This window comes from Lacerta agilis, chromosome 7, assembly GCF_009819535.1.
Source record: "Lacerta agilis isolate rLacAgi1 chromosome 7, rLacAgi1.pri, whole genome shotgun sequence".
NCBI classification, from domain to species: Eukaryota; Metazoa; Chordata; class Lepidosauria; order Squamata; family Lacertidae; genus Lacerta; species Lacerta agilis.
The window spans coordinates 1,474,105-1,546,193 of record NC_046318.1 but is presented as its reverse complement, the minus strand read 5'-3'; the positions used below and the strand labels follow the sequence as shown (position 1 = coordinate 1,546,193).

The 72,089-nt window shown below is 42.5% G+C and overlaps 1 long non-coding RNA gene across 1 annotated transcript; it reads left to right on the top strand.

Moving 5' to 3' along the window:
• The first annotated feature begins 20,724 nt into the window (after positions 1-20,724).
• On the top strand, positions 20,725-21,010 carry LOC117049354. Its single transcript, XR_004426968.1, has 2 exons — positions 20,725-20,858; positions 20,952-21,010. It is a non-coding gene; the product is annotated as an uncharacterized LOC117049354 (long non-coding RNA).
• Positions 21,011-72,089: the final 51,079 nt, after the last annotated feature.

The window sequence follows — 72,089 nt, the reverse complement described above, 5'->3', positions numbered from 1 at the left end:
TCTCCCTAGTGATCCTTTGTGTTACCGGTAATTCTCTGACTCAGGTGGTTTACACAGTATCACCACCAGCATAATTATTGATTTATTTTGACTCCAACATTCTGCAGAAGTATTCACTGCATTTTATAATAATAAAAAGTAAAACAATAAACAGCCAAGATAAAAAGAAAATACACATCTTTTTTTAAAAAAATGTTCTGATAGATTTTTAAAAACCAGGCTGAAACAATAGCAGTGAGAATTTAATTTGATTAATAACGATGTTTTTTAAAAGGGCCACTGTAATAAAATTGTCTTCACTGTGCACGCATCTGAAAGAGGCAGCGAGGGGCGAGGCAATGCTGCCTGAGTGCTTTGTCCTTTATGCCCTGCCATGGTCACAGGTGTGCCCTGCCTCCACCACCACCCTGCCCACAAAAGCATGGAGTGTTTGTGGTGGCAGTGGGGCACCACAGCAGCAATGGGGCATGTCTGTGGCAGAGGTGGCAATGAGCGGGCCCCTGTACTAGCGCCAGGGCTTGCCTGCAGCAGGGGGTGTGGTGGGGTTAAGCGGCGACTGGCATGCTCCTTGGGCCCAGATCCGCTGCCTGAGGCAACCGCCTCACCTTGGCCCATAGGCAGTGGTGGAGCTTCATGCTCCCGGACCAGGGGGTGGGGTGGGGTGGAGAGCAGGCGGGGGTGGGGCTGGCGCGTGTCCTGGGGATGGGGCACGCCGCCTGCAGGGCACGGTGCCCAGTGCAGGCAGGGGAACAGCCGCAATGGCACCCTACCGGGATCATGCTTCCAGGGGCAGTAGGCTTCCCCCCACACTTCTCTTCCTCCACCAGTGCCCATAGGTGCAGCTTGTCAGAAGGAACATTCCCCTCCTCGTCCAGCTGCATTCAGTTCTGGGGTCTCTCCTGACCCCCCATAGTGCAAATGGAAGTCTATGCACAGGGTCTCATTAGGTGGATCATGCCCCATTTTCTAAATAGACATATTTGTTGAGCTTTGGAGAGCCACAATAACATAGGATGGTCAGCGACGAAAGTAGACAGGGCTCCTGCTATGTGGGGAGCGCAGTCCCTTCCAGAACAGGACGTGGATGTCCTCACCAGAGTACCTCCCTACAGTACCTCTATCTGACCTGGATTATAGCTTTCGCTTCCTTGCCCTCATCCAATCCAGAAGTGCTCTCAGACATCAGTTCAGGACTTCCAGAGCCTCCCCAGAATCCCCCTCACATCTGGGGCAGTCTTTGGTTATCTTTTGTACTATGTTGCCCTGTGCAAGACCAAAATTTGGCACCCCCAAATGGATCTTGTCAGTTATGGTCCTTCTCAGTTTTGTGCCCCCTTGGGAACCACCTGCACTGTCCTAAATCTGGCACTGCTCACATGTTCACAGTTCAGTGCAGTTCAGGTAAGCAATGGCCTCTGTGCGCAGGCATAGATTTACAACCACAATATCTCCAATACTTGGGAACATTCCATTCATCTATACCAGGTGTGGCCAACTCCCAAGAGACTGCGATCTACCCACAGAGTTAAAAACTGGCAGTGATCTACCCCCTTTTTGGGGGGTTCAGGTCCATTTTGGGGGGATTTGGGTCAAAGTTGTTGAGTTTTTTTCAGGGAGGAGGTAAAATACTGAGCTTTTTTTAGGGGAGCCACAGTTGTTCAGCTTCTTTGGGGGCAGCCAATGATCTACCAGTGATCTACCACAGACATCCAGTGATCTACTGGTATATCACAATCTACCTGTTGGACATGCCTGATCTATACTGGTTATATAGGAATTCCTGATATTGAAAAGAATGTGGCAGTATATCAGAGCCCTGTAAAGTTTAGGCTTAAGACTGATATATTGCATATCTCAAGGAGTGCCTGGGCAGCACATGATGGCAGACTACAGGATTAATTTTGCTCAGGCCCACACAACTCATGAACCACCAAGCCAAGCATAGCCCGTCATGCGTCTGCAGGTGTTTGACAGTCCCATGTCTTACAGGCAACAGCCAAAGCAGGATGTGTACTTGGTCTCTGATGGACTCTGATACATGGTTGTTCGGTTGTGTTTAGCTCAAGCTGTGGAAGCCTGGTTTAGTTTATCTGGCTGACTAGAATGATTTGAAATTTCATCAGGCTTCCTCGTAGGATGAAGCAGCTTCCATAATCATGCCTGCCACATATTGAAACAAGGCATGGGGCAACTGTGTTGCCATTCCCCCCACTAAGCTTGAAAAATGAGCACATAGACACAGATGAAAGAGTAAAATAAAAAACATCAACAGCTCCAAGCATACTTAATAAATGTCGTAAGGAAATCATAAAATGCATAAGGTGATTGTGCTTAAACAGAGAAAGGTTTTTGGCACAATCTGGCAAGTGTTAGTTGGGAATAGTTCTCATTGAAAGCAATAGCATGGAACGTAGCTGTAGAGACCGGGGTTTGCAGCGTTGCACTTTACTGTCTTTAATAGTCAGCTTCAAAGGGAAAGGGGACCACTGTTAGCGGCTCTCTGTGGACCAGAAGCATGACTCATGTCAACAACAATTCATGGCTTTAGTGTTGTGGGCTCAACTCTGTGGAACTCCCTCCCACTAGAAGTCAGGCAGGCACTGTCCCTGTTGAGTTTCAGACACTTGGTTAATGCCATTTTATTTCAGGGGTTTTTTACTTCATGAATGTTCCTGGGTTTAACTTTTTTTCTGATCTTCTTTGTTTAAATTTCTGGGGTTTTACATTTTTGAGGTTTAATCTATGCTGCAAATTTTGTACATTGTATATTTTTATTGTTGTAAACTGCTTTGAGACCTAGATGGTGAAAAGCAGGATATAATTTTTAAAGGTGTATCACCTTGTGTAATGCCATGGGATACCCCTCCATGGCAGATCTCACCCCATAAATTGGAGTCACCACTGAGCTGATTTCAAATCCCAATGGGTTCTCTACTCATCCAGTGTCTCACGCCAGATTAAATATCAATCTGGGCTGAAATGTGCATGAGGAGTCGGTGTAACCAGCATTAATCTAATCTACCACTGGATTTTTCTTCTGCCTATAAGGGCAGGCCAGAAAGGATGGAAGAATCAGAGACATGATGGACAGGGTGGTACTTGAGGCCCTTTTACTATCTTGAATCCCCACAGCAATAAGTCTGAGGTCATAGCAGGGGGACACCACAGCTTTGTGGAAACTGGTGCCTCTCTGTTTAGCTGAGATGCTTTTGAAAATCATTCCACAGTATTTTGTTCCACATTCCCTTGCCTTGCCTCGCTTACCTTAGCCTCGTTGAAACATTTTCTAACTGACTTGAAGTCTGGTGGGATTAAGAGTTGAGGAACTTTCCATGTGGCATTTTTTTTTCTCATGAAGTTTTTGAATTTGGAGCAGGAACTGCTGTGGTTCTCCAGTGAGAAAAAGCCAGACTGACTTTAGGCTGAATTTTGGAGCAATTGGGACAGAGGTCTGGTACCATTTACATTAGCAGGAGGTTGGACTAGATGATCCTCAGGGTCCCTTCCAACTCAACAATTCTATGAGTCTCAGACTTAAACGTGCTTAACTTTAACTAGAAATTGATCATGCCATCCACACTTTATATTACTTCTCTGTTGTGCAGTGTCATGCATACTCAAGAAACAAACCTGTGACTTATGAATCTAAAGGCCCACAACATAACCATTTTCTTGTTTAAGTTTAATGGTTATGCAATGCTACACCCACCCACCCACCCACCCACACACACACCCTGATGTTGCATGCCCCCTCGCCAGTGCACGATCTGTTTGTCTGAAGAGAGCTGCCTTCCTTGTGTCTAGGATTTCCAACATGAAGGCAGAATTTGTTGATGTTGGTGTTTAAAGCCCTAAACGGCCTCGGTCCAGTATACCTGAAGGAGCGTCTCCACCCCCATCGTTCTGCCCAGACACTGAGGTCCAGCTCCGAGGGCCTTCTGGCGGTTCCCTCACTGCGAGAAGCAAAGCTACAGGGAACCAGGCAGAGGGCCTTCTCGCGAACCCAGTTCCCCAGATTAAGAGTCTACCACTTTTAACCACTACACCACACTGGTATTATTATTATTATTATTATTATTATTATTATTATTATTAGTCATTCAGGGTTTCTAATATGACTAACAGGACAGACATGGGTAATGGGATTTTATTAATGTATCTTTATGTTACTTGCTCTTGGAAGCCTCCTTGGAATGATTTATAGCTTTAAAGGTGAATATAAGAATGAATAAATATGTGGGTTGGATACACCTGATTCGCCCCACCACCAGAAGCTCTGCACAAGGACTTCTGTTTATGCAATGGGGCTTTCCCTCCTCTCCTCACACTGTACCCTGCACCCAAAATTGGCTGGGTCTGTGTGTTGGGAACCCCCCCCCCAAAAAAAAGTGTGTGTGGAGGAAAGGGGGGATTGTTCCTCCACCAAGCTGAAAGAATTGCACACAGATGGAACAACTGGAAGAACACAATGTTGGATTCCACTTTATGGATCTAGAGGTCTTCTTCCAGAAAATCTGTTGTGATCTGAAGTGACAATATATTTTTGGTAGCTGAGGTGAACCACCAAATGGTGTCCACCCCACCCTGCCAGGGAAGAAGGGGTGGGTGAAGATCTACATCAGGGACAAGGAAGGAATAAAGCTGCTCCTGCAGATTGTGCCACCTGTGGCAATTGCCTCACCTTGCCTCATGGGTAGGCCGGCCCATGAAATTTAGGAATTGACTACCACAAAATGCGATGGCCACTAGCTTTAAAAAAAAAAGATTAGACAAATCAATGGAGGATAGGCTTATTCATTATAATTAACCATGATGGCTCAGTGGAACCTTCAGAAGATGTCCTCCTATTGAGTACTGGGCACAGGCCACACGGATTCGGGTCTGGTTCACAACCTGCTTGTGGATTTCCCAGAAGCATCTGATTGGTTACTGCTGAATGCCAGTCTAGATGGACCAGCAAAGCAGTGCTTATATTCTGATCAGCACATAATTTAAATTAACATTAAGTTGTTTCAAAAGTAAAATGCTATTAATCTATTCCACAAGTGTTTTTTGTTTGCTCTGTTTTGTGATATTTTAGGAAATATTTACTTTGAAATAAACAACAACAAAAAGGAAATACTCAGGTACAGAAATGTTTGCTTTAGATTCTTTATTGCAAAATAAAAGCAATTTCATGGGTTGCAAAGCTGCCAAAAGGGAAAGTGAGCCCCCTGCTGTTACAATTACTCTGCTGCTGTCTGCTCAAGAGGGACCCTACCGTTTCTTGATGCATTTCTTGGTGGCGTTTTCTTCCAGCCAATCTACTCTGAACATGCTTCAGAGCAACCTGCGGTGCTAATTGGATTTGATCAAAATAGCATATTTCACAAGCATGACATCATTTCCCCTGCCTCTTTCAGCAGGCTGATTCAACAACTGGTTTTGATTCTGCTTCAAGACTGGAATCAAGCACAGCTATGAGATGTGCCTCAACCTTGGCAGCAATTTAGCTACAACTTAAATTTATGACACATTCAAACATTTATATTCATTTAAAATGAAAGGCAGGGGGAACAGTGCAAACATTTCTCATTCCCTTTTGCTATCTACTAGTTTTACTTTCTATAGAAATTGTGTATTGTTGTGGACAATAAAGAAAGGAAAATACCAACCAGACTATTACAACATTAGAGTTTAAGTTCAGATGATTTGCGTGCAATTAATAATTTGTATAATGGGGCACAGTTTGTAATTTATGTATGGAAGATTGTGCAAATTTTGGGATAGCACATAAAGGTGTGTACGTACACACACACACACACACACGCACACGCACACACACACACAAACACCATATTGCTGATTACAATTAACCAATGTTATGAAATATATGGATGAAACAAAATATAATATGGAATGTATGCGATGACCAAGTACTGCAGGGAATATATTAGAAGTTTGTTATACCTAAATTTAGTTAGGTAAATTTAAAAATTAAGTCCATGTGATTTTATATTCTTAGCTGCTTTGAGCATAGGTTTCCTGTGGAAAGGAGACCTGCAGTGCAATCTTAACCCGCAGTCTGTGCCAAGGCAGGCAGTTAGAGCAGAGGGGATGCTCTGCTAGGCGGCACTGAGAGGCCTTCACAGGACTCTTTTCGGCGCCTGCTAAAAACATTCTTGTTTAGAGCAGCCTCCCCAGATGCATAGAAAGTGGAGGTAATTTTAATCTGTTTTAGTATTTTAACTTTTGTATGCTTTAAAGTGTGGCTGTATATTTTTCTCGATTTTATTGTTTAATCTTTTTGTAAACGGCTATGAGGTGTTTTATATTTTTATTTTGACAATCAAGCGGCGTATAAGTTTTATGAAATAAATGAATGAATGAATGGGGAGTTCTCTGCCACTGCACCCAGCAGGGCAGGAAGCTACTGCTGGCATTTCTTGTGCCCATGGCGGCCTGCAGAAAAGCCCTGAAACTGAGTGCTTTGAGATGGGGAAGCAGTACAAATTCCCCTAGGAACAGTTGTAGTTAAAAGAAGAAGAAAAACCTACCCCAGACATTTGTACCCTGGATGGCACAAGAGGCCACCCCACTACTATCCTGTTGGGGTTTAGGATTACTTTGTAACACGTTTTAATAATGACAAAGCCCTGTTTCTAGTAATCATAACAAAAGCAATGATCAAAACAAAACAAAAAATTCTTTCCAGTAGCACCTTAGAGACCAACTAAGTTTGTTCTTGGTATGAGCTTTCGTGTGCATGCACACTTCTTCAGATACACTGAAACAGAAGTCACCAGATCCTTAAATATAGTGAGGGAGTGGGGAGGGGTATTACTCAGAGGGTGGTGGGAATGGGTGATCAGCTGATAGGTGTGGAAAACCTGTTGACGACTCTTAATGGCTGCAATTAGTCTTGCAGGGAAAAGCAACGATATATTTCTTATATGGAATTGATGTGGTTAAATGTTTAATCTGGGAAATTTCTGGTTCAGATCTCACCTCATCTTTGAACTCAGCTATTCCCCAGCCTCAGGCCTTCAGAGCTGTTGTAAGATTGCTGATATCACAGCCAAACTGTTGACATGTCCGTCCAGTAGCTGCAGAAGTGCATTATCAGCTGCTTGGAGGGATGGAGGAGCAGGCAGGGATTAAATTAGCCCCATGGTTGGGTTTCTCTTTTTGTTTTGCCTGAAGCTGATTCACACTACCTCCAATTTTGTGACATGACTATATATTTGTAATACTTATTGGCTCCTCTTCAGCGTAGGCTCTCAAGCAGTTCACAAAATCAGACAGTAAAACAATACGATGGCAATAAATCCAGATACAACAGAGCAATGTAAAAATAAAACCTACTATATATTTTGGAAATTAGTTTTTCAATTTGTCCATCCATCCGTCTTCTAGGTTTGGCTGCCTCTTGAGATATCATTGCCAAACTCATCAGAAGGCTTCCAAAGGTGAGGGTGGTGGATTTCATCACTTTGGGGGCACTGGACACCATTTTGAATCAAGATGGTGGACTAAAATGTCACCTTGGTGTGACTTGGACTTTGGCATACGTTTGGCTGCTTTTGAGATTTTGTTGGTAATCGTGGCATGGGAATTCCCAAGGTGGGAGCCACACCAATGCTTGGGTGCCAGGTGGTGTGCTGAATCAAAATGCCAGACTGAAACATGATTTTGGTGTGATTTTGCCCATTCTTTAGCAGAGGTTCAGCCACCTCTTGAGACATCATTCCAAACTCAGCACGAGGGTTCCTGAGGTAGGACCAACACCCTTCATTAATGTTTCAATGCTGGGCACCATTTTTATTCAAGATGGTGGACCAAAATGTGACTTTGACATGACTTTGCCCATTTTTGGCATGATGGGTCCAAACTTACAAATTACATGATCCAATTAGAAAGCACAATTTGTTGTGTTTCTAAGAATTCCTTGGCAGTGCTGGACAGTCTCCACTAGTGCCAGAATAAAGCCATGGTTCTATGTAAAATACCTAAATGACACGGGCATGGTTTGCAATAATGTATGTGAAGTACTTTGACACTTGAAACAGACTATATAAATGCTTCAAATTATTATTGGCACAATCCAGCCAATCATTTATGTCAATTAAGCATTGAATTTAGCATGTGCTCAAACTGGTCTTAATATCACCAGCACCTGCCAAATAGCTCATTTTGCAATAATCACACTCTGACACTCCCTCCATAAGTGAAAATATGTACCTTTATGTTGTTGTTGTTGTTGTTGTTGTTGTTGTTGTTGTTGTTGTTGTTGTTGTTGTTGTTGTTGTTTTATATGCCATTGTTTTAGGAAGCAAATGAGATTTATATATGATAGGATCACTGGTGTATAGTACCACTTAAAAATTATCTTAATAGTGGATTTCTGAATCTTTGCTGAAATTGATTTCTTATGCAACATTCTTTCCTGTTTTTCTATACAATAATGTCAACATTAGGCACAATTGCACATAAAAATGTGTATAACAGGCAGGGCTGTCTTAAGGAGATCGGCCGCCGTGGCGCAGTGATCCCTCCGGCGCCCCCGGCGTATCGCCTCTTTCGCTTTCCCTGAGCCTCTTTGGAATGCATCCTGAGCTCGGACTCTCGCGGCCACCTACTTGCTCGCCAGCGCAAGACGCGCGTCCGCGGAGCCTCATTAACTCTTGGCGCTCCCACAAAGGCGGGGGGAGGGGGGAGAGACGTGGGAGGGGGGAGCCGACGGCGGGGTGGACTCGGCGGATGGTCCAGAGAGCCACGTCGAGTGCAGACGAGGTGTCGGGTTTCGCTTCGGACGCTTCTGCTCCTGCTCAGCCATGGTGAAAATCAGCTTCCAGCAGCCAGCGGCGGGCTTGCGGGGGCGCCCCTGGGGGCCCGGCGCCCTGGCGCGCCACGCCACCCAGCCCCTATGATGAGACGGCCCTGATAACAGGATAAACTTACACATAAATGCTGACAAATTTTCATGAGAACTTGGTTGATTTGTAAAAAAAAAAAAAAAGCAAACTGATGTGGAAATATGGAGAACTGAACTGAAGACTGGAAAAACAAGAGATGGACAGAAATCAAAATTGACATATTTGCCCATTCCTTGGGGAGACCCCAAACAACTAACCAAGGACAGAGTATGCCAGTGGACATGGAAAACCCTGAAGGAAAACTAAAATAGCGCATTCTAGGAAAAGGCATAGCTGTCTGGCTGAAACCCTAGAAACCCCACATGCTGCCACATTTTGTTGCAAGACCCACTTCCATTATGTAATGTAGAAGCTCTGCTATTTTTAGAATATACTTTTGTTGTCCTACATCTAGGGCAATTACTATGGTTAATTTTTCTTATTTATATTTTATAGAAATGCTGGTGGTTCTCAACTTAAAAGAAATCAACTGCTCCACAATCTGTTGAGTGTTCTGCTTATTTTATGGCTATGATGACACATTTACCTCCATATAAAATCCATGGCTTAATTACTAAGTTGTTCACACATTTTATTCTTCTTAAAAGGAATGGAAAACAGTTGTGTTGCTCACTGGGCTCCATACTGAAGTCATGTTCCGCATCGTTCCAGATTTGGGAGACAAGAGTTTCTCTTTTCAGATTTTTTTCCAATTTTGTTTCTAAACATTGCCATCAAGGATCTGCACAAAACTAACATGATAACCTCTAGTGTACTGTAAGGCTAAGAAAGGAAGGAAGGAAGGAAGGAAGGAAGGAAGGAAGGAAGGAAGGAAGATTTGAGAGCCAGGAAGTCCATGATAACAAATCTCATCTCCACCATGAACTCACTATATATACGTAAACAATTGTCCCTCACCCTCAGGTCCCCTGAAAGCTGAAACACGGTGACAAGGACACAGGATCCTTTAGACCTTCAGCAGCCCAAGTTCAGCTGGTTCCTACTGCTCTGTCTAAACCACTCCAAGCTGCAAGCAAGCTTCTTTTAGGCTTTTACCAGTCTCGTCTCCTCTTTCCAGAAGCTGCTTGCTGCACTAAAAAGCAGTTGCCTAGACTTACTTACTTACTTTATTCATTCATTCATTTATTTATTTAGCAGGGAGCTGGTTGACATGTCTTGCCAACTCTTGGGGGCTGAAGGCATGAGGTGTGCACTGCAGGTCCAGTGACCAGCTCCTCCAGAGCGCTCAGCCTCCTGCATTGCACAACACACGTGATGTCACAAGTGCCCCCGCCCCCCATCTTGGGGGCAACCCCGTGCCTGTGGACACACCAAACCATAGCTGAGTGTGGAATGAAGCCACGTGGGCCTTGGGATCACACACCACATGGCAAAGAAGAGGGGCTCAAAAGCCTTTGCTTCTATTTGTAGTTAACCACAGTTGGTCATGTCATCAGCAGTGACTGCTCTGAATCACACTCTCAGCCCCAAGGCATGGACACTTGGCTCAGTTATCCCCAAAGGTTTTGTTCTAAAAATCACTACACAGCTCAAACATAGATCAAATTACAGGTTATGCAGTTTGAAAGTTCAAGGGAGAGCTCTAAATTGCAATATTGGGCATAAATTACTGACAACCTCTTACCTACCCTATGCTGTCCTTTTGGAGACTGGAGTGGGCACAGTCATTTGCATGGTTCATGTCTTGAGTACTGGGACTGAACAAACAAGGAGACACCTCTGTGAACCAAACAGCGACACATCAGTGGAGATGGGGGCTGGGTCTGCTTGGGAGACGTGCCATCAGACACAGGGGCACCCCCTGCTCTGATTTCTGGGGCAACCTCACCATCAGTAGGCATGATGGGGACCAGTTTGGACAATGCCTCTCCCTTTGCCGCTGAGACACCCGGCTCCAGTGGGATGGGAACATCCATTGATGAACTGCTCGGATCCTCCCTGCCCATAATCTCAATGGGCTCACCCCAGTCCTCCTCCTGCTCTGACCAGTTCTACCGAGACATCTCCACTGGGCTCATGACACTGACAAACTTTGGTTATCCTTATGGGTGGGGGAGAAATTTGGTCCAGGTGTCTAGTTTGCCCTTCCCAAAGCAATACATGAAGCAAAATGCAGCTATCTTTTGAAATTCACACTTCTCTGAATTTTGTCATGCCATTCCTCAACTCAAAACGTATATATTTAAGGAAAGTATGCATAAAAATGTATAGGAAAATGCATTATATTTGAGGAAATTGCTAACAAAAACGTGTGCATAATGTGCACTAAAATACTGATGAATATTCATGAGATTTTTTTTAAAAAAAATATCCCACCATGCACACACATGCAGAAATGTGGTGAACTGAAGAAAGACTAAAAAAATGAAAAACCTGGAAGAAACTGAAATGGAGATTCATTCTTCCCTAATTGATACTAACTATGCTTCGGTAATGCCACGTTACGTTAACGTGTAACGCCACGAGGGTGGTGCTGTGGGTTAAACCACAGAGCCTAGGGCTTGCTGATCAGAAGGTCGACGGTTCGAATCCCTGTGATGGGGTGAGCTCCCATTGTTCAGTCCCAGCTCCTGCCAACCTAGCAGTTCGAAAGCACGTCAAAAGTGCAAGTAGATAAATAGGGACCGCTCCGGCAGGAAGGTAAACGGCGTTTCTGTGCGCTGCTCTGGTTCGCCGGAAGCGGCTTAGTCATGCTGGCCACATGACCCGGGAGCTGTATGCCGGCTCCCTCGGCCAGTAAAGCGAGGTGAGCGCCGCAACCCCAGAGTCAGACACAACTGGACCTAATGGTCAGGGGTCCCTTTACCTTTTTATGCTTCGTTTAAACAAACCCAAGACTACCTCCTTCCATGGTTTCACATGATGCTCAAATGCAGCCAGCTTTCCTTATGCACAATGAATTCATTTGATACACCACAATTGGATTTGAAGTATTGCTGCTTAAAGGATGTTAAAGTTGTTGTCCTCATCAGCTGTTCAGAAGCCAAGTTCCTTTCCTCATGCTTCTTGTGCATCCTGAAGAACTCTGGATTTGGAACAGGCAATGTTGAGATTTCTCAGTGTTGAGACAGAATTCTAGCACTCTCCCGCCCCGGCCCTGCTCCCACAGTGGCATCTACCCCTTTCCAAATCTGAGCGACTTTATCTGCAAAAAACTGCAAAATCATTGCAGGAGATCTTGTGGTCCTTACTGGGCCCCGATGGCAAAGGTGGTTCCATTAAATTGCGAACCGGCTGAAAGGGTCTCCTGCTGCTGTTTTCTGCAGGTGCAATAGAGGCGGTGGAGAAGATCCTCTGCACCGTTGCTATCACCACTTAGTAGGCTCAACATTGAGCTCTAACCAGTGTCCAATCTGATTCAGAAAGAGTTTTCTGCCACCGGCACTCTACCTGTCTCAGCGATTGTTTCATTGCCCTCAGCTCTGGGGAAAACCACAGGGCTGTCCGGGCTCCATGCAATCAGAGAGGGCACTTTGGAGCCAGACAGTCGATAGCCCTAGTTAACTCCGTTTTCCTGCAGGCCACCAGAGAATCAGCTGAAAGGCCATCAACATGGGATAAAACATCCCCTACCATTTGGATCCATTAAGTGGCAGGGGCAGACCATCCGAATCGGTCCCACTTACAGAGGTGAAGGGTTGCAGAGAAGTCCAGTTGCACCAGGAAGTGATCTGACCATGGCACTTCTTTTGTTTCACTTTTACTTAGTGTCAGATTGGTGGGAACGTTTATATAATTTAGCAGAGTTTAAATGATCCCGTTTGAATTTATGCAGCGACAAGCGGGTTGCTAACTCGTTTTGAGTCCTATCAATAATTATACCTTCCTGGTTGATAATCCCTTTCTGTCTCTCTTAAAGAAAACACACATGAATCTGAATCATATTAATATAAACTACTTTACTATCAGATTCATTCAGGTTTACAGAGTTGTTCCTGAAGGCAGGCTTAGATTACATAACAGATAAACTTTCATTGCCTACAGACCTTTCATCGCCTACAGATAGCCACCCAATCTTAAACAACTCCTTACCCACAATAATACTACAACCAGACTTAACACGGTCACTGGTACCAGAGCCTGCAATAAACCTAGTTGCCAACTTTGCTGCCACATACACCCGGACAACACCATTACTGGCCCCAACAACATCAAACATACCATCTCAGGACTATTTAATTGCTCATCTTCTAACATTGTGTATGCCATCAAATGCCAACAGTGCCCTTCAGCTCTCTATATTGGACAAACAGGCCAAACCCTACGCCAAAGGATAAATGGACATAAATCTGATATCAGGAATCACAAGACAGAGAAACCAGTAGGAGAACACTTCAGTCTCCCAGGACATTCTATACAAGATCTCAAAGTAGCTGTCTTACTACAAAGGAATTTCAGAAATAGACTGGAAAGAGAAGTGGCTGAATTGCAAAGACATTGGATTCTTATCTCATTATACATGACAAAGCTGTCTTTAGCCATCTCACCCCTTGCCTTTTCCTGTAAGACCAATTGCAGTCGTTAACAGTCATCAACAGGTTTTCCACACCTATCAGCCAATCCCCCATTCCCACCACCCTTCTGAGTAATACCCCTCCTCACTCTCTCACTATATATAAGGGTCTGGTGACTTCCGTTTCAGTGTATCCGAAGAAGTGTGTATGCACACGAAAGCTCATACCAAGAACAAACCTGGTTGGTCTCTAAGGTGCTACTGGAAGGAATTTTTTTATTTTTTTATTTTGTTTTGACTATGGCAGACCAACACGGCTACCTACCTGTAACTATATACTAGATAGTAGTGAATCATGAGAAGACTGCATCTGAGCAGTTACCAGTTAACACTCCTTGCAGCAACCGACCAACCAACCAACTGACAAAACTGCCTGCCACATAGAGGCAGTTAGTTCTCTCGGAATGTTGGACTTGAATGACAGCTTTATATCCCACAAGATCACCCACATCCATAGAGGTGAACACCAGGTCACACATGTCTGCAACTTACGATTTTGTGTCCCAGTCCATCCCTCTCTGTGGAACCCAGCCCCAGCCATTCTGTTGGCTAGGCCAGGGCCCACTCCCAGGCATCCTTGAACCTCTCTCCTTAAGAACAAAATGCAAACTATACAATAAACCACTAAAACAATAGAAACTAGTGTTTTTTTTCTATAAAAAAATGTTTAGGGGTACTCTCATTTTCCTACTCATATTGAAATACTGCCCTTCAATGAGGCCAAACTTTGATTCACAAAATGTTTAGGGGTATGTATAGCTCTGCGTCCCCCCAGAAAAAAAAGCACTGGTAGAAACTAATTTTTTTGAAAGTTACATTTATACTAAAATTAAACTAATCCCCAGCCCCAACTAAACATTTATCCCATCCCCAACAGAGCAAAACAAAAACAACAAAACAACAAGCATTTAAAACACCACAGATTAAAAACTATTTGAAAACATTTAAAAGCATTTTTGGCATCAGCAATGTCCCAGTAGCCTATCAGGAGCCTTCCAGCTGTTCCAGGTAAGTGTGGGCCCCGCCCCCAAGGCCAGGTGGAGATGGGCCTTGCAGCAGGGAGCAGGTCTTCCCTCATTATTATTCAATGTTTTTATTTGATTCCCAAAGTTTAAGTGCATAGTGTGCGCAACCAAACTTCTAGGACTGCTTGGTTGGGTCTTCTGGATTACTTACCCAAACTGAGATGAAGTATGAATTACAATTTTTTGTTGCTTAGACTAATTAGTGCAATTTATATTGTGCCAGAATATATATTGATAAAAGGCAATGTTTCTTTTTCCCATTTCTGGTATTCCACTCCCCAGTCTGTACACAAATGGGTTGTGATCCAGAGGAGATCCTGCGCATATTGCCCGCATGTTACGAATTTCTTTCTATGGTCCTGCAGGACCCAGCGAGGGCATCAGAGAGTAACCAAGTGAGAATGAGATTTGTTCATGCTTCATTGCCGCATTCCATGCTTGATGGCTGCTTCATTGCTATAGGCTACCAAACTTAAAATGAAATGATGTTAAAACACAGCTGAAAATATATTAGCCATTTAAATCACCAGTAGACCTTCTAGAGCAGCAAAAAGAAAAAAAGAAAAAGGGCAAGAGTCAGCAGGTGTATTATTATTATTATTAAACAAAACAAGGACAAATATTTGCATAAAATGTGAAAATCCAAATCTATATGTGCAGATGCAAATTCAGAAATGATTACTATAATCTAAACAGAAATACAATACATCTCACTGTAGCAGGAAAGACTGTGATAAGGTGACCTTTGTGGCTGCTCAGGCTGCTGTTGAGGTGCTAGCTCTTCATGCACAATTCCAAGACCCCTGCTCACCTGTCCTACTATTCCTGATCTTTAAATGAGAAGTCTTTTCAGGCTGAGAAGAAGAAGAAGAGTTTGGATTTGATACCCCGTTTTATCACTCCCCTTCAGGAGTCTCCAAGCGGCTCACATTCTCCTTTCCCTTCCTCCCCCACAACAAGCACTCTGTGAGGTGAGTGGGGCTGAGAGACTTCAGAGAAGTGCGACTAGCCCAAGGTCACCCAGCAGCTGCATATGGAGGAGCGGAGACGCGAACCCGGTTCCCCAGATTACGAGACTACCGCTCTTAACCACTACACCACACTGTCTCTGGAGGACATGACCACCCTGAGGACATACTTTCCAGCTGGAGTGGCAGTCGGCTCTGTCCCTTTCCTCAGAAAGCAGATTACAGCAACAGTAGTTGAAGATGGACGCTCCCAGATGTAAGAGGTTGCTGATCCTTTCTCTCCTTCGTTCTGCAAGCAGTTGAGTCTAACAATAAAATTCATAAGGCACAGTCAAGAACAGCGTAACTGTGACCACCCTGCTTGTGTGGAGAAGAAAGGCAGCTATTAATAATACAGGAAGTATGAAACAAATTAATACAGTGATGGCAATGTGCATTTCATTAAATTAATGTGATTCAGCTTTTTTAAAAAAAAATCTAGCTGTAGTATTTGTTCTGTGGAAATAAAGGATCCATCATTCATTCTCAGAGTCTTTCCAGATTATCTTTGTATGTGCACAATAAATCCACACAGGATGCCAACATATTCTTAACTTAAAAATGGCTTTTCTTGGAGGCATATTGCATTGTCTCTGACTCACACTACTATTTTAATGTCAGGAAAATGTGATTCTTTCCCTAACTGCCTTCCTAGCTGCTACAGCAAACACTGTGTAAATTTCACAGGTTCATTAGTGAAACTGGATAATACCTGTTACAGGTAGGTAGCCATGTTGGTCTGTCAAAAACACATAGGTATTATCCAAAACAAAATAAAAAAATAAAAAAATTCCTTCCAGTAGCACCTTAGAGACCAACTAAGTCACTAACTAACTAAGAACAAACTTAGTTGGTCTCTAAGGTGCTACTGGAAGGAATTTTTATTATTATTATTATTTTGTTTTGGATAATACCTGTGTGTTTTTGACACTAAGCAGGAGTAACAGAACTCCCAACTCATCTCTACCCAATTCTTTTAGCATTTTTATCCCATTTCCTTTATATTCTTTTATTCCTTTTCTAACATTCTCTTTTCACAGAATCATAGAATTGTAGAGTTTGAACATATAAAAATACTGAACTAGAAGGCTCCCCCCCATTTGAGTTGTGTATTCCCCCACCCATTGGCAATAGTTCATTGCCCACATAGGTGGAGACTTTTTTTTCTTTAACTCATGACATAAATCTTCCCAACCGTACAGTATATGGGATATCCATTATGAAATAACCAGCATGCTTAGGCTGATAATTAATGCATGAAGGTGTTAAGAGCATAGTGTAAGTTGTCCTGCCAGTCTTAGCTAGGACACGCCCCCTCACCTTAGGAGAAAGGGTTATCAAGCCTTTGTTCTTCTACCATGTGAACTTTACCAGTAGGTAGGTCTACAATCGCTAACCATTATTTAAATGTAAATACTTATAATAATCCTTTTCCCTATGTATTTTTAAAAAGCACTATTATTTATATACTTACTTATTTATAAGACTTCAGAGATCCCCAGGGTAAAAAAGGGGGGTCACATTATCTACTTGGCCTGGGCCTCTGGCCGGCTCTGCAAGGACCGGATCCATAGTAGACATAGATAGATAGATAGATAGATAGATAGATAGATAGATAGATAGATAGATAGACAGATAGATAGATAACTTTAACAGTTTCTTAGCATTTTCTTAAAGCGATAGGCTATCCATTTGGGGGCCCTGGGGCCCCTCCCACAAGGAATACCTCCAAAAAAGCGCACTGTTGAGGAGGAGAGTTTCCTGGCTCTCTCTTAAAGAAGAATTCAAACTCAGGCTGCAGTGTCTCCCAAAATCTTTAATGCTCCGATCAGTGCGATACATGGGCAAAAGGTCGTTAAAAGGCACAGCAGGTGCTACACCTAGCCAAGCAAGCAAAGACATGGATCTAGGAATGACACACCCCCCAGTTTAGGAGCGAACTCCTCTTAAGCCCCCCCCCCACCAAAAATAAAAATATTTGAGGGGGCCGGGAAGCTCGCCCCCCCACGTTGATGGGCATTTCCATTTAATGGTGTGTGCCGTGTCATGTGACTATGTAGGGCAGGGCTTACTGCCCCCCGCCCCCCATATTTTATTCAAGTTGGCACCGCAGCAACCCTGTTATTAGGGAGTGGTGCCGGTACTAATTTCTCACCCATGCGCAATGATCCTATGTTGAAAACAAACACATTTGTATCCACTGTATCAATGCGCCGAGGGACTTTTTTATGTGTCATTATGACCAACAGGTGGTGGAAGGAGCGAGCCAGAGTCTAGTGAGTGAGACTGTCCCTGGCTGTAATACTGGTTTTAGTCCTCTCACTGGTCAGAGCTGAAGTTCTTATTTACAACTTTAAAAAGAGATACAACAAATGTTCACTTGTGATCTCCACAGTTGGCAATTGTAAATGTTGCTTGTAGGTAGGTAGGTAGGTAGATAGATAGACAGACAGACAGACAGAGAGATAGATAAAGAGATGGATAGATAGCTTAATTCAGTAACTCCCTAAAAAGTGTTAGGAGAGGCAATACATTTTAAACTAAAAGGAAACGGAAAGAAAATTGAAGTCCAACAAAGAATTAATCATAATTAAACAGGGACTGTAGATTGTGGACATATGATGGACTTTGAGAAAGCCCCCAAAAGAAAGCTTAGCCAAATTTAAACTGAAAACTCATAAAAATACCAAGATGAAGATTTTAAAGAGAATCGAGAAAAGCAGATACACCTGATGACTAGAAAAGCCAAGGGAAAACTAAGACAAATGAAAGAACGTGAGGGGCAAAATCAAGTTTATTTACCTTTCGACCAACAAGTTTTTGGATGTACGAAGGAGCAGAGGAAAAGGTAGGTGGATATGAAGTCTGCTTCAAGCAGAGTGAAGAATAATTGCAGAAAATAGAAGGCTTTTCTTTTAAAAGGTAACTAGAGAAGCCATTTCATAAAAAGAAGGCTGCCGTTTCTGTTGTAAAGTTATTATTATCATTATTACGGTTATTATTTATTTAATTTCTATAGCGCCCTATACCCGAAGGTCTAGGGGCGGTTCACATAAAATATTAAATAGACAAAATAAAAGCAAAAAGAACAACCCAATAACGGGTCACCAGAGCATAGACAACAGTAGTCAGGCTATCCCTGTCCAGAGAGGGGCGTATCCAGACAGGGGCACCAGCCGAAGCTGATGGAAGGCACTCCGGGTCGCTGAGCGGCTTCCCTTGTCTCTCGACAGAGGTCACCGTACAGGGCGACCAAGGCAGTTTCTGTGCCAAAAGCAGGCCTAAACCCTGATTGAAATGGATCCAGAAAAGAGCACCTGGATCTGGACTGCCACCACTCGCTCCAGAAGTTGGAAAAACCAAGACTGGTAAGATTTTAACACAGGTAAGAATTAGAAGTGAGAAGGGAAGGGGGATCCAGGGGGGAAAGAAAGCTGTGCATGTGATAAAGAGCAAAGCAGAGGGGCAGAAGACAACATAGTTCCATTTAATTCCATGTTAGCTCAGGTTGCCTTGTTGACAGAAATGCTTTGCAGCCATTTTGTGATAGCTTCTTGGGGACTAGAGATAAGCTCCTTCACTAGAAGAGGGTCACCCAAATAGTGCTGAGTTTTTGTTCCTTCCGATGTGTATAAATCCAGAAGGTTCAAAACATGCCAGCATTTTGGATCCTCGCCAGTAATTCGGTTCCTAAGGTTATTTAGGTATTTAGAATACCCATTTTAAAAGCTGATGCATCAAACTGCTTCCTTTGTCTGCAACAGCTGCCTTGCTGATTTTAGTGTGAAAAAGCAAATAAGGCATTTGGAGGGTGAGTCTACTGATGGCAATGGTTAGAGGCGGCCTTGGGGTGAGTAGAGGTTTTCACCATTTTGCCGGCGATTTTTAAGGGAAAAAAGTCCTGCAAACGTTTAAGCACAAACATATTCAGAATTGGGAAGGATGAGCCTTGACCATTTTTTCCTGTACATAAAGGGCAGAAAATTTTGTCTGCTAATGGTAAGGCTGAAATGACAGACAAAATATTTGAAATCTTATGAATCCCGACTCTCTGGCCATTTTGACTCATACATAAGGGGGTGGCTGATTGTTCCACTAATGACCAGAGCGGGTCCAAACAAAATCATAATAAGCCACATTTGTGAAACATTTTGGAACAGAGGTCTGTACCCTTAAATCCTGTAGATAAAGGAGGCATGTCGCTCCCAATTTTCTTTGCCTGGGGTACAGACAGGTATGTCTGTTTAATGCAGGGAACATGATCCATAAATGCTGAGACTTTATTAGAAATTTCATTTGACCCAAATTGGCTTTTTGGTGAAAACTTTCATGATAGGGTTGAGAGTTGCTGGGTTTCCAACAAATACTAAAATTTGGATCCTCACCAGTAATTCTGTTCCTAAGGCAATATATTTAAAAACCTGGTGTAGCAAACTGCTTCCTGTCATTGGGTTACCTTCAACTGCAATCGTAGCTTTTATTAAAAAAACTTTTAATAATAGACACTAATAATGAACAAGTAATCTCTACATGCTCTATCGTAATTATAGCAGCAATACAGTTGTGTGTCTTCTGGCTGAAGGTCCACCAGGTGAGTATCTTGTGCTGGGCTGAGGAGAAAATCTCTGTTGTGTTCTGCCTGCAACTCTTTGTACAAAGATTCTTTCAGGTCGCAGTGAGGGGGACCATTCAAGCACCCGGAGCCTGTTGGAGAAAAGGTAGGCTCTAAATGGAAAAATACATCAAATATGCAAACTAAATATTCCAAAGAGCTTCTATTGAGCCATGTTGGTTCTTCAATCACTTTTTCAGAAGAGCTGAGAACTTGAAAGCCTAATGCAGTCGCTCTCCATGCTTCTACCTGGATGGACTTCTCTTGTTGGGACACCACTGCAGGGGAGGCCCTTTCCTGTGCCGCCACCACACAATAAGGTACATCTTTTGGTGGGACAGCCATCCTTGTTTTCTTGCAGCTCGTTTTTTTTACAGACCCCACAGAGGTACCTGTGCTGGAAGCAGATCTGCTCCATTGCCAAGTGAGAGGCAGTGTCAGAGCTCTTGATAACATCAAGTGAACATCTGCAGTGTAGGATTGAGAGACACCTGCGTCTTGACTGCGCTGCTTTAGGTAACCGGCTGTTTTTGCTCCTGTGTCTGGAGGGGAGGGCTGCTGAAGACCCTAGTCTCTTCCAGGTGCATCTCAGGGACACGAGAAATAGAATTTTGCAAGCCTTCAGGAAACTTAATGGCAAGTGAACTTCACACTCCAATTTCAGTGATCTTTTTCAGTACAATCCTTTTGTGCTGGCCTCTCCATTTCCCCCCGCTTGATCTCTTCACAGTTCTGTCCAAGAGCCCACCACCCTCAGGTGAAGCCAGCTCTTCCTGCAGAAGTCAGGTCAGTAAGAACAGCTGTGTTCAAACAACATTTCTCTGGAATTGGTGGGAAAGGGCCGGGGACAAACTAATGAGTCCAGATTGCTTTTCACAGACCAGCAGAAGGAACTTCCAGGCCCATGGATTCACACTTCAGAGGGACAAACAAAAAGGTGAGCATAAAGGCAGAGTTTGAAGAGTGGGAGCAGTCTCTCTGTTCTGCCCTGCAAATTAATGGCAGTCAACATGGCACTCGGTGACTTAAACACATCTAGGTGAATAAAACCTTGATTGTGTTCTGTCTGCAACTTCATAACTCTTAAGGGTTTTCTTTTTTCCTGAGAGAACATTCTGTATTCAGAGTGTTCTCTCAGGTTTTGCTTTTCACCTTGTTGCATTGGCCAAAAAAAAGCAAAAGACGCTGGTGGTCGGCGCTCCTGGTTTCCAGGACGGGGTTCAAACCCCTGCGGTGTCCCTGCTTGCTTGCAACGCAACCTCTCTGTCTCTCTCTCCCCCTTAAGAGCTAAATGAAGCAAGGTCACTTGTGTGTGTCTAGGACAAGGTGGATTACATGGATGCTTCCCATCCTAGCACTCCTTGCCGCAGGGAACAAAAAACTTACTTCTTTTATATATATAGGACTGCCTCTTAATTTTGCATTGTTTGTTTAGGCAGTAACCTAAATATACAAACATTCTTGTACATTTTATGCTCCTTATCGCTACCCCCAACATCTGTGAGCTGAGGATCCCTTTCCCATCATCATCATTGGCCGAGATTGCGCTGGGCTCCCTGGCCCCTGACCCTGAGCCCCGCAAAGAAGGGATCAGCAAGGAACTGGGCGTGACGGAGGACATCTTGCATGTGTGAGTATTGTCCTGGCACCCCCTTCTACAAGAGGCAAGGTGTGGCGGCATTCGGGGCAGATGGTGGGCTCTGAGTCCTGGGTGCAGCCTGCTGGAAGGTCTCCTGCACAAGAGACAAGGTGGCACCGTAATGGATGGCATGTTGGACTTGAACCAGGGTTTAAACAACAACAACAATTTTATTCTTTGTTCCCCGCCCATCTGACCAGGTTGCCGCAGCCACTCTGGGCAGCTTCCAATAGGTATAAAAATATAAAACATTTAAAACTTCCCTATACAGGGCTGCTTTTAGATGTCTTCTAAAAGTTGTATAGTTATTTATCTCCTTGACATCTGATGGGAGGACGTTCCACAGGGCGGGTGCCACCACCGAGGAGGCCCTCCGCCTGGTTCTCTGTAACCTCATTTCTCACAGGAAGGGACGACCAGAAGGCCCTTGGAGCTGAACCCTTTGGAATGAGTCTGCTTCTTGGCCTGACCTACCCTGCAGGGTTGTTTGGAGCATAACTTGGAGGAAGAGTGAGGTGCAAGTAAAATAAAGTGGTGTGCTGAGCAAGACCTGCATTTGGATCAGTGTGTTTCTGCAAACCTCCTGTGAGGCTCATATAGGACAACTTCCTGGGGACGTAGGAATCTGCCTATCATCCATTTAGCACAGGACCACCTGCAGTTTTTCAGGGGGACAGACAGGCATAGTTCCCAGACCTACCAGGGACTGACCATCTGCATGCAAAGTGGCTGCTCTCCCACTGAGCTGGGGCCCTTCCCCAAGGGGGGGGGGTTGTGCCCACTGCTAGTGAATGAAAGTTGGTGGGATGCAGATCCCCTCGTATTTTCTGTAAAGTGGTATACATGCTGCTGATCCTATATAGAGGAGGAGGAGGATAATAAGAATAATTCTTCCCATCTTCTCTGTTGAGTCCTTTACATTCAGGTGGTGCTATGATAAGAATAAATTAATTAAGGGAAACAGTATAGTTTCTATCATCAAAATGTATTGGACCAGGTGCCCTGTGTCTGGCAAGAGTCAAAGGGAAGCTCAAGGACTGGAATAGAATGAGGATATTGGCAGAAGTGAGAGCTGGACCATAAAGAAGGCTGATCGCCGTAGAATTGATGCTTTTGAATTATGGTGCTGGAGGAGACTCTTGAGAGTCCCATGGACTGCAAGAAGATCAAACCTATCCATTCTCAAAGAAATCAGCCCTGAGTACTCACTAGAAGGACAGATCCTGAAGTTGAGGCTCCAGTACTTTGGCCACCTCATGAGAAGAGAAGAATCCCTAGAAAAGACCCTGATGTTGGGAAAGATGGAGGGCACAAGGAGAAGGGGACGACAGAGGATGAGATGGTTGGACAGTGTTCTTGAAGCTACTAACATGAGTTTGGCCAAACTGCGAGAGGCAGTGAAGGATAGGTGTGCCTGGCGTGCTCTGGTCCATGGGGTCACGAAGAGTCGGACACGACTGAACGACTGAACAACAACAATTGGCAGAAGGAGTGGCATGTTCATAGGGCTCTTACGTGTAGTACAAGTGTTGATTTTTATGTTTCAGTCTACACAAAATATATTCATATGTATTATTTTTTGCAGTCGATGGAGAGCAGATGAAGCCTGGATTCTGCATGTGTCCATCAGCTCCTTCCTGGAGCATCTCTCCTTGGTGGTGGAAACTATGGACCTGTTTGGGACACCTGTGGCTTGATACAGTAGATGGTTGCAACAGGAAGCTTCCCAACAGTCTTGGCTGGACTCTGGACTTGCCCCTGGGCTACTGATGTCACAGGAGGCCCTGAACATGCCATCCTTAGAGCCAAGATGTTGCTTTGTGTTCTGGAGCCAGCGGGGAACTCTTTGCTCTCGGATACTCTTGGACTTTGGTAGATTTTGGGTGCTGAGAAGCAGACAAGCCTGGGACTGCTTTGATATAAGACAAAGTACATGGAATCTGGTGCTCTAATAAATTATCCATTGTACTTTACTTTATTGTCTGCATGTGTTAACTGATTAAATATATTTGAGCCGGCTCACCATATTGAGTAATCAGTTACACAAACACAAGCAAAATCTTAATCATAGTGTTTCTCCAGGTGTTGCTGGACTCCAGTTCTCTTCAGCCCCATCCCGCAGGGCCGAGGGTCAGGGATAATGGGAGGTTTTAGCCCTCTCACCATTGCCATTCTAAGAGAATGAGGGAGGCGTTCATGGTGATTTCTGGCACCTCTCTTTCTAGAAAAATAGCTATTTTGCAGCCAATAGTATCGACATGGTGCAGAGATGAGGTTGTGCTGCTGCTACAGGAACTCCAAGAGGAGAGTGGCTGGAGCTGGAGGAAGGAAGCCATGGCTCTACTGTAACTTTGAAAAGGAAACACAACAGTCTAGCAACAAAACCATGCATTACATTCCGATCTACTTGTGAAAAAAATTGCTGAAGCTCCTTAGGAAAGCCAGTCCCCTTTCCTGGAGATAAGAAGTAGGCCAGATTAGAAAGGTTTCTAGTTGCTATGACACTGCACTGGAATCTCCTGATCAATTTGCACCCCGTTGGTTTGAACAGCCTTTTAATACCAATGCACATTCCAGCCCTATTGTTGGTCTCTCCCCTGTTTTTGATAAAATAATGGGGAGGGGGGAACTGGTTTGGATAAATCTAAACAATATTTCTTAATTCACTTTGTAAACTAAATTAATTTGCTTGTATAACTATATCAAAGCAATTAGGCATTGCCCTTGCCGAACATATCATATTAGTTCCATATATATGCGCTGGCTTGAGGAAGTGTGCTGAATAAAACAAAGGAGAATGAACAGATTGGTTGCAGATAATCCAAACATTTTTGATTAAAATGTAGAAGAATTTGAATAAGAATGCATTGTTTGGAATACATATAACCCAGTTCCCAGAAGACTATCTGGCTGCAAGTATACGTGGCTTTAATTAACTGCCCAAAAACATTTAAAAGACATTGGCTAGAACTAATTTTTATAATGGTATTTATATATTTGTAAATGTGTAATTATTATTTGCAACTGAGAATTTAATTGGAAGATTGCCTATTTGAGAGGGAAACATAAAAAGATATGTGGGAGGATTCAACCAAATGTAAACACTCTCAAGTCACATTCATTTCTGTGGGGGAGTTAGCAGATGTGGAGACTAATTTTCTAACAAGATTGTGAATTAATGGCACAGTTATTTTTATTTTGAACCTATTTTAATTCTGGTGTACTACTGCAATAGAAGCAATAATATTAAGACATGGCCATTACCTCCAACAATAAGCGATTGATTCCCCTCCTCCAATGATCCACCCGGCTCTGATGTTCACCCACTCACACTATGTTGGAGTTCACACACTGAGTTCAGAGGAGCTTGCGCCTATGAAACTGTACAGGGTTGTTGTCTTTACTTCCCTCTGGGTTGTATACCCTACAATAGAAAAAGCAAAAGGCGCAAGAAGTACAAAGGCAGTTGCTTTAGCAACATCTCCAAATAACACTAAATGGGGGAGTCCCTGCTAGTGTTTCCCCTTGGCTTAGATGCACAGCTCATATCCACCAGAGAAGACGATTCTCTGGAAGTCCATCCCAGCTGAGATTAGGCACCCCCCCACCCCACCCCTGTTGAATGTCAGGTGCTTGACAAAGATATTTTCATTTCAGCAGGCACTTTAAGAAAAAATTTCTTGTTTTAAAACAAATTTTCTTTCTTTTCTCTTCTTATTTTAATTTTTTTATGTAAACCACTCAAAAACAGGTAATTAAGTGGCTTATAAATAGCCTAAATAAATAAAATAAATGCACTCAACAAAATGTTGTCATGCTGCTTTTTGTTGATATATTACGTAAAGGGTAAAAATAGCCATGCACTGTATTCACCAGAAGCCCAGAACTGCAGGTATAAATGCATCTTGAATCTGTTTGTGTGAACTGTCATTATTAGTAAAACCTCAAAAAGGCATTTAACATGCAGGGGAGGTCTATTGCTTTCATTTCCTTCCTTTCCATTTTAAGTGAAATATATTGATATTTCTTAATATGAAAAGACCCTGATGTTGGGAAAGATGGAGGGCACAAGGAGAAGGGGACGACAGAGGACAAGATGGTTGGACAGTGTTCTCGAGGCTACCAACATGAGTCTGACCAAACTGCGGGAGGCAGTGAAGGATAGGTGCTCTGGTTCATGAGGTCACGAAGAGTCAGACACGACTAAACAATATGAATTAAGAAATGTGCTAGACATTGATCAGTTCATAAATTCTATTCGTTGCTCCAACTAGTCCAGATTATCTATCATGATTTTGCACAGAATGAGGAAAAGGCTGTTCTGTGAATCCTTTAAAGGACTACATGAGCCAATTCTCTTTTCCAGTGCTGCCAACAATACATTTGCAGTTGATATAGCTAAAAGCAAGAGCAAACCTCTGAAATCTAGCAGTGGAAAATACCTGTATTAATAAATTCATTCACCCTGTGGTGGGTGGCCCAGTCAGAATTGGTCTGCAGAGATTGTTCCCATGGCATTACCTGGGCTAAGTGTGAATCATGCTTCTGACAGCAAGCCTGCTACTTCACTGGAAGTGCTGCTCCACATTTTAGCTGACCTTAAAATTAGGAAATTGCTCATAAAATGAGGAAACTTGGAAGTAAGGAAGGAATTCAAGTTGAGAGAAATGGCACATGTGGAAACAGTTACAATAGGAAAACCAATAGAGAGGATTACAAAGGAACACCCATATCTTGTTCTAGAAAAAGGAATCAGATAAGAAGAAGGTGGGATGATAGGCAAAAACATTTTGGGTTACGGCAGGGAGGGGGAACCACTGGCTCTCTAGATGTTGGACTGTGTCTCATATCAGCCCCAGTTTGCATGGCCAGTGCTCTGGGAAGGTGGGAGTTCAATGACATCTGGGGGGCCCATCCCTGAGTTGGGATTACTCAGCAAAATATTGCACCTGAAGTAGCCCCTTCAGAAGAAGGAAAATGGACCTTTTGAAACCAGCTCTTCATTTCCCCTCTTACTTTTATGTACTCATCCAAACTAGTGTGGCTTTTGAATGGGACTTCCATTTCCATTTCTGTTCTAAATGTGAAGGACCAGGTTTTTGTGGCAAAGTCACCTGCCTTTGTGCATTTTGACTGGTTCCACTTGAAAGAGCAATATTGAGATCAATGCTGTCATTTGCTCACTTCACAGTTATATGTCTCAATTTCTTTCTTTCTTTTTTGGAGGCAGGGCAGAATGCCTCATGGGATGTATAGTATTAGAGATGCATTTAAAGAGCAAATATGTACAGAAGAAGAAGAAGAAGAAAAGGTCAGAATCCAAAGAACCATATTTGTGCTACTGTTTCATGCTGTTATTGTTGCAACCACTTTGAGTTCCTAAAATTGAATCAGGATATCAGTTTTAAAACAAACAAGTAAAGTTTCCCTGGAGGCTTTAGACTGCTTCTCTTGTACAGCACTTCCCTTGTACAGCAAGATGACAAACAGCTTTTATGTCTGAAGGAAGTTCCAAAAGCAGTTTGTGCTATGGTGTAGCTGTCAAAGAAAAGAAGTAAAACTAACTGCACTGGGCTAGTGAAAACCCTTTATGCGAGCCAGAAGCAGTTCTTTGGACCATAGCCAAGAAGTTATTGCAGTGCTGTTGCAATCCAAAATCCCCCAAATCCTGGATACGGGTTAAAATGTGAGTGGGCTGGGCAGATAATGAAGTGGGATGATTGTGAGGAGCATAAATAAAGACCCCTGTCTTTAATTACTAAATTTTCTTCTCTAGAATTACTTTGGTAGTTGTAGATTGTACGTTCTACAGGAGGCTGGTACAGTTACCTGTCTTGAGAAGGTTATCTTAATATGTATGAACCATTTCAAATGCTTAGAAGCCTCTTAGAATTTCCTGGCTAATTAAAATCATAAACATTAAGTAGCTCCAAAAGTAATGCCAAGAATAATAGTCCCTAAGAGTTAAAATAATGTTGTTACAGCTCCTGGTTGAACATCCTTTGTTAAACTGATTTCTTACTAATAGTGGGATGATCTGTTTCTTCACTTGGTTACTAGATTTATATAAAAAAAAAACATTCAAAAATTCCATTCATTTCATTTCAACATCAATTTGCTTTTGTTAAAATATCAGCGCAAAAAATCATATGGCATTTCAGAAAGAGAAAACCCTAATATTTCAAACACAGGAATGTCATTTTTTTCCTGAAGGAAGTTGTCATCTCATTGCCAATTACTTTGCTTAAAAAACTAAAGAAAACTATCACAAGCAGTTAATCTTCCCTGATTCTCTCCAGCTAAATGCCAGGGAAGACGACCCACTTGTTTATTTTCATTTATTTCTTATTTCACAACATTTATATGTCACTTTGGTTACAGTCAAAGTCTAAGTGATCTGCAATTTTTAAAAACATTACAGCTATGAATAAAAAACCCTCTAGATATTTAAAAACACTCAACAAAACCACTTCTGCTGTTGACATACCGGACCTCTCTTGTTTCTGGGAGAGTGAAGGCAAATGAAAGGGAAACCAACCCTTTCCCACTTCCCCAACCAGAAGGAGCAGTGCATATAATTATTTGAGGGAAATAATATATAAGAACATATTTCTATGAATGTAAAGCAAGAGTCGTGTCCAGATTTCTCCCTAAAATTTCTAAACTAAATGATGTCAGAAATAGCTAGATAGCTTAGTCTATTGCTGACTGTTTTTATAATTAAGAAATTGTGTATCTTAGCTCTCTGTAGACATGTGCACACACATCACCAAGAAGCAATCAGCGTTATCAAAGCTGACAGTGCTTGTGTGGCATGTGCAACTGGTGGATCATTCTGTGCGCAACTCCATGTGCACCCCCCCTTACACCTCTCTTTTGTTTAAATGGGTTGAAGGCCAACACATACTTGTTTTTCCTCACTAGATCATGCTTTGGGGTAGAAGGATGAGCGAGATGACCCAAAGTATTCTAGCCCAATCTAAGATCTTGTCATTTATATGATTTCACCATTTGACATGTTATGTTCAAGTTTGGCAATATAAATATATGGGTCTGGGACTCTCAGGTTCTTCCAGCTTTCCATGCTAAAGCCCAAGGAATAGAGGTTGTTAATAAAGGCCATTTATAACTTCTGCTGTTAGGAAATGCAGGAACTTTCATTTAAGTGCCATTTAACTGAAATTATGAATGTAAAGTTCAAACGGTTTCCTGTTATGTCAAATATTTCATTCGGTTAGTCAGATGCCCTCCTTAAGTGAAAAAGTTTATTTTCTGACATAATTCTTAAATAGTAAGAGTGAAAGACTTGTTGCAGGGGATGGGGTGAAATTGACTTGAAAATAAGCACACTTTGGGGACTTTTATCCTTTTGAGGATAAAATCCAGAAATATATATCTATATTTCTAAATTTTTCTATATCTGAATACATATCTATATATCTATATATTGGTTCAGTTGAATATGGATATGCTGTAAGCTGCCTAGAGTGCCTGGGGAAACCCAGCCAGATGGGCGAGGGTATAAATATTACTATTATTATCTATATATATTAAAATGTTCCCATTGCGTGCGCATCCGGCCACACCTTGCTCCGTAACCGCGGGACCAAATCACATCAAATTTAGGACAAAGCGTAACATGACCATAGGGGAAGAATATAGCATAATAAAAATGTAAAAAAACACACATGTCATGCCTAAAATATAGAATAAAGGCCCCCCAAAATGGCGCGCCTATTATACCTCACCAGCAAAAGGAATGAAGACTCCAACAGCATCCAATAGAAAGGTGGATTGCCTGCTGACGTCATCAGACCTGGCCAGAGCAACAATGCCTGTGCCCTCACCTAAAATGGCCGCTGCAGCTTCGCATGTGCCGAGGAAAAAAACCACGGAGCAGGAGGCATGCCTGAGAGGTCGCACTGAGTAAGACCAGCTCTGAGGGGATTGTGTCGCTGGGGTGCGTGATTTTGGGACTGGGGTAGAGGAGAATGCTCTTTAAGGCTCCAGTACCCTAATCTAAAATGGCCGTTGCAGCTTCGCATGTAAAATGCATCTCTGGGTTATTTGTGGGGCATAGGAATTAGTTCATTTCCACACACACACACCCCAAAATATAGTCTGGCCTACCACATGGTCTGAGGGAAAATGGACCGGCCCACGGCTGAAAAAGGTTGCTGACTCCTGCTGTAAAGGGACAGGGAAGAATGAAAACAGGAGCTTCCAGAATACTCTCGGGGTCAGGAGAATTTTAAAAAGCAAAAAAAAAAAAAAAAGAAATAAAGAAATAAAAACAACCCCACAGCAACGCGAAAGTGGGGGGGGGGAGGAGACAGAGAGGTGCCAGGCAAGAGTTCAACGGGAGAAGCTGTGGGGAGGAAGGCTAAAACGGGGGAAAGACAAACAGGAGGCAGGTGGAAGTTCAACAGGGTAAGCTGTGGGAGGCATGCGCTTTCTCTTTTACATCTTCCTTTGCCATTTCACAAAATGAGCCACAGCAACACGTGGCCGGGCAGCTAGTTACAATTCCCAGCATCTTTTACAAACTACGATCCACAGGATTCTAGGGGTGGGGTGTTATATGTACGGTGTGTACACACAGTTTATACTGTAATAACTGACATTTTAAAGTGTTTTAAGTAAATGGTCAAAACCTCTTTGATCAAACAATAAATTATACTGATGCTGAAATATTCTACCATTTTGATATTATTATTATTATTATTATTATTATTATTATTATTATTATTATTATTATGTTTGTAGCCTGCCCAACTGACTGGACGGCTTTTTGTAGTTCCATTGGAAATTGTTTCCCAAATCTTATTTTATTGTAGGCTCATTCACCTTCTTCAGTGCCTGGTGGGCACTGCAATCCAAACCTCTTTTGTGCTGGGCAGGGGGGGTTGTATTGGGTGAAGGTGTTGCTCTGCTGGTGCAGATCTTCCTGTTCTGTCTCCCTATTGTGGGAAACCTGCAGAAAGCTCTGCTAGCCTGGGATTTGCTGGATCCTGATCTGGCCCCAATGTCATCACATTGGGCACAATGCCAGCTCCAGGTCAGCACAGTGATTTGCCTGCCCTGCCTTCTGCCCCAGCCAGCATGAGCAACATGGCTGTGGATGTGTTGAGAAGGGCATTGATTGCACCCTAAGGCTTCTTTTGTCACCTTGTATTATTCACATGGGTAATACAGTGCCAGTCCAGGATCATGTAAGGAAAAAGATGTCATCATTATGTAACTACATAGCCAATCAGATTTGGCTCTGTGCCCATGTCACCAAGGACAAATCAATTTTGTGTGTGGGTAATGCTTCATGAATTGGTTACTGGTCTTGAGATAATTACCAAAAATTAACTAAAAGGGAAGCTGCTTTTCAGTGTTGCCAAAAATAAGCATTTCTGAGAATATTTGACTTGCTTTAGTGTAGGCTAAACTCATTCCCTGCACTTGGAGACTCTGTAAGACTCAGGCATGCTCCTATCTGTATGTTCTAATTCTTGGCTCTCATACTTGGTCACACTATTTATAAAGCCTAATGAAATTTTGGCAGAGTATTGCAGAATGTTGGAAATTGGATTCATAAAACTATGTATATTTCTGATGAAAGCAGCACTATCCAAGAATAGATGTTACTCAGGGTACCAAACCTTTTACTGGGAAAACGTGTTCACATTTTAAATGATTGACTTTATGCACAGTTCATGAAACAGCTGAGCATCCATTTAATCAAGGGTGATTTATTTTTGTGCACAACGGTTATTAATTGATTGGAATGTGAATTTCACAAATATAGAATCTCCCCCCAGACCAAAATATGAAAAATGTGGCATTCATATTATATTATTATAATAATATATATTAAAAAACACAGAAACATACACGGGATCTGATTGTTTAATACAAAGCATCAGTTACTGGCTGTAGTTCAACACAGAGAGATAGGCGTGATTAAGCCCCTTGAAATCAATGGACTAAACGTGCCCAGCTCTGTGTTGGATTTTGGCCATTCAGTGTGTAATGTAAAGTTTATATACTAGATTCACTAGGGGAAAAACATGTGGCTGCCTTTGCCATCTACATAAGTTGGATTTGCAGAAACATGTTTTTAAAGGGAGCCCCAAGCAGTCACTGAAATGGTGCAAGACATGATTTTATTAGAGTTTAGATAAAAAGATTTAATGTTTTTAGTTTTGGAGAGCACTAGAGGTTAAAGTCACCATCTGAAGTTAGTTTGTGTTTTCATAAACCATTTTTTTTTAAAAAAACAGATCTGCTCATTTAAAATTTTTCAGAGGTCATCAAAGCCCACTCAATAAAGTATTTGATTTGCCTTCATTTGGTTTCGAAGGAAAGGTCTCTTAAGAAACGGGAGCTGTACAATTTAAAAAAACATTTCCTGGACTTTTAACTGTTGCTATTCCCAAATACGAAGTTCATCTCAAAGACTGACTGGACAAGCTTTCGAAGGCCATCTTTCAGAAGTGGGTTCATTTGCCTGTGTTCCAATAGTATTTTATAAAGTTGTCAGCCCCTGGCTGCTTTATTACAGCAAAGATGAAATGACGGTTACTGGAATTCCTTTTGCCCATAAATTACACAACCCATAGACATTTCTGTGTTCATTAGAACAGGACGACTAGGCAGCAGTCAAAGCATTTTCATACAGGATTCTTGATGAACTGAGTCTGAAGAGGTAACATGCTAGCATAGAGACCAGGGCACTATGTCAAATTTTTAAACTCACTTATCCTACCTCTTTAGCCAAGACAGTCAGGGGAGTATCAAAGGGTGTATAATAACTTGCAGGCTATGCATCTAAGTCAGTACAGACTTTATTAAGGGCCTCAAGAAGGCCAATCAATATTTTATCTCTAAGGCCAGCTTACTAGAAATGCAAACTTAATTGAAAAAGAGGAGCAAATGGAAGTTGCCCCCAGTGTGGCTTTGTTGAAGACAATTCCTTCAACGTTGTCTTCTCCCACCCTTTTTCAAAAGCAAAGTTAGATTTTTTTAATCTGTGTTGATAAATAATAGTGGCCAAGCACATGCAGATGAGTAAGTAATCTCATTTCCTTAACAACAAAATGCCTATATAGTGGCACCTGACTTTCCAAATAGACTGAAAGGATGGGCAATTTTGTTTGTTTCTGTATTCTGTTAAATTTGTATCCTGCACTTCCTCTCAAAGGAGCTCAGGGTGGCAATGCCTCTTTCCTATACTTGTCTGGACTGAGTGTAAGCTTGTTGGTCCACATCCAGTTTCTGACTAGTCCCTCATTGCTAGTCTGGGACTTCCACTGACTTCTGGAAGGATTTCTATCAATGTGTGTGCATTCAGCAATGTTGTCAGCTGTTCCAGTACTATTTTGCTTTATGTATGGTAATTCTATGCAGGAGGCAGTGGAAGACAGGAGTGCCTGGCGTGCTCTGGTCCATGCGGTCACGAAGAGTTGGACACGACTAAACAACAACATGGTAATTCTATCGACTATTCTCCCCACCTGCACCTCTGTAGGTTATTTTAGAATCATCTTTGGTCTAGTCAGTGAACAACAGCCTGGAAGTAAAGCTTAAACAGAATATTGGCTGGCCCCAATACTAGCCCAGGAATGTTAATAATACTAATACTAATACTAATACTAATACTAATACTAATACTAATACTAATACCAATACTAATACCAATAATACCTGCTGCACTTTCAAGGGATGGTGGAAGAAGGTACATCATTCAGATGTTCCACCACCACTGAGGCAGGATTTTGGCTGTGTACACTTTACCATTTCCTAAAATTCCAGTGTGCTCCCGCCACTGATGTTTGAGCTACAACCTGTATGCTTCCCGTAGCTTTTTGAGAGATCCTGCTGTTCGGGGTGTTTCCCATCAAACCAGCTTCCATTTGATTTGAAAACCTAAGCCATAGTTAAGCTGAGGTGTGTGCATTTGAGACAGCTGCTGCACACACACAGAGGACAAGCTTCAGTGAATGACAAGACCCCCCTCTTGACCTTGCTGATGTGCTCCAAAGGAAAGCAGAGCAATACCTCTGGCACCAGCTTGGCTGCAGGAGCTGATGCAAAGAGGTGTACAACACTCCATCCAGCCATCTTAGGGACTCCACTCTGGATTTGTGTAGTGTTTACTCTTTAGCCTTTTCTTCTTCCAAAGATATCCTGCAAGGCAGCAGAGGTTTAGAACCAGAGTTTTCAGAGTCCAGAGAGTGGCTAGTTGGAAGAGCCTAGTGAGGGGTAGGGGTAGGGAGAAGATGGCCCTGAAGGTTTTTTTTGGGGGGGGGGGACGACACTGAACCTAATGGTCTTGCTGCACACAGAAACCATATAGTGTTATGAGTTTGTGAGCGCCAGACTCTCTTGTGTTATTAGATTTAGACTCCTCTTGTTATGGGTTTCTGGATGACAGTCAAAGAACCCCAGGCCAGTTACTGATGAGGTAATTTGTGATTGGCCATCAGGAGAAGAAAAGAAAGGTGACAAGCCCTTAGGAAAGCCACTATATGAGAGCCAGTGTGGTGCAGTGGTTAAGAGTGGTAGACTCGTAATCTGGGGAACTGGGTGTGGAGAACTAGCCTCATGCCAGGTAGGGGTTAAGTGTTCTGACAGTTAGAACCCTCAGGGGCGGGCTTAGCCTGAGTATAAAACACCCCTCCCAGTGGGCAGTAAGTCAGTCAGAGTTGTAGTTGAAGTTGAAGTATGGGCAGGAGGAGGAGTTAAGTGCGGGGAGTTAGAGTTGGAGTTGAAGTGTGAGTCAAGAGATAGAGCTGGGAGTTTAGAGTCTTAGGTGGATGTTAGCAGAGAGGATAAAGAGATTGTGAAACGCATTGTTATTGCTATTTAGTTAACATTTAGAGGTATTAGGCCGGTAACATTTTAGAGGTATTAGGCCGGTATAGGACAACTGTTATAAGCTTATTGAACAACCTTTTATTTATCAGCAACCACAAGCTTTGTACGCAATAAACATCTTTTTAGTTCACAATATCCTCGTCTGTGGTGAATGGAGTAAGCAGGATCCAGCTAGTAGTCTGAAGGGCGGCAGCTGGGGACTGTTTGTCGTTGGTGCAGCACTCATAGACCGTAAAACGTCCGGGGGTGGGCTGTACAGGGCGAAGGGCCCGCGACATTAAAGTGGTGGCAGCGTCGGGATCGAAAGATAGACATAAAGTGGTGGTCACGTTGAGATCAAAGATCTAAAGTGTTGGCAAGCAGTGCCAAGGTACAAGGAAGATTTAAGGGTGACGCATTGTGGGAAGTGTGAGGCTTAAAGAGGATTTAAGCAAACTTCTGTGAGACTCTACAATCTAGTCAGGAAGGGGATCGCATACACCTGGAAAGGGAGAAGGGGAATTCAGAGAGGAATTACCTGGCCCTAGGGTGTGGTGTGATAGCGCCTAAGACTGTGAGATTGTGAGAGAGTTACAAAGATACTTTGCGTTTGAAACTATTTCAGGCAGAAAGGTTTATAGTGAGAGGTCGGAAAAGTACGCTGGACAAAGTGCACTGAGGTAACTTTAGGCGTGACTTTGGACCTAAACTGTGGAAACTAAGCCTGGAGAAATAGTTTAACTGAAACATCCTTGATTTAAGTACAGAAATAATACCACCAAATAAATAGAAAATGCCACCTAGAAAGACTAAAACAGCTCTTAGGGACTCACAAGTAGAAAGCTCTGAAGAAGAAAATGGGGTTTCCCAGATTGAGGAAACCAGTACTGAAACAGTTAACAAACATCCTGCTGAGGGGACTAGTTTTAAAGCCTCAGAGGAATTTGAGAAATGGAAACTAGAACAAGAATATAAACTGAAGGAATTAGAAATGAGATTACAAGCTGACGCAAAAGAGAGAGAATTAAAGTTACAAGCTGAGGCAAAAGAGAGAGAATTAAAATTACAAGCTGAGGCAAAAGAGAGAGAACTAAAAGAGAAAGAAATGAAACTAAAAGAGAAAGAAATGACCTTAACTATTGAGAGAGAAAGAGAACGGGAAGAAAGAGAATATTTATTAGAAATGAAAAGACTTGAATTATCGGCTGTAGAAAATAGAAACAACAACAATAGTTCCACACAAAATCCTAGCAGGGTGGATTTAAAAAGATTCCCTGGCTTCAAAGATAAAGACGATCCTGAAGCGTTTATCATTTCTTTTGAGAGGGCTTGTGAAGATTTTGAAGTAAAAGATGAGGAGAAAATGCAAATACTGAGAGCGCGTATTAGTGGAACATTAACAGAGATTTATTCTCAAATGCCATCTGATCAATCTAAAGATTTTGAAGCATTTAAACGGTTGGTTTATGTCAGATTCGGAATTACTGCAGAACAACTGAGACAAAAATTTAGAACAATAACAAAAGTGCGTGAGGAAACATTTGCTCAACTAGGAGCTAAAACTACAAATTATTTAAACAAGTGGCTAGAACAGGAGGGTGCTGATTCTGTGGCGAAAATAAAAGAGGTGTTCGCATTAGAACAATTTTATGACACGATTAATACCCATCTGAAGTATTTAATTAAAGAAAGACGACCTAAAACCATCCGGGAAGCTGCTAATCTGGCAGATGAAATAAATGAAATCCGAGAACACGCTTATGATGCCCCAAAATATAAGGACAAACAGTGGGAAACAAATAAGTTTAAGAGAATGCAACCGCCCACAAAGTTTACCACAGAAACTGCCAAGAAAATTTTTCCCGCCAATGCAAATGTTCCCCATAACACGACTATGACAACGGGGGAGACTGAGGGAAAAGTAAATAAATATAGTGAGGGTAAAAGGCCTGAATTAATCTGTTGGCAATGTGGGAGAAAAGGCCATCGACAGGTGGACTGTAGAACTGAACTCAGAACTAAGAGTGCAAATACTATCCCTCAGAAGCAGACATATTGTGTCCAAACTGTGGAGACAGAGCCAACTGCCAACATGGTTGCCACGACAACCGAGGCCCAGTCAGAGGCTGATGAGTTACCAGTGGCCCAAGTTGTGAGGTGCTATATAATTCAACAAGATGACATGCTATTACACAAAACAGGAGAAGAAATTTGGGTGAATGGTAAACCATATAAAGGCTTAAAAGACACAGGGTCTCAGATTAGTATTGTACATCCTGATTTGTTAAAGCCAGAAGACTTTATTAAAGGCAAAACAATCAGTTTAAAAGGAATATCAAAACAGCCAGAAATCTTGCCAGTCGCATTAGTTAATCTGACATATAAACAATGGTCTGGAAAATGGCAAGTAGCAGTTTCACCAGAAATCCCAGCTCCAATGTTAATCGGGTGGGATCTCCTTGACCATGTACAGAGTGCATTTGTAATAACTAGGGCACAAAAACTGCGACAGTTACCTCAGGAGGAAAGGCCTGATACAATTGTTGAACTGACACAAGATACAAGTATAATGCCAGTTACAAATAGTCAAGCAGCTAGTTTTGCAGCCAAGCAGAAACTAGATACAGATTTACAGAAATATTTTCAAGCCACAGCCGTGAATACAGTATTAACCCCTGAAAGCCCGGAGCGGTTTATAGTCAACAATGGGTTGCTATACAGGGAGATTCTTTTAAAGCCTAATAGAGGGGGTAATGAGATCCACAGGCAACTGATAGTACCTACTGAATTCAGAACCAAGATAATACAACATGCACATGGCAGTATCTTTGGAGGTCACTTGGGAATCACCAGAACCAAACAAAGGGTGTCCCAAAATTTCTTTTGGCCTGGGATGGGCAAGCAAATAAAGTTATTTTGTCGAACGTGCCATACTTGCCAATTACAAGAACAGTGCAAGGTTGCTCAACACAAACAGAAAGTTTGGTATGACAAAAAGGCACCTGAGAGATCTTTTGAGCCAGGACAAGATATTTTATTAATCAGACCAGTAAACAGTGACAAGTTACAACTGACACGGGAAGGTCCTTGTAAGATCATTTCAAAAATGAATGATATAAACGATATAATTCAATACGGTGAAGGGAGGCGGGTCATGCATGTGAATAGGATAAACCCAATCAAGTCCCTAAACCATGAACCCAATCTAGACTACAGTAGTCACGTTGTTGAAAAAGCCTGTGATATTGGTAAAGGAGTGGCTACCTGCAATATGACCAGTGACCTATCTGTGAGATCAGTTAGAACAACTAGTCATAGTTACGATAAACCATTCATCAGTTGGAAAGATAGAAAGAAAGACGTACTGGAAGTTATAGCTGGCATGGGGGGCCTATCGACTTTCTATGAAAGTGAAAGTGTTTCCTACACTAGAGATTGTGTGGTGGGAAGATGGGTACCCTGCTGCTCATGCAACACAAATAAATGTCCAAAATGAATGTAGTTACACAGCATTAACAGGGTTACCACGTCAAAGGCATACAAAAGTAATCTTAAAATTGCTCGAAGTGGGAACTAATAAATCACTACAGACCAAAGATGAACTGACAACAAGGGAGATTGCTATGAGCAATAAGCAATCAGAGCTTGTTAGCCTACTTGCATTAAGAGATCACGCTTGCCTAGAAAGCTTCAGCAAGCTGAATAAAACAGAGGATATCCACAAACTTCTGCAAATAGTTCCCAGTGCATTTAAAAGCCAGACAACCAGTGTTTATGCAGCTTATGATGACCTGGAGATGTGTGTACAAGTCTGCGAGCTTAAACATTTAACAGAGATCCTGAAGGAGGGAGAGGTTGAACTAAGAGAGCTTTTGACCCTGAGAAACAAGGACTCTACCCAGCTTGAGATCCACAATCGTTACAGACGCCTCGAGTGCAGAGATCGGAATGGGACTGTGTCATCTGGCCGGGGAAGACAGCTTACATCCCATCACGTTTGGCAGAGAAAAGACTGGTGCCCCGAGAAAGATACTTCTTGCGACGGTTAAGGACGATAAGGAGCGTGAAAGGATCCTAAACATCATCGCAGACGCCTTATAATGAAGACCCAAAGACAAAGGTTAATGGACAGTTACGGTTTTTCTTGCAATAAAGACCTAATGCTGCATGAACTATTGTATATAATGTTCACAACTATATGTACTTTTACTGAAGATGTAACTGTTTATGCTATAGTTAGGTAATATAGGTAAGAGTTATAAAATGTTTGTTTATGTAATGTCTATATTGATGTTTTAAACTGTTGTTTGTATCAGAGGGATACTTTGGCGAGTAACTCCTCTGATACAAACCTAAAAAGGAGGGAGGTATGTGGAGAACTAGCCTCATGCCAGGTAGGGGTTAAGTGTTCTGACAGTTAGAACCCTCAGGGGCGGGCTTAGCCTGAGTATAAAACACCCCTCCCAGTGGGCAGTAAGTCAGTCAGAGTTGTAGTTGAAGTTGAAGTATGGGCAGGAGGAGGAGTTAAGTGCGGGGAGTTAGAGTTGGAGTTGAAGTGTGAGTCAAGAGATAGAGCTGGGAGTTTAGAGTCTTAGGTGGATGTTAGCAGAGAGGATAAAGAGATTGTGAAACGCATTGTTATTGCTATTTAGTTAACATTTAGAGGTATTAGGCCGGTAACATTTTAGAGGTATTAGGCCGGTATAGGACAACTGTTATAAGCTTATTGAACAACCTTTTATTTATCAGCAACCACAAGCTTTGTACGCAATAAACATCTTTTTAGTTCACAATATCCTCGTCTGTGGTGAATGGAGTAAGCAGGATCCAGCTAGTAGTCTGAAGGGCGGCAGCTGGGGACTGTTTGTCGTTGGTGCAGCACTCATAGACCGTAAAACGTCCGGGGGTGGGCTGTACAGGGCGAAGGGCCCGCGACACTGGGTTCGTGTCTCCGCTCTTCCACATGCAGCTGCTGGGTGACCTTGGGCCAGTCACACTTCTTTGAAGTCTCTCAGCCCCACTCACCTCACAGAGTGTTTGTTGTGGGGGAGGAAGGGAAAGGAGAATGTTAGCCGCTTTGAGACTCCTTCGGGTAGTGAAAAGCGGGATATCAAATCCAAACTCTTCTTCTTCTTCTTCAAAGAGAGGGGGCTCTATGTCAGAGGGCAAATGGGAGGGTCCCCTCCTCCAGCTCTTAGCAGAGTTGAAGTGGAATTTGAGATGGCTGTGATGTGACTTATTGGGGGGGAAGGTTGCAGGCTGGAAAAGGCAGAGGCAGAACACAATGGTTGCTTTCTGCTGGGATCCAAGGCTGCAGCTATGGGAGAAACTGTAAACCCCTCCATTGCAGGCACAGGTTGTATATATGCGTAAAGAAACCATATATCATAAAGACAGCACAGTCTCTATTGCGTCTCATTTCCAAAAGGAAACATGGACCCTGGCTGAGTGCCTGGAACCCCTGGAACCTCACACTGCTTAGAGATTGGGGTTGTGTGCCCACACTACTATGATGCATATCCCTGTCTCCCAGGGGCGAGGGGCATCTAGGGCCCTATGAATGAAGGTAACCATAGACATATGCGGTATAGATGTACACATATATATGCTGAACATAGGAGTAGGAAACAGATACGGCTGGCATGCCTATCTATGGTACAACAAAGTAGAGGTCCATAGAGATTTTTAAAATCATATAATAAGAAGACCCTTATACGAGGTGTGGATCAGATATAAGGACTGGATGGAAAGGAAAACCCCACAATGGCTATCAATACAAGAGGCCCAGGCAGTGAAAAAACTGAACACGGAAAGACAATGGCTGACATACACAGATTAATTAACAGAAGAAAACAACATGATAAAAATCAGGCCATATGAGAAAATAAAAGGTAAAATGACAGGATGGTGGGAATATCACCAATTGAATAGTATATTTCAAAAGGATAAGAAAATGAAGGGGTTTGACCAGCAAAAGTCAATAATAGAAAACACACTCCTGCAAAATAACACGAAACCACTGTCAAAGATTTACGAATTTTTACTCGAATGGAATACAAAGGATGAGGAAATTAAAAGTGTAATGATAAAGTGGGCAATGGATATAGGGCATAACATCGACTATGAAAAATGGCTGAAATTATGGAGTACTGGGATTTACAGCTTGTATGTCATTGTAAAAAAAACCTATACAAAATGATGTTGTTGTTGTTCAGTCGTTCAGTCGTGTCCGGCTCTTCGTGACCCCATGGACCAGAGCACGCCAGGCACGCCCATCCTTCACTGCCTCTCGCAGTTTGGCCAAACTCATGTTAGTAGCTTCGAGAACACTGTCCAACCATCTCATCCTCTGTCGTCCTCTTCTCCTTGTGCCCTCCATCTTTCCCAACATCAGGGTCTTTTCTAGGGAGTCTTCTCTTCTCATGAGGTGGCCAAAGTACTGGAGCCTCAACTTCAGGATCTGTCCTTCTAGTGAGCACTCAGGGCTGATTTCCTTCAGAATGGATAGGTTTGATCTTCTTGCAGTCCATGGGACTCTCAAGAGTCTCCTCCAGCACCATAATTCAAAAGCATCAATTCTTCGGCGATCAGCCTTCTTTATGGTCCAGCTCTCACTTCCGTACATTACTACTGGGAAAACCATAGCTTTAACTATACGGACCTTTGTCGGCAAGGTGATGTCTTTGCTTTTTAAGATGCTGTCTAGGTTTGTCATTGCTTTTCTCCCAAGAAGCAGGCGTCTTCTAATTTCGGGACTGCTGTCACCATCTGCAGTGATCGTGGAACCCAAAAAAGTGAAATCTCTCACTGCCTCCATTTCTTCCCCTTCTATTTGCCAGGAGGTGATGGGACCAGTGGCCATGATCTTAGTTTTTTTGATGTTGAGCTTCAGACCATATTTTGCGCTCTCCTCTTTCACCCTCATTAAAAGGTTCTTTAATTCCTCCTCACTTTCTGCCATCAAGGTAGTGTCATCAGCATATCTGAGGTTGTTGATATTTTTTCCGGCAATCTTAATTCCGGTTTGGGATTCATCCAGTCACAAAATGATGTACAGATGGCATATTACACCCACCAAACTGGCAAGAATGTATAGAATGGGAAACAAAAACTGTTGGAAATGTGATTAAAAGAAGGTGACCTATTTCACATGTGGTGGACCTGTGAGAAAGTAAAGACATATTGGGAAAATATTTATAATGAATTTTTTAAAAAAATTCAGATACACATTTAAGAAAAAACCGGAAGCATTCTTGCTAGGGATGGTGGAGAGTGACATAATAAAAGACGACCAACAGTTCTTTTTGTGCGCTACGACTGGGGCGAGACTGCGGTTGGCGCAAGTCTGGAAGCAGCAACAAATACTGACTGTAGAACAATGGCAACAAAAAATAATGGGATATGTAGAAATAGCTAGATTGACGGCGATTATTAGGCAGAAGGGCAATGAAACTTTTCAAAAAGAATGGGGGAAATTTATGGACTATATAGGAAAAAGGTGTTAAATACAAAGAATACCGGTAGGAACGATATAAAACTCTCAGCGTGAACAAAATTAGAATGTATAAAGGAAAATGGAAATGTGGTAAATGGAAACGAATGGATATAAATAACTTAAAAGTTGGTATAATTGTTAGACAGTTGAAGATACCATGTTTCTCCTAAAATAAGACACCGTCTTATATTTCCCCCCCCCCTCAACAAAACACAGTATGGCTTATTTTCAGGGGATGTCTTATTTTAACAGCGTCGCATCGGTACGCTGCATAGCCACGCCTCTCTAGGCTGTTTTAATGGGAGGTGCCGCATCACTATGGCTTATTTTCGGGGAACGGCTTATATTTCGCAAATGCATAGAAATCCTGCTATGGCTTATTTTATGGCTATGTCTTATTTTAGGAGAAACACGTAATAAGAAAGATGAACGATGATAAGACAATGTGGAAAATGAAGAATCAAGTTAAAGAAGACAGTAGGAGGAAGAGGGGAAGTCAAGGAGTTATAAAGAATGTGTGGAATATAAATTGTATGTGATGTAATGTTAAAAGTAAAATCAATAAAGAATATATATAGGCTGGAAGGCTCACGCAAAAGATCCTGCTCCCCATGAGACATGAGGCAATAATAATTAATAAATAATTAATAAATCAACAGAAAATGATAACAACCTCCCACCTTTCACCATGAATGAGGTTTCAGGGCAGGTTGCACAATCAGAAAATACAATTTTAAAACAGATAAAATACATAAGGCCATTCCAAAATGGACCTGAGCAATATAAATTCACTAAATGAGGCGCACCATGAAAATGAAATACCTTAATGGTCAAAGGCCAAGGTGAAGAGGTATGTCAACAGCATTCAGTGAGACCTGTACCATGAAGATGCTAGACCAGGTGTGGGGACCATCTGCCCTCCAAATGTTTCCAAAGTACACCTCCCACTTGCCTCATCAGCCATGGCCAATGGCCAGGGATGATGGGAGTTGTAGTTCAGCAACATCTGTAGGGTGAAAGGTTCTCCTCATCTGTGCTAGATGCACTTCTGTGGGGAAGGAGTTCCACAGGGAATGCCCTCTCCCAGGCACCACACCCTGCACCCTGCCATTGTTTCCTTTGGAGGCAGTTACCACTTCACTTCGAAAACCTGTGAAACCCTGAAAAGCTTTTGTGTCAGAACTGAGAGCTGGGTTAGTAGATGCACCCTGAGCTGAAATCCCTCATTTTTCCCATCTCCATTATTCTGGAATGATCTATTGACCCATCTATAGCTCTAAAGTAGCTGCATATACCAATTTCTGATAACTGTAAATGCAGATTCATGTTCTTCTGATAAACTCTCTTAACCTTGTGGTCCACATGTCACAACATAATATTTGTTGTGATGAGCGAATCTATTGCTCCTTCCACTTCCCCACGAACCTCTTGGTAAAAAAAAAGGAAGAAATCTGTTAACTTTTGAGACCACACAAGTGAACCTGGTTCTAGCAAATAACTCGACTGCCCTCTGACTTCATTTTAACAGCCCTCTGAGGAACTAAGGTCACAAGTTCACTGATGGCAGGAAAGACCTACTGGTGGCCTGGGCTACCCCAAACATTTACTGTACAGTTCCCAATTTATAAAGGAGGGACAGCAGGGTTTTGATTTTCTTCAGAGCTGGATGAGTTTTCCATATGTTTTATATTTTTGGTTCCTACCATCTTCTTTAGAGTGCACCAAACATGTGTTACAAACTTGCCCAGCGGCCCCATATTATTATAATTATTTTAACTGCTGTTTTGAAACATCACAGTGGTACAACCCAGAAACTTCCTCGCCAGTGTCCTGCACAGTTGGTTAAACAAAAAAATGGATCCCTAGTCAATCAAACATATCTAATAAGGTGTAGATAAATAGATGATTTCATCACCTATAGTATGCACATCCAGAGGGCAGCAAGTCATCTCAGACTAGGTGTTGATATCAACCTGTAATAAATGGGGTAGCTGTACCTTCATGCTAGGCAATAAATGAGCTCACAAGACGTGCTGCTATTATAAACTGAAACAATACAAATGTGCAGGAAGGAAAATACTGCCCATGGTGAGCAAGGCTACCCAGAAACATGCCTTAACTGCTAGAGACATAAATTAGCCCTTATAAATCTCCTGGGCTCTCTTTGTCCTGACATCCACCTCCTGCCAAAATGTTACATTCTTTGAAAGAACTGTATGACTCGATTAAATGGTTTCTCTCCTTGGGAATGTGGAAGACTTTATTTGTTTTTGTGGAGCGACTTTTAAAATAGCCTCCTATTATACGTCAAACAGATGTCCAAGCAAAAATTCTCCTGGCACGTTTCAATAGTATAATCGTTATTTAAATGTAGAGTTAAGCTTTCGCAGGATCAGTACGGTGGGATTCTCTGTCTAACACCTGACATAGTTAGCATGGCAATGATTTTAGGGTGGCAAGATATGTGACTTTTAACATGAATGCTCCAAAAGGTAAATGCAAACATTTTTTGGATGAGTTAACAGCTCTGACAGGCTTTCATGTGTGGACTTGGAACAATGGTTCAGGACTATGGATGGACAACAATTTCTAGGACAGTTACAGGTAGGTAGCCGTGTTGGTCTGCCATAGTCAAAACAAAATAAAATAAAAAATTCCTTCCAGTAGCACCTTAGGCACCAACTAAGTTTGTTCTTGGTATGAGCTTTCGTGTGCATGCACACTTCTTCAGATTGTGCACAGCAATGCTGTGCATCGTACGTACGGCGCATGCACCACTGTGTGCGGCACATGGCGCATGCGTGCCGCGCCATTCCATAGCGGTGCTGGCAGGTGGGCCCCGAGCAAGCCACGGTGTGAGGCAGCCTTGCCCACAGCCTGCTCGCAAACCTGCTCGGTGGCCTGCGAGCAAGCCGCGGAGCGAGGCTGCTCCACCCTGCGGCCTGCCCAGGGCCCGCCCACCAGCACGGCACGCATGCACAGCATACATCGCATGCGCTGTTTGCCATATGCAGCGACGCATGCGCCACATGCGCAACATGTGTTGCTGCGTATGGCGCACTGCCCATGTGCCGCATGTGTGCTGCGCCACTCCATAGCAGCACTGGCGGGCGGGCCCCGGGCGGGCCGCGGGGCAGAGAGGCCTCACTCCACGGCTTGGTCGGGGCCTGCTGACGGGGCTCGGCTTGAGAAGGGTGGGTGCGCCGAGTGTCACCCCCTCCCCTGGAACCTGGGGCACCCCGCCCCCATCACCCCCACCTCTCTATGCCACTGTTGCCAGCCAACCACACCATGGACAAGAACAGCCCTCTGAAGCAACTCCTACCCGTTTGCAGTCTGAGGTTTGCACTTTCTCTTTTAAATAAATGAAAGGGTTTTTTTTTTGTATCCTCCATCTTCTTGATTCAATCCATGTGCATAGTTGTGACTGAAAAGTGCTTGCTAGCATAATGAAAGAGGCAGCGTAGAGGCCATTTCACACATTGAGTATAGGTAATTCCAGGTTTGTGACCGGATATACATTCAATAGGAAGCTGTGGGCGATTGTTCTTCCCTGACAATTAGATGATGCATGCAATGCATTCTTCTTATTATTTATATTTATTTATTTATGCCCCATCTTTCCCCCTGACTGGGACTCAAGGCAGATTACAGCTAAAAACAGGGATGGGCGAATAATTAAAAAATGGAATTAAAACTCTCTCTCTCTGTGTGTGTGTGTGTGTTCTATTTAAAACATAGACAATCACAACATTGTTCTATTCATATTTTACTTCTATAGGTGTAAGGATTAAAACAGTAATGTATCAACTTGTCCAAGATTTAAGAAACAGGTCACTTTGTCCTGTACTACTGATTATTATTAGGATTAATTTATTGCCTCATACAACAGGTTCTGGGTGGCTCACTGAAAGAGCAAGAAGAAGAAGATTTAAAATCAATGCAACAACAAAATTAGTAAAACAACAAAACCCACTAATTTAAAACAACAACAAAAAATAAAGATGATGTACATGAGCCAAGGTAACCAATTTATCACATTTCAGCATATGCCAAGGATAAGAAATAGGTCTTAATCTAATGCCAGAAAGATGTTAGTTACTGTTAGCTCTGGTCAGGCCTAAATGGGATGAGCATTTGCGTGGGGCAGGGGGGGGGGCACAACTGAAAAGGTCTGCTAGGAAAAGTTTCTTATTATAGAAACCTACTACTCAATATTAGGTATGTATGCTTGTTACTAATATACAGGCAGTTGACTATGTGGAAGCTCAAGATGTTCTACTGAGCGCCATAAAGGAAAATTGTTTTCGGTTCCATCACACTTCTGGCCAGTTTGATCCTGCCATCTACCAACCATGTCATAGCTGGCATAGCAGTAGACCAGTTCATACAGCTGGCAACTCTCGTGTGGTCTCTTCTGGGAATGCATGAGACCTGGCCAGGATACCTGGATTTTCCTTTTGAATAAATCACAGAATCACAGAATTGTAAAGTTGGAAGGGACACCTAGTGTCATCTAGCCCAAACCCCTGCAATGCAGGAATCTCCACATGCAGGCTATGTATATGGCTAAATAAGACCAGCAAGGCATCAAATGGTTTGGTGCAAATATATCACTGCTGTTCCTCAAAGAATTTCCTGCAAGGAAATCAAATATACAGTAAACAACAACTCCAGAAATTAATTGCTTCATACAAGCCTGCTCTTCAGTCTCCCCTTTACCAATTAAAATATTCCACTAAATTAATAAACTAAATGTTTGTTGATTAATCAACTGATTTAATTGATTTGCAGTGCTATCTCATCCATTTCTACTCAAAAGTAATCCCCATCAACATCAGTGAGACTTACTCCCAAGTGTGTGGGCTCAGGAGTTGAGTCTACATGTCCTCCTACATGGAATCAAATCAAGATGATGTAACTTAGCAGTCATATGATGCGCTGCTAGCAAGCTGGGCACCTAGGGCTATGCTACTGATACGAGACTAAACCTAAGCGAGTGCGAGTCTGAGGAGCGCCTGCATGCATGACTGCCGGAATCCTCTGAAGCTCCCTCAAGGAACAAATGTACAATATAGGTTTATCAATCCATCCATTCTATTTAAATTGCTTATGACACCACTTTCCTAGACATGATTTATCCCAAGCAGGTTATAATTAAAATCAAACAAAAAGGCACAATATGTTAGAAAAAAGGAGTGTTTATCTGGCAGTATTGGACACAGAAAAGAGGAGTCTGAGAGAAGATATTATAGCCACCTTCACATATTTAAAGGGCTGTCACATGGGGGGTGAAGTGTGCTTGTTTTCTCCTGTTCTGTGGGGTAGAGCCCAAACAAATAGCTTCAAGTTACAAGGAAGGAGATTGTGACATCAGGAAGAGCTGTTTGGCAGCAGAATGAACCTCTTTGGAAAGTGGTGGGCTCTCCTTCCGTGGTGGTTTTTAAGCAGAGGTGGGATGGTCATCTGTCATGCATGATCTAGCTGAGATTTCTGCAATACAGCAGGTTGGACGAGGTGACCATATGGGTCCTTCCAGTGCTACTATCACAGTACAGGGATCCTCTTAGGATTGAATCTGGTTGGCAATTTTGACAAGAGGATTCTGGACTTTACATCTTGTACTGGACCAAAGTGCAGGAGAGCATAGAAATATAAGAAGAACCCTTCTGGATCAGAAGGAAGGCTCATGTCCAGCATCCTGCTCTCATGGTGGCCACAAGCAGGACCTGAGCGAAACAGCACTCTCACCACTTGTGATTCCCATGTGCAGTCAGGTATTAAGAGGCTAGGATGAATCAGTCATTTTGGTTTCTCAGTTTTCCAGATCATAACTTCAGTTCTCATATTTCCACATTTGCATTTAAAAATAAAATAAAACAAGTCCTTGTGGAGATTCATCTTCTCAAGAAATGCCCCCAGTATAATGTATTTTGTATGGTACTTTTACCAGTCCATGCATCTTTTAATGCACATTTAACCAAATATATCCATTTCCCCCGCTACACATTACTCAGCTGGAGAACTGTGTTACAAGATTTGGAGAAGTGCAAAGGTCAAAGGTCGCTGTGTTTCAGTGTGCATATTGTTTCAGTAAGTCTGAATGAGGCAGGTTCACCTTTAAACTATCAGAGTCCTATTGTTTCCAGCAGTGGAGGGAGAACACAGCCATTATGGCTAGTAGCTGTTGATAGCCTTATCCTACACAAACTTGTCAAATCTCCATGTTGGTGGCCATCACAACATATGTGGTAGAAAATTCCACAGTTCAGCTATGCACAGTGTGTGAAGGATAGCTCAGTTGCTTTGTATGGGAGAGCAACTGCATACAGTATGCTGCCCAAGTCATTTCTGCATTCAACTAAGTGGCCAGGGCTTCAACGGGACTCGCCCGCCTTACCAGCCAGTATTTTGATGATATGTTGGTGTCACTCAGCTTCCACCAGCACAATAGAGAAAGGGAGATGATTCCCATGATTCCACCTCCCCACTGCAGCCCTGCACACACCCAAAATCTGCTGCTGAGCACTGGAAGGCTCTCCATAGCAGATTAAGAGGAATACAGCTGAACAGAGGAAGGGGTACCCTGTTCCACTGATAGAAGCCTTGCCATCAGTTGAGCGTAACTGTTACATACAATCCTGTGCATCTCAGGTGTGGAAAAGGAGCATACCAAGGATGGTCAATAATAATAGTTGACAGTAACATGACAATGAGCCCTTACTTGGAAAAAAGCTGCATTGAAATCAATGGGGCTTATTTTGACATGCATAATACTGAGAATCGGAGCGCAGAAGAGCCAAGACAGCAGAAAATGTTTTCTTCTTTTCCTGCATTGTTCTGCCCAACAATCTATTTGCATATACATTCTTCCACAGAAACAGATGCACATGCAATTTGCAATATGAGGTATACAGGGTTTTTTTAAAAAAAAATGTTGAACATTAAAAAAAATACTTAAATATTATCAATGGGTACAGATAATCACATTTGCCGATACTTGCCTCTTGTTCCTCTGCCTTCTATCTTTCCTCCGTTGACTCTTGTCTATTGAAATTTAGGCTGTACGTTATTTTGTCTTGGTCTCACAGAAAACTCTTGTAAGATTTTAATATGTTGGCATCTTACTCCATGGAGATGAGGAAAAACTTGCCCAGATGTGTCTTCCAACACTTGGCATTGCGCGTAAGCTAAAGACAGGGCAATTCTCATTTAGTGATTCTCACACAACCTGGTGTTTGGGAAAGTACTAAAAGCTAAAATGGAGCAAGACTATAAATTTCTGAGGGTTTCATTCCCTTCAACCATGAAGTAATGCTACCCAATTTGCCCAATAATGCACCACCCAAAATTAATCTCCAACATTGTGAATATAAAAACTTCCATGTTTCTGTTTCATTTTGTTTTTTACCTGGAATCTGTGTGTTTTGTTTAAGGCTTGTGACAAAACCAGGTGACTGTGGATTTTACATTTTCAAAATGGGTTTCTGTGTCCCAGCAACCCTTGATGCAATCTGAAACCTATGTAACACCTGGTAGAACTTAATCAAATCTGTTGCCTAATATCCTGCATTTTATTTTAACACTTTCAATTCTGTCTGTGCTGCTTTAACACCAAGCCAGTCCCGGCTCCCTAAACAAACACTTAATATCCAGCCTGAGGAAATGTTCTGGGAAACTCAAAAGCTTGTTCAGAGTTTCAGTATGAGCGTTTTAGTTAGTATTAATAAAGGTCTTGTAACATCATTTAAAACAGTGGTTTAATTCCTCCGGATGGCTTGTGCCAATTTTGGGTATTTTAGAGAGGTACATTCAAGTTATAATGCTGATTTATTATCACGAGTAGAATTTTAATAACAATGGAAAACAAAGTAGCTTCATCTATAAGGCAATGGGAAATAGAAATGTTAGTATTTATGAAGTGCTTAAAATTAGTACATAGTCTGAGGTTCAGAGACAGGACAATTAAAGTATTGGAACAGTAGCTTTTTCCAATATTGGGAGAAAATCCACAAATGTTGGTTAAACAATTGGTTTAATGATTTTAAGAAGTGAATTGTAAGGTGCTCTTTTACTAATTATAATACTACTTTTTAAATGATGTCAGATGTGGTTATTCAAAATTTTATATGTATGTGTCAATATGAATATGGTGGTTTATATGCAGTGCTTTCTTTCTGTGGGGACGTAGGGGTACGCATACACCTAAACATTTTGTGAATCTTTGTACTTTTGTCCATTTACTGTATTTATTTTTCCTGACTTGAACTATAAAATGGTGATTTTCTTGAGTCAAAATGAGAGTACCCCTAAACATTTTTTTAGAAAACAACAAGAACACTGTTATATGTAAAGGTAAAGGACCCCTGGACGGTTAAGTTCAGTCGAATTTGACTATGGTGTGTGGCGCTCATCTCCACTTTCAGGCAGAAATATATTATATAGAGACAACATATGTTGAACATTTGGATCCCTCCACGAATTAAAGCACATTTTCAATATTGCATTTTAAACATGTATCTTCTAAGCATTGCAAAAAAGTCACTAATTTTGCTAACTTGATAATTTCGGCTCACTTCTTTTCATGAAATACACTTGCACATATTTCAACCCTCTAAAATAAAATAGGAAAAGCCATAAACATGCATATCATCATATCATTATATCAGTAGAGAGATGGATCACAGTGAATGTAGATTTATATACAAAATAAATGGAAACAGCTAAACTTTTTAAAAGTGGCCTCAACTTGGCCTTAAATTTTGCATCTGCAATCAATTGAGGGTGCAAAGAGACAGGTATAAATTATAGAATAGAGAAAAGTATCTGCATTGTTTCAGGGTGAAATCAAATACACAGTTCTTTAATTTCACTGAAGGTGTCTTACAAAATGATATGTGCAAATTTCAAAGTGTACTTTAAAACATTGATCATAGTGTTAAGAAGTTTTTCACCTGTATCAATAGAAAAGGTAACGTTGTATGGTTCCAGATGAATATGAGGTGTACAAGTTGTTTTTATATATATTTAAAATAGCATAATTGTTTTCTCAAGAATTAAACTAATCCTAAGTAAAAGAGGGGCACAATGTGCTCCACAAAAAGGCACCCAACGATCTTGCAGTGACTGATGCACCACTTCTTGCAAGAGTGAACTCTGCTGAACAAAGGTGGGACTTACTTCTGAGTAAGCATGAACAGAAGGGGCTAGAAGCTCTGAAACAATTTAAGAGGGTCCATTCTTGTTTCATGAGGTATCCTTTTATTGTTTTAGTATACAGTATTGTAAAATATATCAAGGGCTTTAATTAGCAAATAAAATAAATAAATGCTGGCCTCTCTGCCATGCCAATCATCAAATATCAGCTGCTGCATGTCACATGGTGCTAAATGCTGCCAGCACAGCTAATTAAATGTACTTTAATATTTGATGGAAGCCGCCCAGAGTGGCTGGGGAGACCCAGACAGATGGGCGGGGTACAAATAATAAATTGTTGTTGTTGTTGTTGTTGTTACTGACTGCAATTGCATGTTGGTTCTCAAATGCTTGTAAAGTATTGTTTGATGCATGTCAGATGCTACCAGATGTTGAATGGTCAAATCATGCTGGATATCAAATCTTCTCTGAATAATTACAGATCCAAGAACATTTGCTGTTAAACTTTGCAAAGGATATAATTTTGATTAAGAAGGTGTGTATGTGGATGGAGTGCACATTCATGCCAATCTTACTGGTCACCAAAGCTGATTTTCAATAAAATAGGAATAATTATGCCATGACACTTTCATGGAGATGGCATTGATTTGGCTTCTCAGTCAATGTCAGCCACAAAATCCTGCTTCTGATCAATGTCGTAATACCAAAACAGTCATAGTTAAGAAGCTGTAGATATTTTTAGTAACTGATTTATTTTTTATTTATTGGATTTAAATGAATATCCAAAATACAGTAGGGATCCCTTAACAATTTATTTTGAAGGAAAAGTTGACTTAAAAGGAATTGACTCACAAGTGATTCTATCATGCAACAACTTCCAAAGTTTTAAATGTACCTCTGTTTTCCAGAGCGGAATATAGCAAGCAAGATTTTATATCACACTAGCTGGCCCGGCCACGCATTGCTGTGGTTGTTCTTTCTTTCTTTCTTTCTTTCTTTCTTTCTTTCTTTCTTTCTTTCTTTCTTTCTTTCTTTCTTTCTTTTTAAAATTATTCTGGAAGCTCCTCTTTTTCATTCTTCCCTGTCCCTTTAGAGCAGGGGTCAGCAACCTTTTTCAGCCTTGGGCCGGTCCACTGTCCTTCAGACCATGAGGTGGGCCAGACTATTTTTTTTGGGGGGGGGGAATGAACTAATTCCTATGCCCCACAAATAACCCAGAGATGGATTTTACATAAAAGAACACATTCTACTCATGTAAAAACACACCAATTCCCATTACATAAAAGAACACATTCTACTCATGTAAAAACACCAGGCACGCGAAGCTGCGGCTGCCATTTTATGTGAGGGCACTGGCGACCTTAAAGAGCATTCTCCCCCACCCCAGTCCCAAACTTACCCAGTCCCAAAATCACGCACCCCAGCGAAACAATCTCCTCAGAGCTGGTCTTACTCAATGCAACCTCTCAGGCATGCCTCCTGCTCCGTGTTGTTGTTTTTTCTCGGAGCATGCGAAGCTGCGGCGGCCATTTTAGGTGAGGGCACAGGCATTGTTGCTCTGGCCAGGTCTGATGATGTCGATGGGCCATCTGCCTTTCTATTGGATGCTGTTGGAGTCTTTGTTCCTTTTGCTGGTGAGGTATAATAGGCGCACTATTTTTTTGCCTTTAATCTATATTTTAGGCATGATAGGTGTGGTTTTTTTGAATTTTTATTATGCCATATCCTTCCTGGTCATGTTACGCTTTGTCCTAAAGTTGATGTGATTTGGTTCAGTGGTTACAGAGCAAGGTGGGGCCGGACGCGCACGCAATGGGAACATTTTTATATACAGTGGTACCTCGCAAGACGAATGCCTCGCTAGACGAAAAACTTGCTAGATGAAATGCATTCGCTAACGAAAGGGTGACTTGCAAGACGAATTTCCCTATGGGCGCGACTCGCAAGACGAAATTTTTTTGCGTCCCCCCCCCAACCGCGCTTCCCCCGTCCGTGCTTCGCAAGACGAAATTTTCGCTAGACGACAGCACTCGCAGAACGAATTAATTTCGTCTTGCGAGGCACCACTGTATATAGATATGATCTGCAGGCACACAGTCATAATTATTATCAATGCAATGGTTCTGGCCAGTGTGGTGTAATGGTCATTGTTGGACTAGGACCTGGGAGACCAGGGTTCAAATCCCTGCTGAGCCATGAGTAACCTTGGGTGAGTAACTGCATCTCAGCCTAGCCTACCTCACTGGGTGATTGTGAGGATAAAACAGGGAGCAAGAGAGCCATGTGGGCCACCTTGAGCTCCTTACAGCAAAGGTGGGATAAAAATGTAATAAATGAAAAATAAATTCTGCTTCACCATGTTGGATGGACAGTAGAATGACCAAACCTAGCATATCTCAAAATGGCTCTGCTGCACCACTATGCACAGAGTGAGGGGAAACCAGTAACCATTCATGGGACTTTAAGGATGAATCCTCAGGCATCTCTTCTACTAGTTAGAATCTCAAACATTTCCTGGGATTTCTTCCCAGGCCTATTATCCTTAATAGATGGCCACATGGCAGTTGTTTTAATGCCACTAGGTGGAGCCCTTCTGTGATTGTTCAACTAGTTACCAAACTAACAGTACATGTCACCTTTTGCTTTGCAATAAATTCACCTGAATAATCCACTATTAGAGTGCACACATATTTCCAAGCCTAAAGTGTGGCTGATCTGACTCATTATTTTATCTGGTTAAATTATCCAAGACTCAGTCTGGAGTAAACCAATGATTTGTAGATTCTGGACACAAATCCAATGAAGGTTAGTTGCACTAGCATCAAAGAACTCAAATTTGCAGTTGCAGTCCTAAGAATACAGTCCTCTCTGCTCAGTCAATGAGTCTTCCTTTTGAGCAGGCATGCATAGAATTTCACTGCAAGTATTGCTGGTTTCAAACTGAGATTTGAGCCAAACTAACTTTTGTTGGGTTGTGACTCCTGCATTAATTGCAACCTGACCTTCAACAGGCCCTGGCCACCATAGGTGACTTTGGACTTCACCCAAAGGTCACAGGGCAGTTTACAACATAAAACACAAAATACATAACATAACAATAAAAAGCAATAACACCCCCCCCCCCAACACAGTGGTATGTATGAAACATTTGGGTCTGATGCGAATAAAAACTTGTGAAACTTATCACATGCCCCAAATCAACAAGTGTCTTTTAATTTGAGCTTGAGATCCAGGTCAAACAGCTGTGCTGCCTTTCCCCACCCTGGTCACTGAACCCACCTACAGCCTATCACTTCAGGATACTACGACCTCATTTTGCGTAGATCAGGCCTAGGATTGTTTATTTAGCATCCTACTCCAGTCCCTTTGCTCGGCAAAGATCCCACTCCAGTCACACACACCAGAAAGGTAGCTGGCTGAACCAACTAGATACGTGCAACATTTGACTTCAGACTGTATTTTGTAGCTGTGGGAAGCAGCCCAATCTATTTTGAAACCATCCTGTGCCTTTCCAATTGCTCATTATTCAGGACTGAGTTATGCATGTTAAAAAACAAAGCTCTGTTTCTGGGGCAACAAACAAGAGGAGAGGGACCCTCCATATGTGCACTGATGATGATTTGCACCCATGATACTACTGGACAGTCATATGCAATCCTGCTTTCAATACGATTTGTGCTGGAAAAGGTTTAGGGGTGGTTACCTTGCTTCATTTCAATAGAAACATATCCTGCTAAGATCCCATAACTTCTCATACCACATATGTTCTGAGTTTTTTGTGTGTGTCTGGGCAGCAATAATGTGGTAGCATTGGGGAAGCATTGCAGAACACGAAACAGAGCAAGGAAAAACATACCACTGATGCACACGAACATGTTGCAGATTATGCATGCAATACAATCCCAGCCAGGAGGGGCCCAATGTCTCCTAATTGATTAGATCAGTACCTGACATGTTATAAGGACCAGGGTGGATCAGCTGACCTACTCTAGCCCGTTGGTGTTAAGATGTGTCATTGCTGGTGTGACTGGTTTTTGTGTTGTTCCTTCCTTTGGCCCAGAACTTGGTGGTGCTGCTGAAACTAATTCCTGTCTAACATTTCTCCCTCTCCAGGACCCACTCAAAGTTTGAGTTCTACTCTTATTGCCATCTAAGCTGAGATGATAAGGAGGGGCAAACGGAATATATAGCACACTGTCTCAGATCACTAGGATCTTGTGATAAGAAATGGGATGTGTCTGCATCCTGCCCAACAGTTGAGAAGATTCAGTGCAGTTGCTGTGTTTGGCACAAATCAGCTGTAGCAGTTAACAAATCCTGGAAGTCTTCTTGGTTGTGACAAACATTTTGGCTTTGGCATTTCCAAAACTGCTTTCATCTTTTGTGGAGATTTATGTCTGCCTTTTGCATCAGTAACGTGCCCGCAATAACCTATCGAGTTCTTGAAAAATTAGCATTTTATGCTATTGGCTCTTAACCCATATTCCTCTAGACATTTTAAGGCCTTTTGTAGGGTTTCCAGATGTTTTTCATCACTTCCACCTGTCACAACAAAGTAATCCAAATAGTGCTGTATTTCCTAAAATAAGTTGCAAAACGTGGTCCTGCACTCACTGCCAGAGAGCAAAAGTTGAAACATTACCAAATCCCATAGTCTTACACTTGCAAAAAAAATGTTGGTTAAGGGACACAACAACTGAGGTAGCCACAGTCCAGCCTTGTTTTGTTTGGGGCTTCATTAATAAGACAGTCGCCCCCCCCCCCCCACTTGGTTGCTGCTTTAGTTTCAGTTGTGCAAACCACTATCTATACAGCAGCCACTAACATGGCCCTTGAGGATTTGGCTAGTAAACTATTTTTCATCCTTGGAGGCCTTTAAGCCAGTGTTTTTCAACCTTTTTTGGGCAAAGGCACACTTGTTTCATGAAAAAAATCACGAGGCACACCACCATTAGAAAATGTTTAAAAAATTAACTCTGTGCCTATATTGACTATATATAAAGTAATTTTCCCATGGCACACCAGGCAACATCTCGCGGCACACTAGTGTGCCGCGGAACAGTGGTTGAAAAACACTGCTTTAAGCTATGTGTATTGTGCCTCTGTGGTCTCAGGACTTTGGAATAGGCAATGTGGCTTCCAAAACCCAACCCAGACTTGTGGGAATAGTGAGCAAAAGCTCACTTTGACTTGGGGCATGTTTTGTCTCATGATGCTGAAAGCTATGGCTGCAATTACTGGCGTGGTGTTCCAGATGAATAACATAGCTGGCTCCCCCACCCCCCTTGGCTGAATAGAAGGTTTGCGACAGTCTGCCATGTTATTTCCCCTTCTGTGTTTTAGGGAGACAAAGTGGACCATTCAAGCAACAGACAGGTTCACCGTGGGGGGGGGGTTTAAGACGTAATTAAGTAAGATATTAGTATGCTCTCGTGGTGATGAATCTGCACACTCTTTTGGCAGATAAAACTATTAGAAGGAAAGCTTTGCCAGAACTCCTCTTCCTGGCATCTTTCTATGTCAAGGAAACGTGTTTGTGTTTGGAAGAAGTCGTGGCACAGTGAACTCAGTGAAGCCATTGGCCATTGTGCAGGGAGCTGTAATGGCTGCCATGGCCGAAGGGGAAGGAAGAGACTCTTGTGAAATTACTGGGGTTTCATGGAGGCTTCCAGCAAGATTTCATGCAAGCTCCATGACATCTCGCCAGAAGCCACCACTGCTTTTCCTCATGTCTCTGCTTCAGTCTGCCTCATGGGCCCTGCATACACTCAGTCACTGGTTTGCACCCACATTTGAGCCATGATAAGGACCACAAGAGTGACTGCACCACAACAATCAGTTATATGAACCGCATTTGTAAGAACTTCATTGTTTCGTGTGGCAGCTTTGGAGCTCCCTGCCTATTGAGTTCTGGCAGGTGCATTCACCGTACTCTTTTAGGTGCCTGCTAAAAATATTCTTGCTTAGACAGGCCTACCCAGATGCATAGAAAGTGGAAGTTTTGTATTTTAACCTTTGTATGTTTTAATGCAGCATTGTAATTTTTTCTTGGTTTTGCGTGGACAGGTGGAGTCCCCCAAACCCCAGGCGACCCCCGAGAGGAATAATGACTCAAGACAACTTGCTATGGGATTAAAATTGGCCGCAACTTTATTAAGATTCAGATGTAGGGAGACCTTGACATTGGGCGTTTATCCTTCCCAGATTTAAAATTATATTATGAGGCTGCATGTTTTTCATGGCTGAAAGAGTGGTTCCTGCTCAGTGACATCAAATTACTAGACTTAGAAGGATTCACTATGGATGGCATGCATATAGAGTACATAAAAACTTTACAAGCCACATAGTAAGAATTACCTTGTTTAAAACATGGGAAAAATATAAAAAACTTTTGGAGCCAAAGATTCCAAGATGGATATCTCCACTGGAGGCAAATGCAGTTAAGAAAAAGAATATGAGAGTGAACTGGTTCACATATAATACATTACTGATAGAAGAGGAAGGAGAAATTAAATTAAGAAATTATGAGGAAATAAAAGATCAACTTTCTGGGTGGTTGGACTACCACCAACTATACGGAACTTTTAAACAAGATAAAAAGACTGGATTCACCAAAGAACCATCTAAGCTTGAGTCAGAACTGATAAATAACAAATTTAAGATAATATCAAAAATGTACCACCTACTCCTTGAATGGGAAGTGGTAAGTTGGGTACAGGACATCTGTCACCCAATAATGATGACTGAGTGGGAGAATCTCTGGAGGATAAACATGAAGTTTACAGCCAGCTATTATATAAAGGAAAACATTATGAAGATTCAACATAGGTGGTACCTTGCCCCCTCAGGACTATCTAAAATGTACAAAGGCTTAGCGAATACATGTTGGAGGTGTGGTGGAAACAATGGAGATCTGTACCACATGTGGTGGTATAGCTGTCAACTTTTCCCTTTTCTTGCGAGCAATCCTATTCGGAATAAGGGAATTTCCCTTAAAAAAGGGAAAAGTTGACAGCTATGTGTGGTGGACATGTAAGAAGATCAAGGCTTTTGGGGTTTAATTTATGAAGAGCTTTAAAAAATGTTTGGAATCACCTTCACCAAAAAACCAGAGGCCTTTTTATTAAGTATTATCGATAGAGATGTTCCAAATAATTTAAGAGAGATCTTCCTTTACGCAACAGTGGCAGCATGGACCTTAATAGCAAAAGGATGGAAAGAACCAGAACCAACGCTAATAGAGTGGCAGAATAGATTGCAAGAGTTTGCCGAAATGGCACAATTAACTAATAATTTGAGAGGTGATTCCAAACAAAAAATTCAGGAGAAATGTGTTAGATATAAATCATATGTCTGGAAATATAGCAAGGGTGTGTTAGCTATGCCAGCATTTGAGTGACCTTGGAGGCAGAAGGAGCATGATAAATTGGAGTATGGGACTTGTTGATATTAGAGTGTATTAGAGATATATAAGGAAAAAATTGTACGATTGGATTATATGGTTGGGTTTGATAGGAAGTCCATTATGTTTAGGTTATCGATGTGATTGAAGAAAATTTGTTGTTTTGTTTTAGTTTTTGTCCTTTTTAGTTGGGTTGTTGTTCTTGGTGTTGTTTTTTGTATTTTTTGTAATTGTTTTTCATTTTCATTTTCATTTTTTTATTTTTTCCCCTTTTTTCGAGATGTAAAAGTGTATAGAAGTAATGTATAATGACAAATATGTAACAATGTATGTAGCATTGCCATATGGCAAGAGCACACTGTCAGAATTGTATTATTGATTACTGGTTGCGGGAGCAATCCTATACACAACAAGGTGGCATAAAGCAAATCCCATGTAAATTAAGTCAGTGTGAAGTTAAACCAGATGCAAGCTGGCTGCTCTGGCCTATGCCTGGCAGAGGGAAAACAAGCCTTTACAATGGTTCTTGAGTTGCACCAGCCTTTTTACTGGATCCAGCCTAAGTTCCCTCCTCTGCTCCTGCCCCAGCCATGCCCCCCTTTTAGGGCTTATGCCAACTTGAGACCCACCAGGCACAACAGAGTATCTCTGGCTAAGGATGAGGAGTTAGGAACCTCCCAGCTCAGCCAGAGATCTGCTGGATCCTAACCCTGCTCATCCCGGCTGATCATGCTATGAGGGGACAGACACACAAACACACACTTGATATTTAAGGGGGAAGGAGAGGAGCTAGCAGCACCTGCCTTCTGCAATTCAAGCATTAACTTGTAGCTGCTTACTCAGGTTCCTTTTGTCTTTTTCCCCCCTGAGGGACTCTGCACCCTGCCTGTTCTAATTTGCATGTTCTCTGTCATTTGACTTTAATAATCCCTTAAAACAGCTTTGCCATTCACCTCCAACCTCCCTCCCATTAACAGGCCATGAACTGAAAAGGAGATCAAGTTCATTCCAAACCATTCAGAACATTTAACAGAAGGAGTACAGCAAAATTGAGGGAATGCTTTATTTGGTATAATGAAGTTTAAAACTAGGCAAACTAGGAACTGGTTAGCTGGCTAGATACCGTATATACTCGAGTATAAGTCGACCCAAATATAAGCCGAGGCACCTAATTTCCCTACAAAAATGTGGGAAAGCTTATTGACTCAAGTATAAGCCGGTTCGCCTTTGCCACTGTGGTAGAGGAGGAACGAGCAGCCCAAAGCAGCCCTTCGGGCTGCTCCTTCCTCTTCCTCCTTTGCTGCTGTGGAGCTCACCCTGTCGCAGGGTTTCGAACTGCCATTCTTCTGATCAGCAAGCCCTAGGGCTCTGTGGTTTAACTCACAGCGCAATGTTCCCTTGTGTTATACAGAGAAGGCTGGGATCCTGTCCTGTTTAAGCAGGAGCCAGGGAAAGTGAGCACCTGTGGGGTTTTAATACTTCCTTAACTGATAGGCTTTCTGCCTTCTAGGGTCTAAAGTTTGCATTTATGTGAGCAGTTCAGGAATGGAACAAGCTGCCTGGGGAGAGTAAAGAACCACCGTTCTTATACACTTCTTAAGGAATGGTTGACTTGAGTATAAGCCGAGGGCAGCTTTTAAAGCACAAAAAGTGTGCTGAAAAACTAGGCTTATACTCAAGTATATACGGTAGTTCCTCTAATTTGAATGGGAAAATTCTTACAGATGTCATCAGAAATGACATGACTAAACAATGAAAACATGAAAGACTTCATAAAACAGCTGACAATAGAGCAAAAATAAATTTAAGATGGGACATCCCTTTGAGCTGCTCTCTGTTTATGTTATCTGCTATCAAATATTTGTTATTTGGCAATTGTTGGTTCTGGTCTCTATTAACATCACGCTATTGTGTTTTCACTTAGAATATATTTGCTGACAAAGAAAATGGAGAAATTGCTTGATCTTGTAGCATTCAAGTTACTGGGAATTGTGGGCATTTACCACCACAGAAGATGCTGAGCAGACCTATTTAAATTTTTTGAAATGAAAACCATTTTTCTTCCCCAAAACAATTGACTTATCAGGAACAGATTAGGTTTCTACATGGGCTGCACAAAATATGAGATACAGAATATATGAGAATATAGCTGATGGAATCTGCTAATTGTCAACCCACCTGCACAAATTCCACAAAATCCCAAACAGGATGTAATGGCAGAAGAAGCCATAATGTTCCATGACTGCCTAGAGGGAAGCAGCTATGAAGCACACCGGGAGAGAATGGAAACCTAGGACCCCGATACTCTTGGAGAAATTTCAAACTCCACTTCAACTGGGGTTCAGGCTTTGGTCACCCTGTACAAGGACCTGCGTCAGGAGGGAGATAGGGGAGTGTCACTTTGTGGATCCTCCTTGGATGACCTCTGATATTTTGAAACCATCAGACATGGTATCCTTCTGGTACAACTGTCTGAATTAGGGACTTGGGGCACCCACATTGTGGTAATTCCACTCTACTTGAATGGATAGCTTCAGAAGGTATTTTTTTTTAGGAAGCATCATTTGGCTCTGTGAGTAAGTCAAGTATGGAGTCCTACAGGAAATGGTTCTGTCCTTCATGTTCTTCAACATCTACATGAAACTACCAGATAGGGTTATTCAGGCTTTTGAAGTGCATTGTTGTCAGTATGTCAAAGACACACAATTCTGTTTCTTCTTTTCATCTTCTGCAGGTGAGGCAGCGGATGTGCTGAATCAGTGCTTAGTTGCAACAATGAACTGGATGAGGCTCAATAAACTGAAAACTAATCCAGACCAAACTGAGATGCTACTAGTGGGTGGTTCTTCTCTCCAGCTGAGTGGTGTGCAGCCTACTGTAGATGTGATCACATTCCTTCTGAAGGAGTGAATTCTTAATCTAGGGTTCTCTTGCATCCATTGCTGTTGCTTGAGGCACAGGTGGCCTCAGTGGCATGGAGTGCCTTCTACCAGTTTAGGCTGGTGGCTCATTTATGACTATACCTGGAAAGGGATAACTTGGCTACAATAATCTATGCTTTGGGGGACTTAAGAGTGGACAACTGCAACGTGCTTTACACATGGTGCCTTTAAAATGGTCCAGGAGCTTCAGGTAGTGCAGAATGTGGCTGCCTTCCTACTGACAGGTTTGAGGTGAACAGATTTTATAACTGTTGGTGGCATGGAAAATATAGGTATATAAAGGAGAATTCTCTGGATGCCAAGTACTTCCCTGGGGCCAAGTACTCTTTGGTGAGAGAACCCCAGCAGAGATTTAAAATCACAAAACATGCAGCAAAGTAACGTGTTGAAATATATGCCCTTCTGAGTTCCAGAAACTTACTTCTTCCCCTAGCCTAGAAAAAGACCACACATTTGGTAAGTTAAAAATTGTGTACTTACAAATTCTCCAAAGCTCAGATTCATGTACAGTTCCATACAGCAATCAGAAAAAAATGCAGCCAGTAAAACATGGCTTAGTTACAGTGGTGAAAGTTTCTAGATTACTGGTGTAGGAATTAAAGAGAGGTTTGTTAGAGTGAGCAACCAGCTCAGACCTCCTCACACACTGAGCGTCTCTGATAGACAGGAAGTACAACAATACAGGAACATAGCATGGGGAGGGGGCCCTGGGCACAGATTTTTGTAAGAGTGCGAGGGGGCGCAACCAGGCATCCCCACGACAGGCTCCCTCCCTCACCAAGCAGCACCTGGGCCAAGCCTTCAGGGCTGGGGCAGCAGCAGCAGTGCCTCCTTCCCCTCGTAGCCAACAAAGGGACACTCTCGTGCCTAGAGGGAGGGAGGACACTGCCACCCACCAGCTTCCTCCTCCTTAGTCTCAGAGTTGCCCTGTGTAAAGCTCAGTAGGAAGGAGGGTGGGGTCAAAGCTAGAATTTGTTGACTCCTCACTTGTTGGCTCTAGCTCTGTTTGCCATGGGCTCTGGTTCCACCTACAATCACCCTCTCTCCCTTCTGCCCCAACAATTCCAACGGGCACCAGTCACTCCCAGTGCATTATCTAGAACAGTGTTTTTCAACCACTGTTCCGCGGCACACTAGTGTGCCGTGAGATGTTGCCTGGTGTGCCGTGGGAAAAATTGAAAAATTACTTTATATATAGTCAATATAGGCACAGAGTTAAATTTTTTAACATTTTCTAATGGTGGTGTGCCTCGTGATTTTTTTCATGAAACAAGTGTGCCTTTGCCCAAAAGAGGTTGAAAAACACTGATCTAGAACATGGCAATGTTTTCTGTACCATTTTATTTTTGCCTTAGCATTATTCTCTCTTCTGTTTAGTATAAGCTGTTAAATCAGGTTAGCTTATTTGTAGAGTTTTATACACTGGTGTATGGCTTGAATTTTTTTGAGGGGGGTACTTAATTTGATATTATTGATTGTTTCTAACATGTTTTTTGAATTGCTATACTTACTGCTCATTTGACATGTTGTGAGCCACTTTGGGGACAATTTTGGGGGAAAGCAGCATACAGATGGTGGTGGTATACAGATGATGGCCCAGTATACCTGAAGGAGCGTCTCCACCCCCATCGTTCTGCCCAGACACTGAGGTCCAACGCCGAGGGCCTTCTGGCGGTTCCCTCCTTGTGAGAAGCAAAGCTACAGGGAACCAGGCAGAGGGCCTTCTCGGTAGTGGCCCCCGCCCTGTGGAACGCCCTCCCATCTCATGTCAAAGAAATAAACAACTACCTTACATTCAGAAGACACCTGAAGGCAGCCCTGTTCAGGGAAGTTTTTAATGTGTGACATTTTAATGTATTTTTAATCTTTTTTGGAAGCCACCCAGAGTGGCTGGGGAAACCCAGCTAGATGGGCGGGGTACAAATAATAAATTATTATTATTATTATTATTTGCCTTTCATGCAGAATGGCAAGGGACGTAAAAGGGGAAAAGGTTATCCAGTGGTGTTGTTAAGTGCCAGAGTCAGATCCTCCACCAGACAATTAAATAAAGAGGTGGGTCATATTTGAAGCCTGGACTTCTTAGACTGACGGTTCCCCCACTGTGAGAAATGAAGCTACAGGGAACCAGGCAAAGAGCCTTCCCGGTAGTTACACCCGCCCTATGGAACACCCCCCCCCCCAATCAAATGTCAATGTCAAACAGATAAATATCTATATGACTTTTAAAGACACCTGAAGGCAAGTTTTTAATGGTTGATGTTTTATTGTGTTTTATATAGTTTGTTGGGAGCCCCCCAGAGTGGCTTCTTCTTCTTCCTCCTCTTCTTCTTCTTCTTCTTCTTCTTCTTCTTCTTCTTCTTCTTCTTCACACTTAACAATTAAACAACAACAACAGCAACAATGCTTCCAGATAGAACTTCGCTGCCGCTGCAGTACATGGGGTAAATACCTCTTTTTCTTATGCGAAGGAGTCAGCCAAGCTCCATTGCAATGCTGCCACCTGCTGTATATAGAGAAAGGAGGAGGGACAGGAAGTGCTTTTCCTAAATGGGGGGGAAATGTAATTTTAGTATGGATATCAACTAACTGAAGCTTGTTTATTGACCAATCAATTAATGAAAAGAATACTTGTAATTAATTGATCAGTTTGCTCTTTAATTATATTAATGGTATTTGCAAAGCTTAGGGCAGGATTCCTCTGGTGAGCCCTGCCTGTGGAAGCCTGGCACATTGGCACAAGGGCTTCCTCCGCTTGTGCATCATCAGGGCTTCCTTCCTCCTCTTTCTCCCCCCAAAATGACTTGGGCAGGTGCCAGGAGAACCCCAGAGCAGCATGTGGGGGAAGGAGAGGGGGAACTGTTCCATCTGGCGAGCTGAAATACTTGTGCAGACGGAACCTGAATCATAGTGCGACAAGGAATCCCAATCTTAAACAAAAAATTGAGGAGTCTGAAAGTTTGGGACAATTTCTAAAATGCAAGTGTAACAAAAACCAGCACTCTCTCGCTGAGCCTGTGAGGTAGGACAGGCTGCAAGATGTTGGCTGTGCTACCCAGGCTCTTGTTTACGTCTAGGCAGCCCTGAGGGTTGGTGACCCTTCTGAGTGCCACATGCCAGGTTGGGCACACCTGCACCACAGACAGACAACACACACCCAGGCAGGCAGGCACTTTCCACAAAGGGGGTATTTATCAACAACAACAACAACAACATTTATTTTTATTTTTTAACAAAAATTTATTGGTTTTCCACATCAAAACAAATACAAATACAATAGAAAAAACAACAACAACAAATCCAACAAGAAAAACAGAAATAAAGGGAACACCAACACTCCATACATTTAATTAAAATCTTATTTCGAATCTAATTAGGGGGACTTCCCCCGTTCTCTCCTCTGCTTCCAATTCTAATTTACTTTAGTAACTTTCTATCTATTTCAACAATTCATTCACCTAAATTCATAATCTTCATCTCAAAAATTTAAGTCATTTAACATCAAAATATCAAAATACAACTTCTTAATACAAATCTTAACTTCTTGTTACCTTATCTATCTCTTATTCCACTAAAACTGCTGCTGGTATTTCTAATTCAAACCTTATATAATATTAAACTATCCTTCTTTAAAAACAGTCCAAGTATCTCTTCTCTATTCCAAATCAAATTTTTTAACACTCTGACTTCGGGGTACCATGGTAAGCCTTCCTAATTACACATCTAGAATTTTCACCCTACCCCTCTTCTTACCATTTTTTCTCCCCACCTCGGAATCACCCACCAGACTTCCCTCCACCCCTTTCCAAAACCATTGTCCAGAATGTCCTCTTTTTCCTTATATCCAAGGGCCAAAGCCTTGTCCAGAAGCATCCTTGCAAAGCTCTTCAGGAAATATAATATGTCACCATCCAGCATCTCCATTTCAAACTTCCAATCAACTTTTAATTGTAATTCCCAAGATTGTTCCTTCATTTCTGGGCTCCCACCCCAGAAATCGGATATAGTATGTCTAAATTCAGCCCTGGGCCTCTCACACCAACAGGGTTTTTCTTCTTCTTGGAGTTGCATAGTCGCTGTATCTTGTTCTTCGGATATTTCCTCAAGTTCTTTAGCAAGGTTCTCCTCAAGTTCATTAGCAAAGTTCTCAGAAACCTTATCAATTCCAAAAAAACTTTTCATCGACATTCTGATTCAGCCGTTCTAATTTCTGGTTCAAGAGTTCTAGTTTCAAAAGAATTATTCTTTGTCCTTGGGTCATTCCCGGATCTAAAGTCATTTTAAAAGCGAAACCAAAAATGGCAGAAGCAGGCAGGAAATAACAAAGTTCAGTACTTTTCCATCTTTAGGTCTCAAGTTTCAGCCGCCATTTTCCCCTACTCAGGGTGCAAAAATTATATTCCACCGACTTTGAGAAGAAATGCTTTAAAAGTCTCAATCCTCCCCTAACAGGGGTTTTGACAGATCGTACTTGTCAGCGATACTCCAATAGATACATTGTATCAGCCAAATGCAGCAACAGTCAGATACATTGTTACTTCTTCCGATTTGGCAGGGAGAGGAATGGACTTCCTTTTGACATTCCTCCCCAAAAGCCAATTAAATTTTTTTTAAGGCCAATTAAACTCCGTACTTACAGCTTACGGGGTTCTTCTTTTTTGCTTCAATTAGGTAAGAACGATACGCTCATCGCCGGCGGCAGCCGCCACTTAGCTTCCCCGGCTGGGGCAAAACCTCCACAGCCCCGCGCCATTGCCCTTTCACTCCTGCGCCCCTTTTACAAGGGGAACGGAGAAAGGGTCAGCGCAATGGGGCCAGCTGGAAAGCCCACCCGCTGCGCGGTAGCGGAGCTCCTAGCCCCCGGGGAAGCCAGGGTCGTCTCGCTGCCGAGACAACCCTCGACCGCCGGCAATGGCGCATCATTTATAACCCACTCTCCCTCTCAAAGGGGTCCAGGCTGGCAAACACACAAATAGTAAAACAATAAAAACATGCAAAAAATTCGAAAGAATAATTCCAATACCAATGGAGACTAGGAAAGATCTCTACTTAAAAGGCTTGTTGGAAGAGGAAAGTCTTCAGCAGGCACTAAAAAGGTAACAGAGACGGTGCCTGTCTAATATTGAAAGGGAAGCGATTCCAAAGCATAGGTGCCACAACACGGAAGGCCGGATTCCTACATTGTGCAGAATGGACCCCCTAATACGATGACCACTGCAGAAGGGCTTCAGCTGCAAAATGCAGTGATGGGCTGGGTATAGAGAGAGTGAGGTGGTCTTTCAGGTAATCCTGCTGCCAAGCTGTGTTGGACTTAATACACCAAAAGTAGCTCCTTGAACTTAGCCGGATAGCTAATTGGCGACCAGTGTGATTCTTTCAGCAGGGGCATAAAGTGGTGGCAGAATCCTGCTCCTTGCTTCTTTCCTCTCCCTTCTGAGACCTTGTAGCAAAGGAGCCCTTCGCAACGATAAAGGGGGTGGGGGGTGGTGGTGGTGGATCCCCATAAATGGCTTTACAGGCTGAGCCCCAGGCTCACCACACCTGACTTAGGAGCCAATATGAGTAAGAGCAGGTCCTGTGGCTAAGTAAATAACTTAACCAGATTCTAACTTCAAATTTTTAAAAAACAAAGATTTATAAGTGAATGAAATCATCCCAGGTGATTCCTCAGAGGTATTCAAAGGACTGACCAGGAACACTGGAACCCTTACCTTTTTATCTTGAGAGATTTGATATAGGGTGGTGATCAGGGGGGAAATCCACCTCTCCTAGGAAGTCAGGTATCAACAGCATCTCTCAGCTCTCACGTGCCCAGTCCCAGAGGGATGTCAGTCACCTCCTTCATTTTTCAGAGCGAAAGGCTGTGAAGGGGAGTGGGGGGTGGTATGCTTCTTGTTCTCTCTTCATTAATGAAATGAGAGTTTCTGGGTACCACAGATCCTTTCAATAGGACACAGAGATAGGAGACGCTGATTACACCAACATGATCTGCAATTTAGAAGTTCCCCATTGTACTGGTGTGATGACTCTCCCGCAATGCAGATGATCCCTAGCGTGACTCAGGAATGCCACTTAGCCCACCTGATTGTTCTGGCATTGTGGGAGGAAACTGCTCATGATTTTAATGTTTAATAGACTATTGTATTTTAATATTTTGTTGGAAGCCACCCAGAGTGGCTGGAGAAACCCACGTAGATGGGCAGAGTATAAATAATAAAATTTATTATTATTATTATTATTATTATTATTATTATTATTATTATTATTATTAAAGCCACTTCCAGCCGTGAAGCACATTGTCATGGACTGGCTGGGTGCAGAGGAGCGGTGAGAGGCACCACCTGGGGAACCCCCAAGGGAAGAAGGCTGGGGGCAGGAGGTGTTGGAGGCAGAAGAGGTGACAGGGTTTGGTGAGCAGGAAGAGGCCGTGGCAGAGGGCAGTCCAGAGTCTGAGCCTGAAGCAGAGGATGGAGAGAAGGTTGGCCAACAGGCGGAGTGGAGACAGGCTGCTGAAGAATCCAGGGAGTCTCCCCCTCCTGCTGCAACCAGCTCCCCTCCCCACTGGCCTCCCAGAACTTGCAGAGAAATGCAAAGAGCAAAGCAGAGCAGAGATTGGCTGTGCACAGATGCAGCTGATGACTGTTTGGGAAAGAACCTGGAGGGGAGGAGCCTTAGGGAGTGGTGGGAAGGCCTCACAACTGGCTCATTGGGACAAGACCTACTGGGAAGAGTTGCTAGAATCACCAGGCCTGAGCTGTTCTGGTTTCTCTGAACAAATCGTTAACTGCACTGACACAATGCTTTTTTATTGCTGACCTATGCTTGACTCCAGGTCCTGACATACATGATCTGAACTTCTCCATGCCCACTTCCCTGAACCTTTGTAAACTTCTATTCCTTTGTACTCTCTCCCACTATCATATTTTAGAGTCCCTTTCCCCCCTTTTGATACATTGATGGGATGTCACAGATGTACTTGCCCCCCCCCCAAGCCTTTATCATTCTTGTAGTGCTTCCTGACTCCTCTCTAATCTGTTTACCTATGAACACAACCCTCACGTATGTGGTTGAGGCCTGACTCTGGTCCTTGCCTTCTTCCCCAGGGTGGCTTCTCTTACTCCAACTCGCCTCCCAGTCACATCATCTCCCTCTCCAACTACACCATCTCTCCTCGTGTTCTCTTCTTCAATCCTAGCCAAGAAAGCTCCTTGAGGTATGCACAAGGTTTTGCATGTTCTTAGTCTATAGCACATTAGAGGAGCCACACGCTTTCTCCCAAGGAATATGAGCTACCAATGGAGTTTTGGCCGCGGCAGTTTTGGAAACCATGACTGTCACGCATATGCCACCCACCTAGAAGACATGGTTCACGACTCACGCTTCCTTGTGAGTTCAGCCCCACAGTGGCTCTGTGCCATTCCAAGGTGATTGCAAGGGAGGGGGACTCTGTGGATGTTTTCTGCATCCCTGGATGGATGTCTAAATATTTGGCTTCTCTGACATTACATTATGTCACATCACACTTTTCCAGTTTAGGGCATTCCAGTGTAGCCCCCAGTAGAACTAGAATTAGGCTTGGTCACCGAAAGCTCCCCCCACTAGCATGCAAATTGGGGGCTATTACTTGGACATACTTGAACCATCACCTCACACCACCATCCCTGGCATGACAATGACATGTTAACATTTAATGGTTTGGGGATATGGAGATGCACTCCATCAACAGTGAAATAAATACTTCAATTATAAGTTAACCCAAGTCCCCCTCCTATGTTTTGCATTCAACTGGAAATGAAACCTCTGCCAGAGCTAGATATTTAGGGTTCTAGCCTTCAGGGCTTTCAGTGTCCCTCCTCCTCTTCCAGATTCAAGCACAAAGGCAGTTAAAATGTGGAAAATTCAGGAAATGCAGAACACATCATTAAATCATCTACTCAGGAAACCTTGGCAATCTTTACTTCAGCTCACATAAGGTCTACTATAAATGAAATCTGTATTTTAATTATTTCCAGTTTGGAGACTCCTGACGTGTGCTACGGAGCCGAAACTCTTCACCAAAGGACGAAAAAAAAATTGGGTGGTAGAAAAGAAGAATGTTGCGGCTAATGCGGAACAGTTGCTAGTTATATTCCACATTGCCCCAAGCAAACCTCTTCCTTTTATCTTGGAGAAAAAACCACCCATTTCCCCCCCCTCAGTGCAGCTTCTGGACTCACATTCTGTTTACTCATGAGTTCTGACAGGTTTAAGCAGAACAGCTTAGTGAAGGAGCCACTCTCCAAATAACCACTGAGGTTGCAATTCTTTTAAGTTCCAGGAGTAGCACAGAACGATATGCTGGCCTTTCATGATGCTGGGTAGGGAATGAAGGCTGTTGACACATGTTTTGCATGGCATTCCTGACTACAGAGAGTGGAAGAACCACAGACATTTTTCGCTGGTCCTCCACCTCTTTTGTTTTCTGCACAAATTGGAAGTAAGGCTGGTTGCAACCTGTGAAGGCACCTGCCTTCAACTTCTCCCAAACCCCACATGCTTACTGAGCAGTTTCCCATTGATATTTCTGAACTTTTGAGAGGACCAGGCTCTAGTTTCCAGAGAATAATGGGAAAGGGCTGGAAATACTTTTTCAGTTAAACTTCCATGATGCATGTTCATGTGAAGAACAGAAGTCCACCACATAGAAGGCTGTGCAGAATCTTTGTCTTTTGGAGCCACAATGACATGCTTGGTGACAGGCCTGGTTTGGGGAACCCAGGTCAGCTGCAGATCATCAGGGGGAAGGGAAATTTGCAGCGGAGAAATAGCATACTTAACCCTTCCCTCACCCACCACTTTCCTCTGCCCCAGCCATTTTTACTTACAAATCCCAATATGGCAAACCCACATCTGAACAGCAGCTGGGGTGGAAGTGGATTGGGGGAGGGAGTTGAAAGGGGAAAAATAAGCAGGCAGCAGATGGGCTAAGCATCCCTCTCCCACCTTCGTCTTTTTTGCAGCGAATCTCCCCCTTAGAAACATCACTTTGCAGCTGTGTGATGGTGACTTGGGATCTTACGCTCATATGATCTTGTTCTGGCAGAGGCAAGTAGATCTGTTTGGAGTTGAGATGGTTTAGGGCTAGAAATAGCCAGAGAATTTACCTTGATCAGTTATCTCACACAAATATTTCAGGCACCAGTGAACTATCATCCATACCTTTTGTCAAGAAAAAGCCTAGTCTCTAGGCCTTCCATTTTCCTCAAAGCAAGACCAGTACTTAAGCCTACCAGCTCCTGAATCTACATCGGCAGGATATATTCTCTGGCAGAAAAAAATGAGAAATCCCAGTTATGATTTACACCAGCAAAAACCATCCATGCCTACCTCAGAGGCTATCACCTTCCCATCTCCCAGCCAGGTGTCACACTATTTAGCTGCCAAATGTGGCAAAAGAAGAAGAAAAATAACTAGCATAGGTGCAAATTTAGGAATGATTGCTAAAATTTAAGTAGAAATGTAACACATCTCATATGGGAAAGAACTATATACCTTCTCAGTCTGCTGTTGTGGATGGTCAACTTCAAGGCCTTTGCTCTCCTTTCTTTAAATGAGATCTGGAGTGCACAGCCCTGCAAATTCATTGAAATAAGTATATAGTATAGAAAAGTGTATTGCCATCCTACTCACTTCTACAGTATACTGTTTAATACCCCTACTATCTCTTTCCTGGAGCTGAAAAATGTCTGTACTCTCATACCACGACTGCTAAGTTTACTCAAAAGCCTTTGGTGAGAAAGTTTGGCAAAAATGTTTTGGAAGTCCATGTATACACTGTATGGCTGCTTGTTGATACTCTTAAAGAGCTTCAAAATGATGGTGAAGCAGGATTTCCCTTTCCAACAGCCATGCTGATTTTTCCTCAGCCAGCTTATTCTTCTATATATTTAATAATTCTGAAATGAATACAGTGGTACCTCGGTTTAAGAACAGCCCTGTTTACGAACTATTCGGTATACAAACTCCTCAAACCCAGAAGTAGTGTTCCGGTTAGTGAACTTTACCTCAGTCTACGAACGGAAGCCAAACAGTGGAAGGGAACCGGTGGTGGGAGGCCTCATTAGGAAAAGCTCGCCTCGGTTTAAGAACGGCTTTGGTTTAAGAATGGACTTCTGGAACAGATTAAGTTTGTAAACTGAGGTACCACTGTAGTGCTTTCCACCAATTTATCTTGAACTGAGATGTAATTTGCAAGCTCCCTCCTAGATCCCCCCATTTTAAATAACCCCCCCCCCCCAGTGTTCATTACCTGTCAAAACTAAAGTTTGCAGATGTTAGTCTAGTGGATGAAAAGGTACCCAAACCTGACAAAGTATAAGGGTTGGCAACACTGATTACTATTTTGGTCAAAGGTAAGACGGCAGGTGAAAGCAAGCCAAATTACTATTTATAAGTGCACATGTGACCAAACAAAACATGGCAGGGTTTTGTGCCATTCACCCAAATTCCTTGCCTGTGGTCCTAGGTCAATGAGAAAATGTGTAGTGTAGCATTCTAT